The sequence below is a fragment of the Carassius carassius genome, chromosome 5 (genome assembly GCF_963082965.1).
Source record: "Carassius carassius chromosome 5, fCarCar2.1, whole genome shotgun sequence".
NCBI classification, from domain to species: domain Eukaryota; kingdom Metazoa; phylum Chordata; class Actinopteri; order Cypriniformes; family Cyprinidae; genus Carassius; species Carassius carassius.
In genome coordinates, this window is record NC_081759.1 from 26743572 (window position 1) to 26815660 (window position 72089).

Consider the following 72089-nt stretch of genomic DNA (forward strand, 5'->3'; position numbering starts at 1 on the left):
CTAGAGCAATGATGGAGTCTGCCTCCTTCAAATCCCCCTCCGGCCTTGCTGCAGCCATACAGCAGAGTGCTAGCATAAAAGGTGCCTTGGTATCATTTCTGTTGACCTGCAGTAAAAAAAAGTGTTGCATGCATCTTGAGCAAATGGCTTAATGACTGAATGTCTATTCCACGTGGTAGTTGCTCCATGTAAGGTACAGTGACAAAATGCCTTTTGAGAAATATCTGTAGACAGCAGAACTAAAACAATCCTATGAACTTGTGGACTTATTACACCCCTTTAAAAAAACATTTTACACTGCAAGTTTATTTAATTTATCTAATAACAATGTCCAGCGGAGGATATACAAGCATTGCAGGTGACATGGTAAGCATGTAATAATGAATACGTTTATAACAAGGGGTAAACAAGAGATCTAAAAAAGAAAATTTGATTTGTTGAAACAACATAAAGAAATAAACTGACTTTTTTTTTATCATTTTAATTTAAAAAGAGAAATGATAAAACCACACAAAAATGACCCAAACTTAAAAAAACGAATTCAAAATAATACTAGTAGTATACTATCTCAATTATACTATAATAACACCAAAACATCATACATCCCATATATATGAAGTATATTTTAACTATTGTAATAATAATAATAATAATAATAATAATAATAAACCCTGGGACATAAGTCAAAAACTGTGATCTACTTATGGTACTTCTTCTGGCTTGTTTACTGTTATGTAAAAAGGTAACACTTTATTTTAAAGTATCCTTTTTACACGTTACATACTCACTATTAAAATAAGGTGTAACTTGTAAAAAGTGTTAGTATAAAAATCTGTAGTTGCAATATTTGATGAATTAAACCACATGCTAGGCTACTGCAAACAAAATTACTCGGGAACAGATGTGAAATTGTATCCGTTAGCAACATGACTATCCTGCGTGAGTGAATGTAATGCAGAACAAGGCCTTCAAATCATACCTTTGTAACAGCCCTCTCTCTATGAATAATGTTAAAGACAGCAGTCTGCTGAAGAGAGGCACTGGAGTTTTATGTGAGCCTGTGGCAGGGGTCAAGCGTCTATTGTTTACAGAAAGAGGAGCAGCATTCACTTGCGACCAGCAGGCTGAATAGCATTTGCTGTTAGAGGAGGGACCGTGCATAAAATATACTCCAGCACACACGGCTGCACACAAAAGCAGAGCAGCCAATTTAGAGTCATTGAGAGATCCGATAATAAAGTAGGTCAGATTATTTTAATAAAGTCTGCAGATGCAGAATCATGATGATTTTACAGGCTCGTTATGTCTATTGAGAGACGGTGATGTTAAACACAGTAAGCGTGAACTGCACTAATTACTCCCACTGTTAATGGGAATATAAATAGGAGGAATATTACATTGTGAAATAACCTTGGATCCTGGATACTGTATCCCAAGCAAAATAACAAAAAAATGCCACTATATCACACTTTTAATCTTTGATGCTGGTTCAGCGTTTATATTAGTAGGTTTGCCTGCAGAAACTATTGTGGTTTTTGCATTGTTGGAACATTCTCTACAGGTAGGTCTTTAACAACAGTGCAGTTTTGTCATTCGTAGGGTGTTTACTGCGAGAAAGTGATTACAGACTTAGATTTCTTCTGAAGGTTCAATGTTGACAAGAAAGGAGGAAAATCATTTCGCTATGGATAGATGACTAAATTGGCTTAAAGGTCAATGTAATGGCAAAAAAAGACTAAATCAATTCTACTCAGAGCCACTATTACTCTCATCTGAACACAAGTGAGCCTCTGATTCTGACTCGAGAGCTCTGATCGGATGAGCTGCATTTCAAGTTTTTGATTATAAACACATACCTGTGATGGCACATTCCATACTAATGCACCAAGTTACTTTGTTGCCTGGCAACTGTAAAAAAAATCCTGTGTTAGTATAAAGAACTATTACTACATGGAAATTGTTTATGCTGATAAACATTATTAATAAATGGCTTAAATAATAAAATTAATAATATTTATTAGATTAATATAATATGTATGATATATTGTTACAACAGATTTTATATAATTCTTTATTAAATCCTTTTGGTTCTTGTATTATCATGGTGTCTTTATTTTATAAATAAAACAATACACAACCTGAGTCCATAAGAGTGATTTTAAAGGTTTAATGCAAAGCGAAGCCTAATAGCACTAATTATTTATGGGAAAATCTTTATATCACAAGGCATCTTGAGACCTATTGCTTTACCAAGTGTAAAAATAATAAAATATGTGAAGCTCTTGTTTCAGCAGAGGCATTATAGATGCTTACTTGTACGTTGTAATTTTTTTGTTGTGTTATGGTGACTTGAGACCATCCAAACAGACTTGTTACCAAACACAGATGCCTTCAGGTAAATTATTGAGGCCTGAGAGAAAATAGCAGTGTGATCAATATGGGTTTCAGTTTGCTTGCCTCTCTTTATCTTAGTTTTTGGTCAGTCAAAACAGATCAATGCAATATGGCTGCTTTTCAGTATTAAAACCCACTTTGCTTTACAAATTACAGTAATCTGCAGTGAAAACGCATGTAGATGAGAACTGATAAAATTCATACACTTCTGATGGTCAGAGAAAAAAAAAACACTGTGTAGCCTTTTGCTCTTTTGACATAAGAAACATTACATTTACATTAGATTTATTCATTTAGCAGACGCTTTTATCCAAAGCGACTTACAGATGAGGACAGTGGAAACAATCAAAAACAACAAAAAGAGCAATGATATATAAGTGCTATAACAAGTCTCAGTTAGGTTAACACAGTGCACCTAGCATGGGATTTTAAATAATATAATATAAAGAAAACAGATAGAATAAAAAAAGAATAGAGCAAGCTAGTGTTAGAGGTCTTTACACACACACACACACACACACATACAATTGCATAATTAATGAAAAGAAAACAGACTATAAAAAGATTAGAAAGGTAGTTAGATTTTTTTAAAGAATAGAATTAGAATAGTGAGTGTTAAAGTTAGAGGGTCAAATAAAAATGGAAGAGATGTGTTTTAAGCCGATTCTTGAAGATGGCTAAGGACTCAGCTGCTCGGATTGAGTTGAGGAGGTCATTCCACCAGGAGGGAACATTTAAAATAACATCATAGTCCAGTCTACCAACTTTCTCTTCCCTCTCTGATGTCCCATCGTATCCAATTTTATTTTTGGCTTCTATTTGCTTAAACTACTGTTAAAATAAATTAATAAAAAAAAAAATTTAAAAAAAGAAACTGTGAGTTGTGGTCCACTTTGTGGTGCTCGGGGCTGGCAGCGAATACAGTGACCCAGCAGGACTTGCTGGCACCTGGTCGGGCGGCCTGTGCAAAGCCCCTAAGCCATCTGGGGGTAATTACTGCTAGGTATTCTTTAAAGGACCAGATGGGACCACGACACTGAGGAGGGGAGCAAGGGGGCCAGGGGGGTTCTTACCCCTCCCTGTCATTTACAACATAATTCCATTCAGTGATACACTTAATCCTCCCACCAGTTAGAGGCTCTTTCAGACCGCTGTGGTCGCTGCTCCTTTTATGTAAATCCACCCTCTCCTTAAAAGAAAAAAAGAGAAAGAAATACAGCGACGTCTCTCCAGAGACAGGGAGAAATTATTCATCCTCAAATGCTTCCCAACAACCGCAAGTACTGTAACATATTTCCCCTTTAGTGTCTTTCTATCTTCTCCCCCTTGAAAGCAGAAGTGTTATTTGTTTAGAGAGAGCCGAGTGGAGTGAGAGAAAGACAGGGAAGGAAAGGAGGAGGAAAGATAGAGAGGGACTAAGCTAAGCTTGTTCTGAGCAAGGTCAGTGTCAGAGGCCGAGGTGGCACCAGCTGAGGTCGATTCAGCCACCTGTTAGATGGATACACACTTCTCTTTCTTTCTTTCCCCTCTGAATGCCAGCCCCTCAAATTAAATTAAGCAGTAAAATGTTAATCTCACGGGAATACACAATCAGATTCCCTCAATTCTAATGAGGTTATTCCTGAGGAAGGGAGGGTGGGATGGACAGAAATTAAAATATGTTCTTTGAAAAAGTACAAAGTGGTGCCATCTTGTTTCGTCTGCCTCTGTTTACAAAGCCTGAAAATTTTATTGGAAAATGTAATATTCTAAATAACCGATTCCCAATCTGGGGAACATGGACCCCGGGGGGCCCTAAGCAGGTAATTTGTACTGATAAATCTATAAATGGAAATTTGTTGATGCATTAAAATGAGTAATTATGAATAATGTCACTAGTTTTTCTAGTTTTATTTAAATTCCATGTGATCTGCGACATTTATAAATCGTATGAACTATACATCTATTGCTCAAAGCCTTATTTTCATTACTATCTCTCACAGCGTTGTTTGTACAGTTTAATATGGCACCTACCTGTTCTTTTAAAAAGTACAAGGTCTAAACTTGCTTCTTTTTTATTTTTAAAGTATATTTAATAGATTTTAATAGAGACAACTTGCAACAGATTTTATTTCTATTAGTTTTTCTCTCTCCCTTTATTCTGCATCATTCATACACTTCCTATGACAATTAAACAAAACTATAGCTATGTTTTTACTTAACCCTCATGTTGTATCAGTCATTTCGATCCAGAGAGGTTTTTTTTTTTACCTGAAAATGCTCAAATGTTATTGCATTTGATTAAATTGTACTGACTTGAGCTCACATCAGGTATACCAAATTCCCAAGAATATGGTGATAATTTTTGTACTTTGTAGGATTTTTTTATGTTAACTATTAAGATGTTTTAATCTCTCTCTCTATACAGATATAACTATATATACATAATCATATAACATAAAATTGTTTTTATTTTGTATTTTATTGCAGCACCTTTTAAATTAATGTAAGCTGTACAAATGATTCCTGCTAAAAATCTTTCCATTTGTAACAAATGAATGTTTAATAATTTGTAATGTGATTTATTACTATGCATTAACCCTTATTAGAGAAAAGAGTCAGTGAGGCAGATGAGTGAAACCAAGAGTGATGGGAAGACTTGTGGCAGCCACTGTGAACCCCAGCAGTTGGCTGGCTCGTGCTCTCCACACATCCTAATTCAATTAGATCCTAACCTTTCCTTTATAATTTAGTGCCCTCTCCCTGTCTGTGCCATTCATCTTTCCATGATAAATATTTCATTGTTTTCAAAGCTCCCCCTAAAATGCAAGCCATAAATGAATATCCTCTAAAGCTCTTCTCTCTCTCTCTCTCTCTCTCTCTCTCTGCTAACATAATGCTCGGCACAAACCTGAGTGCCTTAGAAAAGACATTTATATGAAAATCAGCAGAGCATGATGAAAGCTAGAAACACAACAATATGACTTCTAAATTATCTTTTGTTAACGGAAAATTGTTGCATTACGCAAATTTATGGAAATACGTAGATGCAATGGTTTGAACTGAACTTGCATATGTTGCAAATATTAGCCGCAAAATTACGACCAAAGAAGGATGCCCATGTGGCATCAATGTGCTAAACCACAGAAAAAAAATGGTTTTGTAAAGCAACGGTAACAGGTAAAATTGCTTGCACAATGCTTAATGCATATTTAAAAACCGCAAAAACACAATGTTGTCATTCACTGAGTATTCAGAACACTGTGTTAAAAGGTTTTATGGAAATAAAAATAGTATCAAAAAGTTTTGAGAGTCCCACCAAACCAAATCCATTCCAAGCATCACTCTGTGTGAGCTCCACCCGCAGTCTTTTGAAAAATCTGAACATCCAGCAGAGACTAACACAAGATAAAGCACTCAGGGTAAGAGCCAGTAGGCCAGATGGCAACAGTTTGAACTCATGGGTCGCTAACAATCTAGACAGCATGTCACTGCATACCCGCCTGACATGGAGGAGGACAATGAGAAAGAGCAAAGGCCAGCAAGGGGCCTGAGGTGGTCTGGGACAAGGCACAAGCCATCGCTCCGACTCCGGTGGTATATAGACCAGATTGGGAGGTGGAGACTGACATTAACATTCTGGGAGGGAACGATGGGGTGGTCGTGACGGGGAGACGTACGTCTTTGATTACAGCCCCCTGCAACTGTTTCTTAGTCCCATGCTTTCAAGTGCTGCAGAACTACGAGGTTCTTGCAAACAGACTGTGAGGTAAATAAATGATGAACTGTAGCAGGGGATGCACAGAACAGTAGTCTAGTTCAGGCAACACAGTGATTACACACTCTTCCAGGTGAAATATTTATGGTCTTGATCATATCCCATTGACATGACACTAAAAATTCACAATAGTCTCAGGGCCAACTTAGTAATAAGATATAAAACACGAAATTTGGCCAGTGAGAAACAGTTCTCTGGAAATAGCCAGAGTTTTTATGTTTCATAACAAATGATTTGACTCAAGACGTAAATGTGAACCATGTTTTATTTTTTGCTGCTGTTCGCCGAGAGATGTATGTCTGATTATACTTAATTCAATTCCTCTATATTTTTTGCATCAAATTCAGTCAGGTTAGCAAGGATAGAAAGTAAGCACCTGAAAGGCTTAAAGGGATAATTCACTCAAAAATGAAAATTCATGCTTCATATGCTGTCCCAGATGTTTATTACTTTCTTTCATTGGATGAACACAAACAAAGATTTTCAGAAATCCATATAATGCAAGTGTACTAGACCACCAAACTTGATGCTTTAAAAAACACTCAAGTGAATGACTGGAATCCTCACTGATTTTTTTTTATTTTTTAAATGCTAATATTTAAAAACAAATGTTATCTATAAACCATCACTTTGGGCCAGTGGTCATAAGTGGGTTCATGAGTTCACGCCTGATGTAAAAATTAGAACATTGTGAAGCTTGATGTAAATACATTATGAAGCTTGTGCGATAAGAAGTTTCAAGCGTCGAGTTTCAAGATGATTTATAGTTTAAAAAAAGTTTAAAATATTAGTATTTTTGTTACACAAACAACAAAACCCTTCTAAAATGCTTTAGAAGACAATGATTCATCAGCTGGGGTCGTATGGATTCCCGTCATGTTCGTTTTTCATGGTTTTTGAAGCTGCAACGATGGGGGTCCCATCGACTTTTAAAAATTGTTTTCCATCATTTACCATACCAAGTCATATATACATTTAGAATGGAATGAGAAAGAGTAATTAATGAGAAAAATTTCATTTTTGGGTGAAGTATCTCAAACACCAAACAAAACTTTTTTTTAATCATTGACCTTACATTATATATGTTTATTTTGATCTGTACAATTAACACACTATTAAAAAATGAAAATAGGTTTAATGACACAAAACAAAAAAGAAAAAGTCTAAAATGTCTGAAAGCAGAATCGAATAAACACTGTAAACTATTAACTACAAAAGGAAGTGTCTGTATTATTAATCTTCTGTTTATTGCCGCAGGTCTGTAATCCTGATTCACTGAACAACGTCAAGATGAGTTCCTCTTTTCCCCAGAGTTTAAATGCTGGTTTTGTTGCCATCTCTCTCTCCTCCCAGGGCATGCAGATGCCAGATGCAATGAATAGAAGCTCACAATGACAAACAAGCAAACAGACAGAAGAGGCAGTGAATTATCGCAGTGTGCCGCCCCACTAATTAAAATTTTCGCTTGTAACTTATGTCAGCATTGTGGTAGGGGGGCTGATGATCTTCCCTTTTCTTTTCATCAAAGTTGTGCGTGCACAGTGGGTAAATTACGGGGACAGACCGAACGGGCAGCTCTTACGAGCCCAAATTAAATACACCCGCTTGCCCCGCAGCTCCGTGTGCGAGCACACTAGGGAATTAAATATTGGGAGCGTTCCACTCCCAATTGAGAAGCCCTGATTGATCAGCACCAAAGGAGGATTTGTCAAAACAACAAGGGCTGAGCCCAGCGGGAAGTCAATATGTTTCATTTAGTCACCCGCTAAGACGCAGGGCTTAGCTAGCAGGGACTGTCACAGGAAATCAGGGGACACTGCTAAGTGGGTGCTAAGCTAGGGAGTGTGCATTAGCAAACAGAGCAGCACTTTGAATGTAGATACAGACTAGCAGTGGGTTAGGGTGTGGAAGTAGGTGGGAGATAAAACGAGAGAGAGAAAGTAGGTGGAGAGGAGTAATGGAGGGGCGTTGACCTCTGCTCCAGCGGCTAAATCAGCAGGCTCAGCTGGGGAGGCTTTTAGCTACTTGCAGGACAGATGCACTGCCCTAAGCCATAATCTGTGTCCCGCTTCAAATGACAAATGGCACACTGCAGCGCAGGAATATTGCATTATATTGTAAGTACCTCCCAGTCAGTAAGTTATAGGGCTGCACCTCGGCTACATACACTGCTGCAAATGTCCGCCTGCGGCCTACAGCACTCTACTACTCTGCAAGCCTGGACTTTGTTTTACAACACTCGATTAGATATGGGGCATAACCCCTGACTTAATTTAAGGTACTTAGTGGCTTGTTGTCTGTTTTATCCTCATACATCCTGTCTTTGTACACATATCGGAATGAATGAGGTGTTTAGTGGCATAATTAGCATTTTTGTCAACTACAACTACATTTAAAGCTACTGTTAAAAACTACACGTCAAGTTGCTAACATCACGTTATTTCTTTTTTAAATGCTGTTCTTTTATTCGTCAAATAATCATGAAAACGTGTTACCACAAGATTATTAAGCAGCAAAACTGTTTTTAACATTGTGAAATATATGAACTATTTCTTAAGCACAAAATGATTTCATGATTTCATATTAGAATGATTTCTAAAAGATAATGTAACACTGAACACTTATACTTAACACAAAAAAAAAAAAAAATATATATATTATTAATAAAGCCTTGCCTTCATAAATTTGTCACTCTCTAATCATCTGTGTTATAAGAAATGTGTCTACACTATATCCAAATACATTGTATAGACAACTGTATGTTATTATTATCATTATTAGTATACATCTGTTTGTTAATATTATTAAAACTTTTTTCTCTCCCTATCATGTAAGCTATTGAAACAGTTGCACATACAGTTACAGTTCACATGTAAATAAATGCATACTTGGTAAGCACAAGAGACATTTTTTTTAAACACACACACACACACACACACACACAAAATGTCCTGACCCCAAATTTAAATGCTGTTATATGTATTTATGTAAATGAAGATGTTGTCATTCAAAGAAATTTGTGCAAGGGCAAGAACCCACAAGCATGTTGACTTTTGCCTGCTGTATCAGAGTTTGAATATAAACAAATGCAGCAGTGAGGGGAAATGAGAAACAGACAAAAAATAATACACAACTATAGACAAGTTTATGATACCTGTATGTACATAACGAGAGAAGAGATGGCCGGACTACGCGTTGAAGGTAGATATTCATTAAGGAATGATTTCATTGTTATTTTTAATACCAATTTTTCATTTTTAATGATGTAAGCTGACATCTGCTGACTCATATTCACAAATTTATATCAAAACCCACCTGAAAACTGAATTCCAGGCCAAACAATTTACCCTCATTCACAGACATTTATATTCATATGCAAAGATACATTTTGGGAATTTAAACAATTTAATCATAAAATAAAAATGTCTAAATCAGTTGACATAACTTACTTCTGTAATGGGTTAATGAGTTCAAAATTGAGAAATATCATTGAGAAATAGATCATATGATACATGAAAATAATAATAATAATAATAATAATAATAATAATAATAATAATAATAATACATAATAAAGGAAATTAAATAAACATAATATATGAATAATATAATTTTTGGGAATAGAAATAAAGACTTTTAAGTCTAACCATGTAGTAGGCTTAGAGGAACAGTACAGTATGCAGCAACACAAGTAGATCTCTGTGGTGTTGTCTCAAAACCTCTTCATCAGACAAATAATTCTCATCACTGCAACAAGCTAAGGTGTCAGCAGAGGAAAAAAAAATCCTTCTTGGCCATTTGGCCAGGTTACTACAAGACATTAGTGCAAGGCCAAGGGAAAAGTAAAGGGCAGAATGTGTGTTAAGACCTTTACAACCTCCTGTAGTGAATCTCCCCGAAGGGCCTTGAGTGGCTTTTACACAACAACTGCTGTACCTTCACCTAGAGCAGGAACATTGTCCCAGGACACATATGATGTTTGTCTTTCACATCAATTGCGTTTGACTGAATGGATGAATGAGTAAATGAATGAATGAATACTATTATAAATTAAGTGCTGTATTCTTAAATCTTTGAAAAACAAACAAGCAATAATGTCATCAGTGACAAGGTGACATCATAGTATTTGTGGTGTAGGTTTGGCATTCTGTTAGTAATACTACTACTATTTAGCTTTGTTCACAGCAGCACTGACAGACAGATATCTTACACAATTTGTCCGCTCGCCTTAAGTGTGATATCTGAACTAAAATTGAAAAGCTGTAGCTACATTTATTTTCTTAGACAGGCTGTTAGCTCAACATACATACTGCTAACATTTGTTTAGCTTAAAAGCAAAATCCCTTTGACTGAACACACAGGGCCTCACAGCTTGACAGGCAAGTCTAATGACTGTGATGATTAATTGAAGCCCTAAGGACAGTTTTTTCAAGAAGGGGCCCATAAATGTAACCTGCAGATTCTCACCCGTCATACAACCAGAAGCAAGACATTGAGCTATAATTATTTTTCATCTAGAATTGAAAAATACAACAGAAAAATGTCAATACATGTTATACGTGGTGTGATATATATACATATATTTTTTTTATTAATAACATTCAAAATAAAAGTTGTTGTTTACATAATTTATGTATGTGTACATTTATTATGTATAAATACACACACATACAGTATATATTTTGGAAAATTTACATGCATTTATATTCTATATAAACATTATCTATTTTTCTTAAATATATACACATATGCATGCGTTTGTATATACGTAACACAGCACACACATATGTATTATGTAAACAAAAACTTTTATTTTGGATGCGATTAATCGTTTGACAGCACTAATATTAATTATTATTTTAAAATGTTTTAATTTAAATGAATGAACACTAATTCAGCAAGGAAGGTTTAAATCAATCAAAAGTGACAGAGATCGTGATAGGGTTACAAATAGTGATACCGAGTCTCAAACCGATACTTGTACATTCCTATGTATGTTTGGTGCACACTACAAGCACATTTTTAAAATCAATCCAATGTACCCAGAGATGTGCAGGTTTATGTATGTATATTGTGGGCTCCTAGGGTGAAATTAGGTTTTAGCTGCCACTAAACAAAACCACAAGAGAGGCAGGTGGAGAGTTAACCAAACAGAGGCTTTTATTCAGCCAAGAAATATTGAGGGTCCAAAAAGAAATCTAAATGGAAACTTAAGTTCTTCCCAGTCTGGGGTATCTTCGTTGTTGGTGTTCACTATGTTCGTTCCACACAGGGCCACCTTAAAATGGGAGACAGAGCATAGAAAAGGCAGGTCAGTAAGCAACATGTGACAAAATTCACCCGCTTTGCTCTTCAGCCAGTTGTCTTCGGTTACTCTTTCGCTTGTCTAGACCATCCAGAGGCTTTAGCACCTTCTCCTCGGTCCGCTCTCCCCAACTGAAGCAGAGATCCTACCTTTATGATGACCTCCATTAGGTCATCATTGACTGCAGCTGTGGGTGGTTCCATGTCTGGAGGGTGAGCAGGTGGAAGTACTCATGATTGATGACTTTTCCTAGCCGGGGCCTGCTCCTCTGGTTTGGGGTTCCTCCTTCCCACATTGGCTTGCCACACATTCCCCCCCTCAGCTCCAGGCTATTACCAGGAGCGACCAACCAAAGGCACTCCTCACTCCGTGACAGGGCATCCACATTTCCTTGCAACTTTCCACCTCGATGCTCTACTCTGAACCAGAAGTCCTGTAGATCCAGGTACCAACATGTGACACGAGCATTAGAGTCCTTTGCAGTAGACATCCATTTCAGAGGAGCATGGTCCGTAATAAGGGTGAATTCTCTACCCAGCAGGTATATCTCAGCTTTTTGAGAGCCCACCTGATGGCCAAACATTCCTTCTCAACTGTGGAATACTTGCGTTTATGTTTGAGTAACTCACGGCTGATGAACGTAATGGGATGTTCCTCTCCATTTCTTTGCTGTGAAAGGACTGCTCCCAAGCCCATCTCTGAGGCATCAGTTTGGACAATGAAAGGTTGTTGGAAGTCTGGAGTTATCAACACTGGGTTCTCACCTGGGGCCTGCTTAATAGAGGAAAAGGCCTGTTCTACTTCAGTAGACCAGACGACATGGTGAGGTAGGTGGTTTTTGGTCAAGTCATGTAATGGAGCTGCCAGTGTTGCAAAGTTTGGGATAAACTGACAGTAATATCCAACCAGACCAAGGAATGTTTTTACCTGTTTCTTTGTTACCGGTTATGGCTACTTGGAGATGGTGTCTGTCTTTCTTTTTTGCGGTCGAACATTACCACGTCCAATGGTGAACCCAAGATATTCTGCCTCTTCCAATCCTAATTTGCATTTGGTTGGGTTGGCCGTAAGGCCTGCCTCCCGGAGGGGGGTCAATACAGCCCGCAATCTGCTCAGGTGGGAAGACCAGTCAGCACTGTGAACCACAATGTCATCCAGGTAGGCGGCAGCATACTCCTGATGGGGTCGAAGGATCTTATCCATCATTCTTTGGAAGGTTGGCGGTGCCTCGTGGACCCCAAACGGTAGAACCCGGTATTGAAATAACTCATCAGGAGTGGAAAATGCTGTTTTTTCCTTGGCCTGGTCAGTTAAGGGGACCTGCCAGTACCCCTTAGTCAGGTCCCGGGTGGATACAAAGCGGGCTGGCCCCAGGCGCTCAATGAGTTCATCCATTCTGGCCATTGGATAAGAATCAAATTGTGAGATTTCATTCAATTTTCTAAAATCATTACAAAATCTTACACTGCCGTCAGGCTTGGGGACTAAAACAATTGGGCTCGACCACTCACTGCTGGATTCTTCAATGATGTTCAGGGCCAGCATCTTCCTTACTTCCTCACGAATAGCTTCCCTCTGAGCTTCTGGGATGCGATAGGGCTTCAGTCTCACTTTCCTCCCAGGTTCTGTGACTATGTCATGGTAGACCACTGTGGTCCATCTTGGTAGTAGGGAGAATACATCTGAATATTGGCTTACCATCTCCCGAAGGTCTTGTTTCTGGGTTGGGCTCAGGTGTGCTCCCATTTCCACTTCCACAGACTCTTGGGAACAACCTTGGGACGACAGTGTGGACAGCAAACATTGCTCTGGCTCATAGCATTTCTTGAGTAAATTTATGTGATAAATCTGGTGGACCCGGCGCAGACCGAGCTGCCTAATCTTATAGTTCACCGGGCCCACCCGTTCAACAACTTCATACGGCCCATGCCACTTGGCGAGAAACTTGCATTCCTGTGTAGGGACCAACACCATTACCTTTTCTCCTGGTTGAAACTCTCTCAGCTGAGCCCCTCTGTTGTAGACTCGTGCCTGGGCCTCTTGTGCCCGTTTCATGTGCTCTCGAACAATTGGCCATACCCGAGTCATCCGTTGGTGCATCTGTTCCACATGTTCCACTACAGAGCGATGTGGCGACGGTTGATTCTCCCAGACCTCTTTGGCAATATCCATCATCCCTCTTGACCTTCGCCCATAGAGGAGTTCAAATGAGGAAAATCCAGTGGAGCTCTGGGGCACTTCCCTTATGGAGAACAGCACATAAGGCAATAACTGATCCCAGTTTTTCCCATCCACCTCAATCACTTTTCTCAACATTTGCTTTAAGGTCTGATTAAACCTCTCTACCAACCCGTCTGTCTGAGGATGATACACAGAGGTACGAATCTGGCTCACCTTCAGGAGTTTACACATCTCTTTCATGACTTTGGACATGAAGCAGGTACCCTGGTCTGTTAGAATCTCTTCCACAATGCCCACTCGGCTGAAAAGCATGAATGTCTCTCTGGCCACTGCTTTAGCAGTTGCTGCTCGTAGGGGTATGGCCTCTCGATATCGAGTAGCATAATCCAGGATTACCAAAATGTATCGATGGCCCCGGCTGGATTTGGCCAGTGGCCCCATGATGTCCATTGCTATTCTGTGGAAAGGAGTCTCAATAATGGGTAAAGGAACCAATGGGTTGCGATAGTTTACCTTGGGGCTGGTTTTCTGGCACGTTGCACACGGTCTGCAGTACTCTTCAACTGCTCTCTTCATCCCTGGTCAGTAAAACCTCCTCAGGATGCGTTTGTATGTCTTCTCTGTTCCCAGGTGGGCTCCCAAGATATGGGAGTGAGCTAAATACAACACTCTAGAGACATATGGTTTAGGTACAAAGAGCTGCTCAACAACCTCCCCATCAATCTTAATGACTCTGTACAGTAAGTTATTTTTAACAGCAAAATGTGGATAAGTTAGTTCACTCACCCCCTTTAGTAACTGGTCATCCACAGCCTTGATGCTTTTCCAAGCATGTTCCAGGTTAGGGTCTTGCAGCTGAGTGGTGCCAAACTGCCCAGGCCTATCCCTTTCAAATGCCTCCACTTGGGGGAACTCAGAGAAGTCTTCACCATTTGAGGGAGTTTCTGCTTCATCTTCCAGAGGGATATTTACTACACCACTTTCTGGGGTCACTGACTCCCTCCCTGACTGCTGATCTGAAGGTGCTGCAAATACCCGGAAGGACTGAGGTTTTTCAGTACTTCGCTTAACACGGCTTTTAGGCCTTGGTCGGGTTTTTCTGGGTTCTAGAGGCCAATAACACTCATACACTGGGCAGTCCCTACCTAACAGAACTGGTACTGGCAGGCCGTCAACCACCCCAGCTTTGAGAGTACATGCTCCTCTGGGTGTTATCATCTCAACCTGTACAGTTGGGTAGCTCTTCCGATCTCCATGTATGCAGGACACCACTATGGAGGGGCCTTTTGGCCCCAGTGCATATTCAGGCCGAACTAGGGTAACCACACTTCCTGAGTCCAGAAGGGCTTCTGTGTCTTGGTTGGCCACCCTTACAGGAATACCGGGGGCTGTTGTCCCTTGGCTTGCCCAACAGGTCATCCCATAGTGACATGCTTTATTACCCGAGTATGCAGAGGGCATGGATTCTTCCCTTCCTAGACAACCCCAGGATAGGTGACCTTCCTGTCCACAGGAGTAGCATCTTTGTGGGGTTTTGCTGCTGGTTGGTGGCCAGAGAGGTGGGTTTGGGTTCTGGGCTGGTGTTACTGACCTTGCCAACTGAGAGTCCCCCTGGTTTTTTGGTGGCCCTCCTCTGGTACTTGAACGGCCCATTCTCAATGGATCCTGACGATTCACTTTCATTACCTCGATTGTCACTTGATGGTTTTCTAATAAGGTTGTCAGAGTCTCTACATCAGCAGGACTGGTTTGTGCAGCATAGCGTTTGGCCTCAGCTGGCAGGGAGCGAATGCAACGGTCCAGCACAATCCTTTCCACCACTGAGTGGCCTTCCCCTGTAGTGAGCCAGGCTTTTGTCAGTCGGATCAGTGTGGCGATTTGAGGTCTAACTGGCTGGGTTGGATCAAAAGTCCATGCATGAAAACGTTGGGCACGAGCGGGAAGGCTATGCCCATAGTGGGACAAGATGGACCGCTTTAACTTCACATAATCAGCTGCATCTTTAACAGGTAGATCCTGACAGGCTCTTTGGGCTTCCCCTGTCAAAAAAGGTGCCAATAAGGTGCCCCAGTCTTCTTCAGGCCATTTCTCTCTGACGACAGTTCTCTTGAACACCTCCAAATAAGCTTCAACATCATCATCTGGAGTCTGCTTGGTAAGGACCCTCCCTGGGTCTATGGTGGCCCTGGTTTTGGATAGGACTTGACACATTGTGGTAACTGCCTCCCGGAGGGCACCTATCTCCTCCCTCTGTTTGGCATGGCTAATCATCAAGGCATTAATGGCAGCTTCCATTCTGTCCTTATCTGGGTATCCTTTTGTGGCCACTTAAGCGCTGACCTCTATGCCCGCATTCTCCACCATATGTGGGCTCCTAGGGTGAAATTAGGTTTTAGTTGCCACTAAACAAAACCACAAGAGAGGCAGATGGAGAGTTAACCAAACAGAGGCTTTTATTCAGCCAAGAAATATTGAGGGTCCAAAAAGAAATCTAAATGGAAACTTAAGTTCTTCCCAGTCTGGGGTATCTTCGTTGTTGGTGATCAACGTCTATGGCCTATGTCCGTTCCACACAGGGCCACCTTAATGGGAGACAGAGCATAGAAAAGGCAGGTCAGTAAGCAACATGTGACAAAATTCACCCGCTTTGCTCTTCAGCCAGTTGTCTTTGGTCACTCTTTCGCTTGTCTAGACCATCCAGAGCCTTTAGCACCTTCTCCTCTGGCCGCTCTCCCAAACTGAAGCAGAGATCCTACCTTTATGATGACCTCCATTAGATCATCATTGACTGCAGCTGTGGGTGGTTCCATGTCTGGAGGGTGAGCAGGTGGAAGTACTCATGATCAGTGTTGGGAAGGTTACTTTGGAAATGTAATAGGTTACAGATTACAAGTTACCCTGTTTAAAATGTAATAGTAGTGTAACTTTTTCAATTACTTTATTAAAGTAATGTAACTAATTACTTTTGAGTACTTTTTGATTACTTTTCTAAATTTGTGAAAATTAAAGAATAATAAATGAAAGCATATACATCAACTTAAATACAGTTATCTAATAAGCATGTGACGTATTCTGTGTAATAAACTCTTGAAATATTGGTGGTTTTTTTTAAACTGCTGTCTCTTTGTATATGATGATAGTTTTCTCAAAATAAGTAAAATGCACATTAAGTGACACAGAGCAGTTCTAGAAATTATGTTTATGTGCTCGTGTACTCCTATATTGAGGCGGCAGGGGTTGAAAACACTGCGAGCTTCAGTAGGCCTATGTGTAGTAAATGAAACCATGTCTTTGACATTAATTTACAGGAGGGGCGGACTGGGAAAAAAATTCAGACTGGAAAATTCAAACTCATACAAACAAATTCATGGACAAAACTATTTTTTGTTTGGACCTGACATAAAAAAAAAAGGTTTAAATCTTTAATTTGGGGACATGCAAAATAATTAAAAGTTCTCTCCTGAACTGCACCTTCACTTCCATTTTTCTCTTCAGTCTCTTTATTTTGCCCTGTTATCCATCTCTCTCATGACTTTAATACTCAAGATTGAACAAAACTATACTTAACAATACAATACTCTACAATACTACAATATCTTTATAGAAAAATCCTAATACTGTACACGAGTCATGTTTTTCCCTTACAAAAATTAAACATGTTTTTATTAGCCTATATAAAAGTAAAATAACCTTGTTTTTTTTTTTTTGCAAATGGATTTGTATTTATTTTTAAATAAATACATTTGTAAAATAATTTTACATTTTTGGTTATCACAGTTAAACAATAGTAACCATTTTCTCTGGATTTATAGTTAAATATTAAAATGTTAATTTTCGTAAGGGTTGTGTTGTTGTCTGTCGTAGCTCCCCCTAAACCTATTAAAAAAAATCTGATTTTTTTTTCAGCTAAATTACTACTGTAACATTACAACAGATAATAATGATGTCCTTTATATAGTATTTTGAGTAATGACTGATGAGCAACGTGCTGCTGCTTGATTAAATAAATAAAAAAACAAAAAAGCATCTTTACAGATGAAACTGACCTGAAACCCTGAACAGGAGTTCTGCTTCTCTGCTCCAGCAGTCCACTGTATTCTCTCTCTCTCTCGCATTGATTTCTCTGAGTCTGATCCAAACCGTTTGGCGGAGGTGCGGAGAGCGCGCGAGTCACGACTAACAATTCATGACTTATTAGAGATTTTATTTTCAAATCGCGGATTCACAAATGATCGCTTTAGTACATTCGGCAGGCAATTATACAATAATGATATTAAATAGTGGGGCAAATCATCTGCCAGGCCACCGGGAATTGTCCCGGTTCTCCCGGTGTCCAGTCCGCGCCTGATTTCCACAGACACGCAGAATGTGCAAGTCATATATTGCATTTGTGGGGCTTAATATTCAAAGACACTAGTCCATGTCATGTTTTGATTCAAGTGTACTGACCTACTTTTGATTTAGTCATCCGAAATGTGGCATATTCCGACTTTATGAATGGATTCTACGAACCAGACTGTGTTTCCGCATCCTGGAAATAATTAGGGCGGTATGTCTCAGAATAGTCAGTGCAATTTGGGAAAGAAATCAGTTAAATCTGTATGTGGATGTGTGTAAATATTCAAATGTAATCCCCTTTGTAATCGTTAAAAATTTCATAAGTAACTGTAATTTAATTACTAATTTTTTCTTAGTAACTGTAACTAACTACAGTTACAATAATTTTGTAATTAAATTACGTAACGCCGTTACATGTAACTAGTTACTCCCCAACACTGCTCATGATTGATGACTTTTCCTAGCCGGGGCCTGCTCCTCTGGTTTGGGTTTTCTCCTTCCCACATTGGCTTGCCACAATATATATTACAATATACACTTTCTTGCTATGTATATACAGTATATGCACATACTGTAAACAGAAACTGTAGACTTTGTGGTCACAATTATGAATATAGGACTACTGATATAAACTTGTATTTGTATGTAAAATAAGCAAAATAATTGCAACATAGAGTGGAGATATGGTTAGAGATCAGGTTATGCTGTTCTCTTGAAGGATCATGAAAAATATCATGGTTTCCATAACAATATTGAATAGCACAATTGTTTTCATCATTGATAATGATAAGAAATGCTTCTTGAGCAACAGATCAGCATATTAACAATGATTTATGCAGGATCATAAGACAACTGAACACTGGAGTAATGGCTTCTTTATTTTTGGTCATTCTAATATAGGAAGACTATTAATAAAGAATTAATATGGGTTAGGGTGTGAAAGTAATTACACACACACACACACACACACACACACACACGTGTATATATATATATATATATATATATATATATATATATATATATAAAGAAAGAAAGCAGTGCTTTGCTTTTATCTTGACTAATTGATATGGAAAGCTGTTGTTTATGTAGTTGCATCAACGTGAAATCCTTTAATTTAACAGGAAAAAAAGTTTGGAATTTGTCTGGAAGACAAATTATATTTACTTCCCAAAAATGTCTCTTTAGAAGATTAGCTACATCTATCAAACAAAAGAAAATGCATTGCATGCTCAGAAGTGTTTCCACACTTTAACACTTTAAGCTGTAAGTAAGTCAAATTGTCTTAACTCAGCTGGGTTTCATACTCCTTTCGGAGATGTTATCAGAAAGTGGGGCTCTAAAAGGCTGTTTGCAAGGTGTACATTTATCCAGCCTATCACCTCAGTCCAAAGATTACTAAAATGTTTACATGTTCATTAATCCTGAATTTCCGCTAATGGATCACTGACAATAACATTACACCCCCACCAGCAAAGCCCTTCAGCTTAGTGCCAAACAGCTACAAATGGCCACACAATAACATCCTTCCCTGTTAGCTTGCCATGCTAGCAGAAATTCAGTGTTCATTCAAATATCCTTTTTTTATTACAAGGCTGGAACAGTCTTTATATTTACATTGGCAAAGACATCTATGAACTCACAATTCCGTGACACCAGCATTTTGTGTAGACAAAGGATATACACAAGGAGGAAACAAGAGAGAAAGAAATCTCCGGCTGGTTGGCTACTGATAAATGGAGGCCATCTGATGCTTGAGAGGTATAAAAGAGCCTGGTGAAGTACCCGCACCTGTCAAACCTTATTGAGTGAGCGTAATTTAGTGCAAAGGTACATTGTAGAATGACTTTATATATTACTCAGAGCCAGCGATCAGAATCATTCATCAGTCCGTGTTACCGAAGGTATAGACAAAGGGTTCTGTAGACCTTCCATAAGACATATGATGCTCTCTTCTGCCCTTGCGGGTTGGCAGAGATGGCCATATTCAAGACAGATGCCTGTTTCTTAGACGCCTAAGTGCTCCTAAGGATGAAAAAAAATAAAATACACAATCCAACTGGTGGGAGAGTAAGTGGGAGGGGGTGATGGGGAACAGAATTGTGAACTTATCTTTAAAATTAAATCAAATCGCAGTCCCAAGGACAAATGAAGACACAGTAATGAGTGAAAGATTTCATGTACTCAAAGGAAGAGGGACAACTGTGAAGGGTTTACATACACACCTTAAGCTAGTCAGGCGAAATAAGAGAAAATGCTTCCTATATTCTCTGCACACATATATAATATTATTTGCAATAAAGATCAATAAATATGCAGCTAACCTGTATTTAACAATCTTCAGCATCCATACTTCAACGTTTTATGAAAGACATTAATAAAATGCTGTTCGCTTGTTATTATTATAGTCTGCCGCTCTGCAGATGCACTAAACCATTAATACTGTCAGGTTCTAAAAAAAATAAAAAAAATAAAAAATGAAAATAAAGGGTTCTAAAAGTAAAGGTCAATTAGAATAGTTTTTTTTTTTTGTCTAGAATGCTGTTGTCTTTCTGAGCTGGAAAGCTCTATAAAAAGCCTATCTCTCCAATTTGAATCTGCTTGAGAAATGTGAGTCATTTTTTCTCCTCTGTGTCTAGCTAATAGCAGTATTACATCCTTTCAGAGACAGGGAGAAGTGATACAGTGAAAACTGTAATTAAAATGTCTAATTGGCATATTTCATAGAATGAAGTAAATTACCAGAGCCTCAGCAAATAATTGAAAAACAAAGCAATTACCTTCCGTAGGCCCCATTCACTAAGATAATTGCAGGGAAATGACTCCTGCATATGAAAACAGGATCATTCTGCCTGCCTCCCTATGGAGTACTGCAGTGCTCACATCTACTTTTCCACTCATAAGAGTAATTTCCACTGCTTGATTCTTCATAATTGTCACGAACACTTTATTTAAAGGGCAATTTGCAGTGGCTTTACAACTATATGTCTGATACGTATATGGCACACTTATGACACAACATGGCATGGCGAGAATTTTATGCAATTTATGTGCTATGGCATGGAAAAAATTTAAAAACAAACTGTTTTCACAAATAACCAAAACCATTACATTTCATTAAAGTAAATAGTTCATCCCCAAATCTCTTACCCTTTACTCACATCAATTATCAGTGAATAATGGCACAAATGATGGTCCATTTCTCATAAAAAGCCAGCATAGACTGCTAGAAATAGACTGCATGAGTCAAATGTAGTCTATTTTTGTCAGCTAGCCCTCATTCACTTGCCATAATATTCTTTGAAAAAGAATTTTTGGTGTTCCATGGAAGAAAATGTTTGAATTTAGAAAGAACAAAAAGGCAAATAAATGATGACAGAATATTTATTTTTGAGTGAGGTTTTCCTTTATCTTCTACAGTTCTAGAGTAAAAGTTGTGGGTCACTAAAATGTTTCAAGGTTGTTTTTTTTTTTTTAAATAATAAATGAATACTTTTGTTCAGCAAGGGTGAAGAAAAAACTATCAAATGTGACAGTATATATACATACATACGTGTATATATATATATATATATATATATATATATATATATATATATATATATATATATAAATGCTGTTTTTTTAATAAAAAAGAATCCTGAAATATTTTACATGTAAAAAACATTTAGCAACACAACTGTTTTCAACATTGATAATAAGAAATGATTCTTGAGCACCAAATCAGTATATTAGAATGATTTCTGAAGGATCATGTGACACTGACAACTGAAAATTCAGCTTTGCCATCACATGAATGAATTACATGCAAAATGTATTTAAGGAGAAAACATTTATTTTATATTGCACTAATATTTCACAATGCTACTCTTTTTACCATATTTTTGATCAAACAAATGCAGCCTTGGTGAGCATAAGAGACTTCAAATCATTAATAAATTGTACCGAACCCGATCTTTTGAACGGTAGTTGTACTAGTACAGAGCATGCTTTCAAGGTTCACTGCTTTTCTAAGCGGTTATGGATGTTTTGCATCACTTTGTGCTTTTCAATACCTTTGCTTGATCTTTGGCCTCTTGTGTTTTTCAAATAAGGGTATGTAACCACACCTGAGGAGGTGGTGGAAGAGTTCTCATAGAGCTCATCTCTCATTCTGCTGACATCTCCAGCATGGTCAGATCCTTCTTTAAGATTTCCTTTGCACCAGCACTGTACCATGACGAAGGTTATGGCAAAACTTCATGGAGGACTCACATGGATGTAATTGGGCATTGCAGTTCCAACTTCACACTTGGATTGCTAGTCGATGAGGTTTGCCTCACTGGTTACAATGGCAGAATGTTGGGAGAGGATATACTCCAATCCACTTAGGAAGAGTGGAGACAAGGCTGGAATGCCAGGTATGTCTTTTTTGTTGTTTGCTATGGGCCTGCTGTCGCCAAGGAGAAAGCCCAAATCTAACTATTGGGTTACAGTTTTGTCTGATGTGTATTAGCACGAAACATGACACTCATTACAGAATTGTTCTCTGTGTGGGTTATGAAAACCAGTCATTGAGGTCTTATTCACACTGTGAAATTGAACTTGTTTAGCTGTATGGATTTTAAGGGATAGTTCAACCAAAACTGAAAATTCTGTCATCATTTATTCTCCCTCTTGTTTTTCCGTGAGATTCTTACTTCTGCTGAATACAAAAGAAGATATTTTGTTGGCAACCAAACAGTTGCTGGGAACCACTGACTTCTATAGAATGCAACAGTTTGGCTATCAACATTCTTTAGAATATCTTCTTTTGTGTTTATCAGAAAAAGTAAGTCCTACGGGTGTTGAATGACATGAGGGTAGCAAATCATGAGAAGATTTACATTTTTGGTTGAACTATCGCTCTAGCACAAACCCTCTGCCAGTATCTTTTGCTTCGGCTACATAAAAGAAGAGAAGACAAGATAGCCACTGCCTGGGGCAGGCAGGGCGAAAAGAGGTGTCAGTTTCACCAAGGTTACATGGAGCATGAAAGAGGCTTGTTGTTGACTGGGAGAAATGCTGGGAGGGATTAGCTTTTTCTAATTCTTCTCCAGCTCCCTCATACACTCACCTCCATAGAAGACCGGGATGCCAGCCTGATTTTTCCTGACACGTGACAAGAGAAAGTCTGTCATGTTAATGTACTGCTCTGGGCTGTCACATAGCTAACATTTCCATTTCTCAGCTCGTAGTTCCTCCTCGATGCCCCGCCACTCCACAGGCCTTCAGATCACCTGCAGGTATGCACTCTGTGGTAGGCAAGGATATTAGAGAGGGGGCGGGGTGGGGGGTATTTTTTCACTGTTGTCACTTGTCACTTTAAGGGCCTTAAAAATGGCATTTTTGCAAAAAAAAAAAAAAAAAAAACTTTTTTTTGCACAGCAGGCACTGCAGTAAGCCACATGGAAGTTGAACAAAAAATAAACTATGGAGCCAACTATGGAGCTTCAGCAAGGGGGTGTCAATATTACATAAAATTATTAAAATAAAAGACAAAAACAGCACTAATATAAGCTAAAACAACAACTAAGTCAAGATATTTATTTTAATAATAGTGATTTCTAGACATGGACAAGTCATAATTTGCTATCAATCCAGGGGCATTTTTCATACATTTTTTGGTATACATTTTTCTACATTTGCCAAGCTCTAAAATATATTAAGTATTGTGTCAGGTAGAATTGGATTTTATACAGTTTTATATTATACCGTAAATCACATACAGCTGTAAAAGCCTTTGAATATTTTTGTGGACAACGGTGGACACAGGTTGACAAGAGGGATACACTGAATGCCAATATTCTCCAATATATATCCATTATTGGCAGATACCATTACACTTTATAACATCAGAACATCCCAAAGTAAAACTAACTAAATAAATAACTTTTACATTTCAATTTTATATGTCCAGCACACACTGGACAATGAGGGGTGGTCTCCTTAGCATTTTAGAGGAGAATGATCATGATGCTGGAGGGATCATCCTGTAATTCCTAGACAGCCACTCAAACTGAGAGAGCTTTTGAGAAGCTCTCGGCGCCAGTAGACAAACAAACCACTCCCTCAGCCTGATGCATCAGCCGACTGCACTCTTACTGCTCCTCCTTGTCTGTCAGAGGACAGCAAATCCCCCATTTACTACACCCACAAATCCCCGCTAATATGATGAAGAAAGCAGATTTGCTTTCCATTTGATGTAACATATCAGCTTGATTCAACATTCGGTACACAATTAGAGATGGCCCTGAGATAGTGGGATGAATGTGTCATGTTTATGTCAATGGAAAAAAAGCAAAGTGACAGACAAACCAGTGGTCTGGATGATGACTGAATATTCAGAAATCATTAAATGGATATTTGAATATGTATTAAGAACATAATTTCATATGGTTTTATTAATAAAGATGAAATTTGCATTGATAATATTTTGCGAATATTCACTAATGCACCCATGCAAGTCATTTTTCATTTTTCTGCATGCATGATGTGACAACATCAATGCTGTAAGATTTAAGGGCTAAATGAATAAATTCTTTACATCCGAATTGATTGTACAAGTGTATATATAGGACAAATGCGCCTTGAAGCAGGTATTCCTTCTGGTATTCCTTGAGCCCATTATCTTTTTTCTTTTAATGAATCATGTTATTGGTTTACCTAGTAATTTTATCTAAAATCATCAGCCTAGAAAAAGCTGTTTTATTTTATGTTATTATTCTATATAATTATCAGTGGGCAATGATTAATCATGGTTATTTGCATAATATATGTGTGTGTATACGTATATTTATATGTATATTTATTTATATGTATATACTGTATATGTATATATAAATACACACATGCATGTTTATATTTAAGAATAATATATTATGTTTGTATATTAAATATATTTTTTATTGAATATAAATATATATACATGTAAATATTTATTGTATATGTGTGTCTTTATATATACATAATAAATATACACAGTACGCACACATAAATTATATAAACAAAAATTTGGTTTAATTTGGATGTGATTAATCGTGATTACTCGTTGCCCAGCACTACTACAGTAATTATAAAATATTTTATTTTATATCCCTCATGGTAGCTGCCATGATCTAGATCACATGACGGGACTTGTCTTGTAACTCCACAGTGTTACTAACAATACTAATACTGATACTAATACTAATATAATTACTCATGCTCAATACTACTCAACTACTCATTATAAGCTTTACTTTATATAGTGTTTCTGCAATGCTAATGGAGACAAAAAAAAAAGAAAGAAAAAGAAACAATACGATAAACAGCTTCAGTATAAATACACTTTATGCATCTACACCCATAGGTGTTAGTACAAAATCCAAAACCACGTGATCAAAACAAAAACAAGACAAAACAACAACAAAAAAAGAAAAAAGAAAAAAAGCTTTGGCATATTAGTGACTTAAATCTGATTATATTTATTAGATGTATGAATCACTATCTACATTGTTCAAACAATGCACTTATTACAGCCATTCAAACATCCTATCTGTCGTTGGTGCATCTTGCTCTTCCATGCTGTTGTGTATGAAATTAGCCGTCAGCCATAGCCGTGGGCAAGGATCCACCCAAGGGACAAAACAAGAGGAGGTGGGAAGCATCTCATATAATGGTCCCTGACACATCATCACCTTCATTGTGCCTCTCAGTCCGACCGAAGCCTGGGCGAAAAGGTTTGCAGTGCTGGTGCCGAGTTTAGGCAGTAGTCCTGTACACAGACCCAGGAACACCATCTGTCACTCTGGTGTCAAGTGGCACTTGTCTTCAGTGATTAGCATTGCTGCTTCAGGTAGGCCATGACTAAGGCAACCATATGGTCTGTGGCTCTGTGTGACCACAGTGACCCAGATGAAATCTTCACCCCTCTGGCGTCTCAGTGATGACACGGAGTGGACAGAGTCGTGTGTGTGGCATTAATTCTGACGGCTAACGAAAATTCAGGCAAGATTAAATGGAAACAAAAGACCTTCTGGATACGTCTTTAGCAAAAGAGGAGTAGATTGAGTCCTTGACTTCAAGAAAAGTATCACTGACACTGTATTCAAAGCTGAGAGGTTTTTAGTGGTACAAAAAGTGCATCAATAGCACTTCTGTTAATGATACTAATTAGTTATTTGCAGTCAAATGGCCAAATCGCAGGACACAGACACATTTCTTAATTACATTCATGAAAACATTATTGCCTTGAGTTACAAATAAAAATGACCTAAAGCCAAGGTCTTCATGGTGGGCAGTGAGTGATACAGCTTTCGTTTCATTCTGGCTCAGACATAAATATGGCTGTCAGCCAGTACATTTCAGCTGAAAGCAACAATTTAAGCTACTCTGAGATTGTGTGATTATAAGTGCTATGCACAAAGAGCAGAGGCTTGTGATGCATATGTAAAATAAAAACTGCTGCTTTAACAGGGACAGACGAAAAAAAAAAAAAAATATATATATATATTTTTTTTTTTTTGTTTTTTTTTTTTTTTGCAGTGATGGCATAGAAGAACCATTTTGGGGTTTCTAAAGAACCTTTATTTTCACTATAAAGCACCATGGAAATTATATTAAATGTTCTTCATGCCATACAAGGCAAAAAAGAAACTTTAATTTTTAAGTGGAAGAAAAAATACTGTCTCATGCATTTGATTGAATATTATTAACGAGGTCACACTTTATACTAGGTGACCTTAACTACTATGTTCTTACATTTAAATTAATAATTTGGTACAACGCACTTATTGTATACAATTTTGTGTTTTACAATGTACTTATATTTTTACAAATACCTATATGTAAATACATCTTTAATTAATTTCTTTAATTACATTTATAATTACACTGTTGACCCCCTACACCTTAACCCACCCTTAAACCTACCCATACCACCAAACCTGTCACTAACCTTACCCATGTACAACCTCAATTGCAGCAAAAGTGTTGTGCAACACAATATGAACACAATAATTACATTGTACTTATTATTGATGTAAGGCCAACTTATATAAAGTGTGACCATAAACAAACCAGTAACAGACTCCAGCCTGTAGCTGTTTGAGTAAATGAAAGCAAAATGATTAGTATCAGCCAAAGATCCTGAACAATCTGATACCCGTATGCCTCATCTGGCTGAGGACGTTAGAGAACAAAAGTCTATAATTTTTTCTGTAGTGATGCAAAATCGACAAATAAACAAACACAGAAGCCTAAAAATGACAAAAAATAAAATACAATTTGATATTTATTGGCTAGGTAGGTCTGAAAAGGATGTAAATCTTATTAGATCCTTTGATTTTTCCTTGTTAAATCTTATTGTATCCACATGTAGTAGTATAAATTATTCTAATAATCAAAATACAAAACACAATGGTCCACTGCAAGCCAATTCAACATGCTTTTGAGAGGATGTACAATCCAGCAGCTGTCTTCACAGTGGTCCTCTGAAAAATTACATAAATGGAAAGAAAATGTGATCCAAAGACACTGGATATGGCACCTAACAATGAAAATAAAATCACTGATGTATCTGTTTTTATCACTGTTACTCAGAACATGCTAAACTGTAATCATAACGAGTCATTTTTAAAGGCAGAAAAAATCTAACGTGGACACATGCACATGCCGAAACACAAACACAGTTGCTTAGTGTGAAGAGATCTTAGCTAGAAAAGACAGCATTAGGTCTAAAGAAATGATGACACATACACGCTTGCACATACACAAGCAAAGCAGCTGAAACGCTGCTCTTGCCATTCATCTCGAAGGACTCCTGCTGAGCTGTATGAACCGGCTACTCTGGCTGAGGGAGACTTTTGCATCGAATCGAACAACCTAAATTTACAAGCCCATTGAGATTTCTGCTCCTGAAAATGGCTAAGAGCACACGCTGCTGTGGTCTTTGAGAACAACATGCTGCAACCATGTAAACAATTCATTAAAGAAATCAATGAATAACCGGTGTCCTATAGTCATGCCACATGTATAGACATATACAGACACAAGTGTAAACATGCATCCAAGGTCTTCAGTCTGAGAGGTTGAGAGGTTGCTCAAAGCAACACATCACAAAATAGATAAGCTCCTTCTCTCTTTCTTTCTTTCTCTCTCCTTACCGGCGCAACTAATGCATGCTATTGAACTGAATGACATTACGTAAACCGTACTTTGTCAATAGCATACATCTTTCAGGTTGTGCTTTATCCTCCATTACCTCTCAGAGGCATTTCCAAATTCAGTCAGGCTGGTGAAGGTGATCAATGAAACCAGAGGTTAATGAGAGGTCAGGATGAGGGTCGTACTTTTATTCAGACAGCAAACAGCATGATACTAAGATCCTGAATTATTATATTTAAGTGAGCTTTAACATTATCAGAATTTAGCTCATTTTTATATTATTAGCATACTTATAAACTTAAAGAGAAATTATATAAAAGGATTAAGGCTGTACTGTTGATGTTTGTGTCTTGTTTTCTTGTTTGGCTCATTTCTGAGTTGTTATCCAGTGACTATCATACAGTATTCTTGTTAAGAGCATAACACAGAGTAAGATGACTTCTTTAAGCCTAAAAGCAAACAATGATTGTTCTGAGATGAGAGGTGGATCTTCGTAGGATTTACATGCGCGAGTAAAGTTGTCATATTATTATCTGAGACATTACATTGTTGGATTTTAAGCCTAAGCACTTAATCTGAGCTTTAAGTTTAGGTTGGGATGAGACTATTTTTGTATTTATGCATTTGAAATACTGTATGATGATTTAGGTGGAGCACTGCCTACAGGAAAACAGCACATCAAAAAAAAGGTTTCAATGATAATATAATTACACAAATGTCAGCAAATCAAGAATCATGCTTTCAGAGAAGCAGCATTGTAAAAATTGAATGAATTGAATGAATAAAGTGAAACATTAAATCTCTCTTATGAGGATATATTATCATGTTTTTACTAACATAATGAATCCATTGTACCTCTCTTATAATAACTGATAATAAAGGTGGAACAAAAATCCATTGCTTATATTCACAGATAGGCCTACTGTACATACAAGGATTTGTAAAATGTCCAGCATTTTGGAAATCTTACTTATGAATAAACTTGAACATGAACAATGAATACATTTTACTGCCAAACAATCAAAGAGTAAAAGGCATTATAAAATGTGGTCAATTATTGTTGATGAAGCATATACCTTTAAAAAAAATCTGTACACCACAGTTTGTAGCAAAATACTAAAATTCTTGCTTTTTGTGTTCAAAAATGTTTGCTTATCAACATCAAGAAAGAATGTTGTTGAAGTATACCTCCACAATATATTTTTATTCTCTTGTTATGTTATCCCTTTTGATGAACGTGTGGCACTGAATACACAATGCATATCAGGCATCATTCTCTTCAAATATCTCTTTAGTTTTCTGCTGGATTTCAAAACTTATGAAATATGGTCACATTGTATTGTGTGCCAATACAAATGCAATCTCACACACACACACACACACACACACACACACACACACACACACACACACACACACACTTTAGTATCACCATGTTTCATATAACATATTCATGATGTATTCTTGGGTTCTTGGACATAGTTTAGCTACAAATGCTAATTCAGTATTGCATGAAATTTACCTCAAAAAGTGGAGTATAAAGTGTTTTGGGTTTTAAAAATAGGTCAACGTTGTCATTACCAACGACCATAACAAATGGAGTTCCCCAAATAACTGCAATTCATCGATAAGCTGCGTGATCTGAACTGTGATCTTGGCTATCTGAGAAACACCAGACAGAAGCATGATGGACCAGTTGTTGCAGAAACAATGCCTTATTTGACATGTTTATTATTTATGAAATGGCTTTTAAATTCTCAAATACTTAATAGTTACCGGTCAACAGCGTGTAATTGAAAATTTGAGCAGAATGTCGAGTTAACAATGCCAGCTCTCGCCCATGTTTCCATGTCTTTGTTTGGTGGTTGTGCTGCTAACACAAGAGGGCGTGTTTGTGTCTGTTATAGCGATGCTCTGCTGCCTGCAAACCTGCTGTCATACCCCGGCCACTTGTTTTGTCTTGTCCATTACTGTCAATTGGAGACTTACAAATTCGTTAAAATGTATTTTGCATTTATTTCTTCGCCAATTAAAATGCATCAATTTAGAATCAGTTTGTAATTTATTTATTTATTTTTATAAATCACCAGAGTGTGTTGGAATACAGTGCTAATCTCAATTATTTGGGCTGAAGTGACAGCGCAGTTCAATTTTGTTTTTCCTCGTTATCAGTAAAATTTGTAAAAGGGTCAGCGAATTAAGCAACTCTGTGCTATGTTCTGTCTGTTTGTTCAACCAATCCATCCCTTACATTGAGATTATATTACCACGTGCCTTACGCAGTTTAAAATGGTCATTATCTGCAATTATGTGCTGTAATTGCGTTTTAGTTTGAATAGCGACAACCCTGAAATGTGCCATCGATTTCAATCGTGTTATGTACCCCTGTGTGCAACTGCCTAAATAGGGATTTGCGCCTTTCGCTGTAAAAATCTGTACACTGGCCGAGGGGGATTCACTTCACATGCCCATCGGTCCAAACAGAGATTATTTGACCACTTTTACTTCACATAGCATTAAACAAGATTTATCGTAACGACTTATAAAATATCCTACAACAATTTTCAGTTTGTTCGATCGTTTATAGCTAATATTTCATTTGCGTAAACTATTATTGAAATATGTAACCTCTTTTAATTGTGTTATTTTAAAATAGGTCTTAAAATTCAAACATGCTAGAATATCCTGAGTAAAAAGGACATCAAAATTGAGACCGATTCCTTTTAAATAAACATTAAATCGTAAATATTAAATAAGCAATAATTTTTCCCTGTTTTTTTTCATCATCATAATTACTTTAAATTTTAACATATTTCGGATCAAGTCTATTCAATTCGAAGCTGCAGAAATTAGAGGGGGGAAAATAATGAATGAAATAAAAAAAGTAAATGCAACAACTCGTTGTCCTGGGCTCCGAACAGCTGGTCTTCTTTCCATAACCAATCAGCTTCTCATAAAGGTGACGTAAGAGTGTCCTACGTCAGACCAAAAGAGAGAGAGAAGAGCTGAAGCCGACGGAGTTTGAGAGGAGAGAGAGATAGGGACAAGAGTGGCCCATCAATACTGTGACCAAGCACAGGAGCTCAACACACACCCCTAACTCTAATCGCAAGCATCTCGATTCCGGGAAGTCCTGCAACACCTCGAACCATCGGCCACTTTCCCACCTTCTCAGATCAAAACAAGGGCACTAAGGGCCTTCTGTCCGGTTTTAAAGTGGACCTAACACCGCCTTACTTTATTGACATGGGAGACATGGGGGATCCGCCAAAAAGTAAGTTATGCTTTAATGTCTATGTGTGTCTAATGAAACTTACTGCTAATATTGACGATTTGTTTTCAACCATGTGCCTGTGTGCCGATCATTTCATATGACTTTACTAGTTTGTTTCGCGTTCTGCAAAAGTTCAAAAGTTCTGAAGAGACCGGAGAGATCGTGACAAGCCGGTGTTATAGGGGCTGACACCGCTCTTCCTCACTTTAAATCTCTACAAATAGGGCCCAGTCCTGACCATTTAATTTTTGTTGGTTTATTATTATTATTATTATTAATTATTATTATTATTATTATTATTATGCTATTGTTATTATTGTAGGCTAATAATAATAATAGCCTAATAATAATTAGGCTATGTCGATTCTAATTCTATTCCATTTTGTAGGCTAGTTATACACCGTTATTATCAGCATCCAGAATTGCTTGTCAAACGTGTTTAATCCTACACACGAGTTAAAGTATAAAATTGGGAAATTAGGGCATTGCAAGACGTTTAGTTTGTATAGTGCTATAGTAAAAAAAAAAATATATATATATATATAATTTGAAACATCCTATGTTTTCTTTTCAATCAGAAAAGCGTCTAATCTCGTTGTGTGTCGGCTGTGGGAATCAAATCCATGACCAGTATATTCTGCGCGTGTCCCCGGACCTGGAGTGGCACGCGGCGTGTTTGAAATGTGCAGAATGTAACCAGTATCTGGACGAGTCCTGTACGTGTTTTGTGCGAGACGGAAAAACTTACTGTAAACGGGACTACATCAGGTAACGCAGATCAGTTAGGTCATGTTTTAGTTTTCGAGTGTGGATGACTGAATGACAGTAACCTCTCATTATTCACTGGTGCATTATGGCAGCATGCTGTCATTCATTTAAGGGTTTTTTTTTTTTTTTTTTTTTTGGACAGCACCTATATGCTAATCTCCTGTCTTAAATGAGTCTGCAACGCAATTACTCGACAATTATTGTGGAGCTTTGTTCATATGTAGCTGTACGAAATTGAATCGCAATATTTATTTATTGACAGTCATGTAGCATTATTTTAATAGGACACGTTTTTGTGAAAGACAAACACCACTGTGGTAGAATAATATCCGTAATACGTTAAAATTTTGTTGTTATTATTATTATTATTATTACATTTGTTAGATAATAATAGCCTAATAATAATAATAAAGCTAACGAATTTTGATAATTATAAAGTCGGTTAATTAATTAGTAAATAAATCAGGCTATATTATGATTGTATTTAAATATATTTTATTTTAACATGGCATTTGTTTTTATTTAATTATGTGCATTTAATTTCGCCATATATATATATATATATATATATATATATATATATATATATATATATATATATATATATATATATATATATTTATATATATTATATTGCTGTCAAATCGATATCTATTAAAATTTATTAGCTACGCATTTATTTTTTTTATTTTTTTACTCAAACATTACACATTATAATGTAGGCTACTATTGGTTTTTCAGGTTGTACGGGATCAAATGTGCTAAATGCAACATCGGTTTCAGCAAGAATGACTTCGTGATGAGAGCACGCTCGAAGGTTTATCATATTGAGTGCTTCAGATGTGTGGCGTGTAGTCGGCAGCTTATCCCAGGAGATGAGTTCGCTCTGCGGGAAGACGGGCTCTTCTGCAGGGCCGACCATGACGTGGTGGAGCGGGCAACAATGGGTGCTGGTGACCCATTAAGCCCATTACATCCGGCAAGACCTTTACAAATGGCAGGTAGGCATAGCATTCTACTTACAAAGCGCTGTTTGCTCAAGGACTCGAGGCTTATTTGTCTTGGGGGATTTCAAAAGACACAAAGCTCCTCTAAATATTTATTTTACCCCCCAATATAAAAAAAGAGCTTTATGATTACGAGATTGAGACTTATGATGAATAAATATGGCGTGATAAGGCGTGAATGATGTTATTAACAAGCTAACCAGTTTGTGGGTCTTTGACAGCGTAACTCGTTTTCCCCCTATTTGTCTGTTATTGAATTCAAGCCATTCATGCATGAAATAGATATTCTCTGCTGATTAGCTAGAGGCCAACCACGCGACAATGTCAGCTTGTAAATGTACTTAAGACAGAAATGAGATCCTTCCACAAACAAATAGCTACAAAGAAAATGCCATTTTGAATGTGTATATATTATAGAATTCGAAATACGCGATAATGTATTAACTGTGTGTGTGCGATCACGGTACAATCATTTTACAGATTTATTTTTTAAATGTATTTTCATTAAATTAAAATATCATATTGAATCACGTGTTGATAGGCTACTGCTAATTTAAAAGGCCCTTAAAGTAAAATAAGCTTCGAGTGTTTAACTTAGATATCACCCAAAATGCTATTCTGCAATTACATTAAGGCGTCTTATTTTCACATAAAATAATAAATGCAATAATACAAACCATTAAAAAATCAGTTGTTAATGCAGGCTTATTAATAACCAGCTGCTTTTAAGTAATGTCATGGGCAGCACACCGCGCGTACCTTATTATTTAAAATTTAGAGGTATGCACAGATTTAATTAAGTGTCGTAAACCTATCTACTCGCCCTCCAAATTTACTGCATCCAGCAGGAACATATAATTGCCAGAAAAGTGATTGCAACAATGGCTGTATTTCAAGTTTGTTAAAAGGATAGGCTAGCTACTCTCTTCGCCATAATACAGAATTAAGAATTTCATATATGTGAAGCAGCAGATTTCCATGGAAAGAAATATCTAAAGATAATATTTTGACGCATATCGAAAGATTTCCTCTTGTCTCGACCCCGGTTTCGTAAGCAGACCATCAAATATATTGGGAAAAACTAACACTCCGTTCTCATAAATTATATATATATATATATATATATATATATATATATATATATATATATAAAATTATAATATTATTATTTCCCATAAGTAGCCTATAGGTTACCTCCACCTTAGACGGCTTCACCTCGGGTACCTTAGACTTATCCAATTAAATTAGGTGACAGGATAATATTTGTAGTCTTCACGCATCTCGAGCATTATATTAGATTTTTTTTTTTTTTGCATTTAATTTTTTATAATAATTTTTTTCTGTTTCGTTTTTTTTGCAGCAGAGCCCATTTCGGCACGTCAGCCTGCGCTTCGACCTCATGTGCACAAGCAACCTGAGAAAACAACCCGCGTCCGGACAGTCCTCAACGAAAAACAGCTCCATACCTTGAGGACTTGTTACAATGCCAACCCTCGACCCGACGCCCTCATGAAAGAGCAGCTCGTTGAGATGACGGGTCTCAGCCCGAGAGTCATCAGGGTTTGGTTTCAAAACAAGCGCTGCAAGGACAAAAAGAGGAGCATACTGATGAAACAACTCCAGCAGCAGCAACCCCACGACAAAACGGTAAGACTAGTGACGCTTCAGTCATAAACCAAAAAAACATTCAACTCCGTAGTTCTTTTATTTATAAAGAAGTGCAAGTCGAACGTTTTAGGCGTTTGCAGTTTGATGGGCTGCTGTAAATATCTTAAAGCATGTAGACTACCAGTAGGCCTATCTCAAATCATATTGGCTTTCTAAAATGAAAGTTTGCATGTATATTCAGAACTTAAAAATATTAGGCTATCTGATCTTAAAATAACCATGGCTATTTAAGTTATGGTCTCATTTAGAACATCCAACTTTTTGGATCGTAAGACTTGGAACGTTTCTGTAATGCGGCCTCTAAACTCTATTTTTGACTGGAAATAAATGATTGCTGTGGTCATCTGCAGAACATCCAGGGGATGACAGGGACTCCAATGGTGGCGACCAGTCCAGAGAGACACGACGGTGGTTTGCAGGCAAACCAAGTGGAGGTGCAGAGTTACCAACCGCCTTGGAAAGTCCTGAGTGACTTCGCACTGCAGAGTGACATCGACCAGCCTGCTTTCCAGCAACTGGTGAGTGCGCACAACCGTCCGTAAATGACATGATAGAAGCAACCGCCGCATTGAAACCACCGCTCATTCTATTATTAATAATCATATAATTAATAATAACAATTAATAGCATACATTTTGCATGTTTTAGGTGAATTTTTCTGAAGGAGGGCCAGGCTCGAACTCCACGGGGAGCGAGGTCGCCTCAATGTCCTCGCAACTGCCTGATACACCAAACAGCATGGTAGCGAGTCCTATAGAGGCCTAGGCGAGTGGATTATCTTCTGCACCTGAAGTTTGGCAAAGGACGTGTCCGGGAACCAATCTCAGAGAGAGGCTCGTGAAGTTTCTTCCATCCCTATTTCATTTAGGGCCGCTCTTGAGTAAAAACCCATCCTCCAACTGCACGAGGCCTCTATACCGAAAAAAACCCTTCTCATATTTATACACTGTGATGACAATCATGGGATTTAAACACACTCCAACCAAGCAAGTACAACGAGTGTTGCGAAAAGACCATTTAAAGTTGCAACTCCTGCGAAAGTGGACCCAGCCGGCGCACATCTTCACGCACCGAACCTGACATGATGACTGCAGTGGACCTGGTCGGCGACACTTTTGCCAAATACCCCTCCACATTTTTTTTTCAACTTTTATGACAAATCATTGGACCTCCACGGATATAAGTCGCAAGAGAACTGAATCTAATATACATTCATATAGCCTACTTTTGTGCGCAACGTGAGTAGCCTATAATGAAACCATGACTGTTTATTCTGTTTCTATAAAAGATCGAAATGGACCAGTTAACTGAAAGAGAGTATGGCAGCCGAGGTCTGCTGCGATTACAGTTTTGTTATATCATATGGCCTCTTTTCAAACATCAAGCCCAAGTACTAAAGCATTGCAACAAGGTATAGGCTACCTCTATTTTGCCACAAGCTGTGTGGGAATTTCGTGTGTTCGTGTCCGTCCAAGAACTTTTTTCTTTCCCAAAGATGTGTATAGTTTTAAGTTAAGGTAATATGACTGATTAGCTATGGAGGTTTCGTTTTGTTCATGTATTACAAAATATTTTATTATTTATTGTCGTAAGACATGCCACTTTTGTGTACTTTTAGGCTACGTGCTGAAGAAGTAAAAAGGAGGAAAAGAATATTGTCGACTCCGAATGATCTATCATAATTGACGTGTCCTGTCGTTTGATCAAAGACTGATGTAAGAACAACGCCATATGTAGACTTATCTTCAGAAATATTTGATCAATAAAAATTTGACGTGTACTGTAAAGTAAACGGTCGGACACGCGGAGATTTCTTAAATGTTACCATTTTTGTACCTTTTATGTTTCTCACATGACAATTTGAAGCATGGCTATGGTAATATATCAGCGCAAATAAGGAGATTAGGCAAGAGACAACAAAGTTTTGTTTGATCAGAAAAATGTGGTTAACGTCACTGGAGGCCAAAGCACTCTTAAAGGGACAGTTCACCCCCCAAAAATGACAACATTAACATATTTACCTTTTATATATTAAGAAAGTATTTATACTATGTAGGCCTATTGAAGCACTTTGTGATTGAGAAAGTTGAGAAAACCAAGAAATTAAAAAATTAACCTCAGCTGACATCACAGACTCATTTGCACACTGACCTGCAGTGAGCTTGCTAAAGTACAAACAGTTAAACAGAATTAAAACTCAATCTCAAACACTCCAGAATTTCAGGAAATCATGTCATGTGCTGGTACAATCACTTTGGCTATTCCTGTTTACATGACCGATCACTGTGGGCATTATTCTTCTCAGCTTTCACGCTTCCTTTGTGCAAATTGAGATAATTTAGATACTCATCGTGAATATGTTAGACCTATTCAATATTATAAATTACCTTATTTAGAATTAGAAATCTTTGATTATTTTATATACCTACCACAGGGAAAAAATAGTTTAAAGATAAAAACAGCAAAGAGGGGCAGGTAAAGTATAGCAAAACTATTTTTTCTATTTGCATTACAATTAAAAGTATATTAAGGCAAACTGAATTAAGAACAAAACATACATGACTAAGACAACATGTCAACATCACATTAGGAATTACTGAAGACATAGCAATATACCAGCCATGAGATGGTAGTACATATAAGACACAATTTGCAAAGATTTACTCTTTTGTTAATGTCGAAAGTTCTTAATATTACATCACTTTACAAAAGATGTTTGTCATGTCAAGCAAGTAAACTGTTTTTATAATACTAGTGGTATCACTCACTAGAAATTATGTATAGATTTAATTCAGGCTTCAAACATATCAACAAATAATTTTGTCTGCTTCTCAAATTAAAACATGAATGGTTACCATTTGTACATTATGCAAGTAGCCTTTTAATTTACTTTTAATTTTCTTATTAAACTGGTTTTCAAAAAAGTACAAATATATATATTAAATTATAATCATGCATTTAGCACTTTTATTCAAAGCGACTTACAGTGCACACACACACGTTTGTTTTTGTGAAAAGTGGGTTCATCCCATAGGCGTAATGGTTTTTATACTGTACAAACTGTATATTCTAACTGTATATTTCTAAAAAAAAAACTAATTCTGTATGATTTATAAGCGTTTTGAAAAATGGGGACAAGGGTTATGTCCTCATAAGTCACCCTCTCCATGTAATACCTGTGTCATACCCAAGTCATTATACAGAATTGTGTCCTGATATGTCACAAAAACATGCACACACACACACACACACACACACACACACACACACACACACACACACACACACACACACACACACACACACACACACACACACACACACACACACATCAGTGGTGTGCGGTGGTCTTCTAAAATGAAGTCAAATTTTTTTTCAAAATCAAATGTAAATTCTTGTCCCAGTCACATTTACTTAGTTAAATAAACATTACTTACATTATCAGAAAAAAATAAAATTATATATATATATAATTTTATTTTTTTCTGAAACAACAACATAAATATTTACATTAATGTAATGAATATTCTATTTATTAAAGCCATGTATGAATATCGTCAATTTAGTGTTTTTAGGCATTTTACATTCATTCCAAAATAATAACTCTAGGCAGTAATGATTTAAAAAATACATTTTATTGTATCAGCTATTCTTTTTAATAATTAACTGTTAACTGTGTTGCCATTTTTTGGATCATCAGTCATCAAAGCTCGGCAAACATTGGTCAGAGACATGGAGATTTACTTCAAATTTAACCAAGCTGATTACCCACTAAAAACTCCCACAGATCAAGTTTTCAGCCCATTTAAGTCTTATTTTCACGTAACAACATGGGTATTTTCGTGTGAATTGTACTTACTTTTTAAATTAGTCTTCCCATTAACACCATTATATTGTTAATTTGGACTGAATCGAAAATGCTGAACGCGCATGAACACAAGAGGCGGGATTTATCGCATGAACCAACCACAGCTGAGTACAACTAGTCATATTCAATTATATCACAACGTAGGCATTGCCTCCTCTCACGTGACTCTCCCCTCTTAATTCTCAGTTACCCACCGCCAAACACATGGCACGCTAAGAGGTCTCTGTTTTAAGTCTATGGGCCGAAGGGAGGCAAGCCTCCGCTGTAACTTAACCTGAGTGTGTCGCTGTTGGGGACTGTTACTTCATAAATACGATTGACGTTTATACTTATAATGTCATTTTTAGTAATATTTGCGTTGTTTTCTTTAAGTAGTATCGACTATTTTCGAATTTATTTATTTTTTTAGGAGGAACTGCCTCCCTTGCATCTTCATAGGAAACACCCCTTATATATATATATATATATATATATATATATATATATATATATATATATATATATATATATATATATATATATATATGCAAATTTCTAATGTATTATTTTGATAATGTGCTCAAAATTATTTTATGTTAATGTTAGTTGTTGGCAATGAATGTAGTCTTTCTTTTACAGCATAACACACATAGTTTGACAGTCAGGTCTATTCAGCTGGAACTATGGCTCACTTCACATTTGGATTCATTGAGTCACATGTTGGTGAGTCAGAGGTGCTATGAATTTTACCATGATTGAAGAAAAACACTTGCAAGCAAATATGAAATAGTAATATTTAGCAAAAAAAAAAAAAAAAAAATTGTAAAGTGTCACTGTTAGGTCATTTGTTGAGCAATGCATTTAGTTGCATTGAACTTCTAAATTTTAGATCCTTTCTCTAGTCTTCTAGAGGCCGTTGGGTAGCACAAAGCCTCCTGATATAGTTCCCAAAGCTGGTCGAGCCTCCTGGACTGCATTCAGCTTTGCTGACTTACTGGAACAAAAGCAGCACTGTACCTGGAGGAGGCTCCATGGAACAATCACAGGCTCCTGGATGAGACCCGATTGCATTGTGAATGGGCAAGCAATCCCTCCCCAAGGTCCAAAGCCTGACCACAGAGTCACAACACCAGGGAGGCTGGTGAGCTCAACCCACAATTGTTCAGCGGTGGCAAGCAATGGCAGATGGTTGACGGAACTTTACTGTGTATCTATATTTTTGTGAAAATAATATTGTATATTTAGAAGAATGATACATTTAACATTAAAGAGAACCAAAAATTTTAATTCATTCACTCACCCTTATGTTCTGCCCAACCTGTATGACAATCAACCTGTTTTCTGATACACAAAGGAAGATATTTTGAAGAACACTGAGGTACAAACAACACTTGACCTTAAAAAAAATATATATATATATTTTGTGCTTTACAGAGTCATGTAAATTATAACAGAATTCAGAATTTTCATTTTTGAGTAAACTATCCTTTTAACTGCTTAAATAATTCCATTTGTCAAATCCTGCATTAGGTCAAACTTTTTTTTACCTCTTGCTCAGAATTCTGAATGAATAATGAAAGAGTTTCCATTTTGGGGTGAATTAATCCTTTAAGAGTTTGGATGGACTGTCTGATGAAAGCTGGCAATTTCAACATCGGCTCTTCTGTCAGCAGATCTATAGAGAGGGTGCTGGTCAAGCCTGATCCTCTTTGGAACGTGTAGATGAAGAGGACACTCCAAGTGTTAGTTGTCAGCACAACACGTGTGAAAAAGAATGCTAAGAGCAACTGCATCCTGTGAGTCGAGCCTTACGGATCCACGGGGGAATCACGCTCGGGACTGGAAAGAGCACACTCCAACTTCTCAGCCCCAGAAAAGCCTGTCTCTTCACAACAGCCCCCTGGGCCGACTCTTCATTCTTTTCCAGGGGCCAATGCCGTCAAAACAGTCTCATTGGGAGTATGATGGTAAAAACTGACACACATATACAGAGAGAGGGTTTTCGTTTTGTGAGAACAACAAAAGCTTTCAGGCCAAGTTTGGTGCAGTGTTCATGCAGGGTATTTGGTAACCAAAACAAAATTCTCCTGATTAACAGAGTTCACATTTTAGAGCATTCTATACAGCAAGTCAGCTGTCAATATGAATTAAACTAAACCTCGCATTAATAATTTAGGAAAACCTTAACCCTACTGACCCTTAAAGTCTACCGTATCATATATGATAAGTGAAATTTCAAGGCATCTAAATTGTATATGTGTCAATATGGTTTTTCACTTCTCCATATTCTCCAGTAACATAATATATGGGCCACAAAACCTGATGCATCATACGATACTCACATAAACAACTTCAAATCACTAATCAATTGACTAAACTGAATTTTTGACTATTAGGCTTTACTGGGTGTACATGGTTAAACGACTTCTGAGCAAAGACACGTCATTATAGTACTTTCATAATTAATCTGCTCAAATTTGATCTCAAATATAAATTACAATTACCCCACTTCCATTTTCAGCTCTACATCTGCTAATGGTAAATCAAACTTTATATAGGGATATGACACACTAGGAAGTAGGCTTTTTACAGTGGTACTGAAGGCAGAGGCAAGAGTGATGACAGGAAAATAATGTAGCAAATGAATCAGTGATGTAGGTTCCATGATTTTACTAAGAATTAGAGGAAGTAGAATTGTCTATCATAGGTCAGGGAGCACATGATTAATATACAAAGACAAAGAACTTCAAGCCCCACAGCTACAGTTTATAAGGACACCTTGAGCTTTTTATATGTTCCTGCTTAAACTTTAAAGGACCATTGTAATTGTCTTGCCTGGATGGGAACTCACCGATGCTCAGTTTACAGTGTGACTCATGAAAAAAAAAAAAAAATTATTATCACATAATAATAAAAATGAAATAATATTTTATTAAAAAAAATCTACTGTTGTAAATTTACAAAGCATGGCAATATATATATATAATTTTTATTTCTTTTTGCATGTACTGTATGCATTTATATCAGTGATTGATAGGTATCTTTTATGCATATCAAAAACTTAAAATGTCAAGTGGTAAAGAGACAAAACAATATATCATTGCTTTTCTGATGTTACCTATATTTTAATCACTAATTATATAATTTATAGTCAAAGAATGAATAAATATTTAAAAAGCAATGCACTTCTGTCTATATATTACATTAATATATTAATGTTAGATACATTAGTATGTGATGACCTAGCAAGTGTCAAATACTAAAATGAAAAATCATTCATATAAAAAAATCTATTTCATATGAAACTTTATGTATAGCAATCATTTTACACTTTATTCGTGGTTTTACTTTATTCAAACCACATATTAGTTTCTGCTGTGCAGAGTAACCATTATACACTTCTTATCAGAAAGGAGATTACACAGACTTATACATTAACGCACATGTAACTCTTGTCATGGCAACTCATATGCTGATTGAGGAGGGTGACTGGTTAGCTTACGACATGTATTAAACAGCCCACAAGCCACCCTATGATACCATCTTGGAAACCAAGGCAACGTAAATCCTCTCTAGGCATCAACTAAATCATCAAATAGCTTTAAAAAAACACCTGACTCTCATTTAGATCAGTTATCAGACTAAATAACCTGTGTAAGTTTTGTGTGCTACCAATGAATAGCACAGATTTGCAAAATCGTGACAATGAAAACTACCCTGATTATTGATTCTATGTTTACATTTGGAATGTAATTAATTATTTTTCATTTAACATGCTGGAATATTAAAGAAAATTCTGTCATCATTTACTTATCCTCATGTCATTCCAAAACTGTATGACTTTTATCTACAGAACAGAATATATATATATATTTTATTGTGCAGTATAGACATCAATGGTCTGCAATGTTGTGTGGTTACAAACAATATTCAAAATATCTTATTTTGTGTTACTCAGAAGAAAAAATGTCACATGGTTTTGGAACAACATGTTGTGAGTGAAACCATTTGTTTAAATCAATCCTGGCGCTACTCTTGAATGACAGCAACACAGGTTTCTATGTAGTTTTCAGAATTAACAGACAATATTTATACTTTATCTGAAGCTAAGGAAATGAAGAGGAGTTATTTGAAGAACTTTCAATAAAATCCCAAAACAATAAAAAATAAATAAAAAAAATCAACAGAAACTTACAGGAAGAACAACAGGAACAGGAACTTAATATTTTACTTGAATTCTACATGCAAGGCATATTTATCATTAGGTAGAATTATTCCACGTCATTATAAATCTCAAGTTTGGAAGCAGTTTTGATGAGGAATTATGATATGCATCTCGCTAGAAGTCGAAGGCCTGAACAGGTGGCAGGGCAAAGTCAGAAAGATCACTGATAAAGCCCACAATGACAAGAGTCACGTTGCTCCAGTGTCAGTCTCTTTAACAGGGGACAAAACACTATGTTTCCTTAGAAATCGCATCCCAAAGCCATGGGATGGCTTAAAAAAAAAAAATTAAAAAAATGAGTAATTTGAGGCCTATAAGTCGACTATATAACGTCTGTTTTAAAAGCAGTGGAAAGACCCAATTCTACTTGGACCTGCTTGGCTGATATCCAACAGAGATAGCACTTATAAAAAATGTATAAAGAGTACACCTTAATCATTTGTTCATGGAAGCAGTCGACTGGGACAGCCATGCACTGATGCTTTGTGACTCAATAGTCTAGCTCTTTTCCCCTCACAGCCAATTTGAGTCCGATTATTATGCTTATACAGATCAGGAGGCCCCAAGAGAAGATAGAGGTCTATGAGTGACTCTCAGTAGAAAAGAGGGGCCCCTGGGCCTCACAGGTGAGAATGTCTGAACACACAATCAGTCTTATCTCTTCACATGCTGTCTGATGCCTTCTTTTACCATCAGTTCCGTCAATTGCTATCCTGTATCACCTGCTTGAGAGTAATCAGAATATGATTCAGGATGACAGTGTCTCGTGGAGGAGCAGTCCATGCGGCCACCTGAAGGGTGCCGTTTTAAAACTGAAATAACCGTGTCTTCTAACCTTACAGTCTTTCCAGCGAGAGCATAATTTATATACAGACGCAATGTATATTTAATGACTCACTTCCTTACAAAAGCAGCACTGTTGTGTTTCTTTTTAGACAACTAATTAAAATACTGCATATATAATTTGCTGCATTTTGCTTTCATAAGCACTGATGCATCATTTCTCATTTGGGAGAAAATCCATCAATCCATCAATCATCCCATCTGTCTATATCTATCAACATTTTAAGCATCGTTTAAGAGATGCGTGGGTTGAATTTCTGTCTCATCTCATAGAACTTGATATAACACTCATTCCAAGGATTCCAAAACTTTTTTTTTGTCAGCCAAAAATGTACTTTTTACAATATTTTGTACATTTACATTTTGATCATTTAATTGTTTGTGTTTATCAACTCACAAACCCGCAGGTATGAATAATTGGTTCATGCTGTCTCTGTGTTAAATATGGAATGTTTCTTCTAATCTGATTCCCATAAGCTTTACATCTATACTCTATAAAGACAATAGTGCAACATTTTATAAATCAATTTTTGTGTGCAAACTGACCTGATATACCATATTTTCCAATATATTTAAGAGAAGTATGAGGTTGTGAAGAGCTTGTGGTTCAGATGCATAATATTCTGGAGGCGTTTGACCTATGCTGTAATTTATAAAAAGAAATATTTCCATGAGGCTGCTCAGGCTGTCAGATTGTGAGGGGTCTCGCACACCAGCATTATGTTGGAGATTGCAGGCAGAACAATCACACCTAGCATGGCTGTCTCTATCCTCTACTACCCCCATTATGAGTGTTTATATTGAATCTAATACTGATTCTCCCAGGAGGAAAAGGACCAAAAATATTAGGCTACAAGGCAAAAGTGTAGAGACAGATTTTTCAATGAAGGATAATTGTCCAATGATACAGAAAATGTGACTCGATAACAGAATACAACCCCTCATCTTCCTGGAGGATCCATATAAATTATCTCAAATAATCATCCCATCAATATTTCTGTTAGACAACCAGGACAATGTCACAAGAGAAGCATTTAGAGCTAAACAATGCCAGAGGGTATGTCAAAAAAGTGTTACTGTGTCAAGACACAAAAGAGGAATTATTTGAATAAATAGCAGTCCTGCTTGTTTAACACAGCGGGGTTAATTCAATAAGTAAACTCAAACCATCGCGGGTGAAACTAACTAATTTAGAGCTACTCATTTCAGACAGCTAAACAGAGATGCCACAACTAATTAAGGCACTAATGGGACGAACTGCTTTCCCTGTGACATGATTATGTGCTAACTAATAATGATGTTGGGAATCTGCAAGACGGCCTGGTTCAAGGTCCCGTGTGGGAAAGCAGGCATGTCATGGGTGTCCTAGTATTTAACCTGTCCACCAATAAGCCGCTTTGCCTTGACTCCATCACACTGGCACTTTTACGAGTGCACATGAAAGAGATTAATAACTACGTCGGACGGGCATCTAGAATGCAAATTATTCACCTGCGCATTCTTAGCACGACGTGTTGCCATGCTGCAAATTATGGGACGTTATTTACTTGCTTTGCAGACGCCCACACAAAGGGCAACTTAACATTGCAAACAGCTTTACATATGGACCATTTAGACCAAACTGTAAGGCACCTCCTTTTAACCTACACCCCTTCAGCTGCACACTGCCTCTGAATCATTGCACTGTTGCACTCCAGAAGCCCTGCTTGGGGAATTGAGCAATTCAGTTCCTTGATAGTGCACTAAAAAAGATTAAGCCCACATTTTATAAGGCTACGTCCTGGTGAGTAGTATATTTCCATGATCCGACTAAGAAAGTGTTGTGAAAGGTTTGGGAAATGCTCTTGATATGAAGGGCTGAAGGGTCTCTATAGCAGTACATAGTCTAACAATTCTAAAGGCTGCAATACACTACTATTTGTTCAGATTTTTGCCCCGATTTGCAATCTGGATGAGTCAGTGCTAGTTTTTTAGCTTCAGAATTTGGGTAGGTGTAGTTGGCCAATGACTTTGATATTTTAGCTTCAGACCATGAATCCATCAAGATGGAGGATATGAAATAAGCTTGATATTTTAGAACAAATATTGTCTGTCATGTGTCTCCAAACAATAAGACATATATTTCTGTGTGAGTTTGTTGTGTTCGGAATAACTTTTGGGAATTGTATGACTTTTTTAAAAGTCATTTAGTGTATTCTAGCCTTTTTTAAAAATTAAGCTATTAGGGATAATGTTTCTGTTTAGAGTGCAATATCTACTTCCGAATAATCCAACTTCATATAAACACACGCACACACAAAACACTGCGCCACCTCATCCAAACATTTGTTTTTGATTTGTTTATGACTATCATGGTTGCTCTCATACAACAATAGAAAAACACACTTGGCCTCGATGCTCTCCTGCTTGTAGAAATCTAGAGAGCATTGATCTTTGTCATGTGCGATCAGTGAGTTTTCGGTCAGAGTTGCTGTCAAAACACTCTGCAAACATGCAAAAAACAAAAACAAGGTTGACTGAAAACCACTGAACAGGCACCTGAGCGATTATGCATATTACCCAGAGACACTGATTCCGGTCCTCTTCAGTTTGTGTGATGGGTAGAGGGCAGTGGGTTCTCTTATAAGCATGGGCTAAACACAGAATCTCTCACTCATATTTGTTCAGAGGTATTTGTTTGCATCATCTGAATTTAAACAGAAAAAAAATTATATATATATATATATATATATTACACACACATACACACTGTGACCTATATGTTGCGCATACATGGGCTATAAATGATTTCAGAGGCTTTAGTTAGACAGGACTACCTTTGTGATTCTTCTAAAGCAATAATAATCAGAGCAAATGATTCCTCTATTATTGAAATAGTATACTGGCAATAAAAAATTAATAAATCTCAATAAATATTAAAAAAAATAAAATTAAAGAGCGATTCAAGATGATTTTGGTAGACAACCACATATGGGTAAAATATTCCTTTTTGACCCATATGAAGAAAATCTTAAAATTCTCTAAAGTCAGTAATATCAGAAATCTCACGCATCAACAAAATAAAACAAACATGTACCAACAAAAGGCTTGTGGATGAGCCTAAACATCCAGTCCATATTTTGTCTTCATCTATCCAATGAAAATTATTACTTCCATTAGTCTGGTCAATGTGTTTTTGAACAAAATATTCATTTTTAGCTTGCTCAGGCTAGAAATATTATTGAATTCTGATTTTTTTTTTCTTATTCCATATCTTTGGTTGCTCATGCTGCAAAATGGAAGGCACTTGTTTGTCAAAGGGGCCGAGAGCCTTGTCCATTTTGACATTCACATTCTAGCAGTAATGATCCTAAAAGCTGCAATTAAGCTGACTGTCACATCCTGGGGAGCATGCGGGCAGCAGCACAAGGCCTTGTCCTCGAAAGCTGCATCCATTGCGCCTGCCCAGGATTATTCCCTCAACACATCATTTTTCCAACCCCCCTCTCCTTTTCTCCTCGCTTTCCTTGTTCTTTTATTACAGCCTTCATCTAGATTTTTGTAGTGGCCATGCACATATACATGGTGTTTTTTTACTTAATGTTATATTTTTAAAGAAACAATATGTTTTTTTAAATGTGTAAAAAAGCTTTACATTCAATTCAATTTAGTTTAATGTAAAATGGACTACATTTTCATCTGTTTTGTGCCTCTGAATAGACTGATGTTCTAAAGCAACATCATGTTCTGTCTGAATAAAACTGGTGATCAGATCTTTCCCTGTTGATTCCTAAAAAACAAATAAAACAGAAATGCAGTCAAAGCAAGCAGCTGGAGTGCCATGACTTATTATTTCTCTTTTTGAGTTTGATGCCTGGGCACACTCCTCTAGGAGATGAAACGAAAACTCTCTGTTATAAAATCATGAAAAGGATATGGACAACACCAGGTGGGCAAATCTATCAAAACCCCCGGCAAACACACATGCGAGGGTACGCACATAAAGGGGGCAAAATCATTTTAATTAGCTGAGTGAATGTGATTTGCTGAATGCGGGGAACTAGGCTCTGCACACATTAAAATTGGTCTAATTTTCAGCAAAAAGTCCCATCTGAGTGGACCTGGCCACAGTCAATCAAGTTAAAAGCTACGGGTGCTTAATTTGATTTACCAATATAAAATGCAAATGAGGTGATTAAGTGGAGAGGGGAGGCAGAGTAGGAGCCTCTTTTAAACCATCAAGTTAAATGTGAACAGACATCGGACTGGCAGCAGCAAGAATGTTTTAGCATATTCGTTTGATTAGAGGTACAGAAATTTAATTAGTGTGGCTAATTGCTTGACAAATTGTAGCACACTCCTGAAAAGGCAGATTTTTTTTAAACTGTGTAAAACCCCCTCTGCGTGGATATTTTGTCCAAATGGCCCCTATGCCAATATGTGAAAAGCATAATTAAATAAATGGAAGATGGCACAACAGTACCTTACAATAGCAAATGAGATAATGCCTGTAATTAGGCGGGACACAAGTCTATGTCCATATGCCGTGTTTCTCTTCAGCTACTCTCCGTTCCTCTCATAGGACAAATCTAATAAGCCTCCTTAACTAGGCGAGGCTCTCCTGGGATACTGAAGAGCTGTCGGTCCGAGCCGTAGTACTGGAGCACTAATCAGAGTATGACGCATATAATCAAGCCAAGCTCCTGTGCTACAGAAAAAAACATGTTTTGTGTTGTTTTGCACAAAGAGCTATATGTTTATGAGGTATATTACTTATTTTATATTATCCACATAAATGCAAATAGTCTCTCTTACATATAAATATTTACTTACAAAAACATACAGTAGTAAAACATTTGCTAATTTTCCTTAAGAAAATAACAGAATGACGGTGGATATTCTTCATACCTTTTAGTTCTTTAGTATGTTGTAACTAGTCTCAGCTTCCAAAAATTGGAAATGCCATTATGATTGGCTGGCTATAAAGCAATTTCTGGCAGCCAGGGTTCTCCAGTCCAGTGCACCTGTAAACAAAGATGTGTTTACAAGAAACTGTGCTCATAAAGCAAGTGCTTTAGAGGAAAAATTTAAGACCGTAGAGTAGTGGTCAAATGCTTGAGGCATTAAGTTATCCACAAGTATAGAACTCTAGTGGATCTTGATCAGAACAAGCTGCAAGTCATGATACAATTTTTTTTTTAAGTCATGTTATCCAGTATAGAACAATTGTTGTTTTTAACAGTAAATGAGTAAATTCCAGCCAATATTAATATTCTTTACATTGTTTTATTACTTTTTTTAAACTATCCACGCAGTACATATTCATAATCATGCACAAGCATGAAAAAATAAACATAGGCCTATAATTGTGCGATCAATGCCTTGTTTCTTAATGGAAGAAACTTATAATTACAATAACCCACCATCATCACTATTGTAGCAACTAAGTATTTTGTTTATGATAAAACACTATTATAAGATGTTTTTTTTTTTTTTTTTTTTAATCGATCACAGTTATCATAAATATCTAATAGCCTACTTTGTATTCCTGGAACAGATGCCTTTGCATTATGACGCATGTTCACCTGGAAAAGAGCCTGCAAATTAAGGATTACCGGTAATCATTTTAATAAACTTGTATATAAAACAGCATAACGATTTTGCACTACGAGGAGCATAACAGTAACGAACATTTTCAGAATACAGAGATTAAAAAAAAAATCGCACCAAACCACGCTTGGTCGAATGAAAAGCTTCAAGATGACATCTGTTGATAAAAATGTAAGAGTACGAAAAAGTGAAATGCAGTGGTGTTTAAAGTACCTGAAAGCCATATTTAAGTAAAAGTACAAATAGCTTACCAGAAAATTACTTTGGTAGAAGTTGAAGTAACCATTTGGAATATTACTTGAGTAAAATTCTTAAAGTAGGCCTATGTGATATTTATTGTGGGCTATTTAAGTACAATTATTATAATTTCTTTTTATCTTAAACGTAGGCTACTTAAGTATTGAAAATATATGTATAAAAATATTCATACACAGCTTGAGTAGCACAATTTTGTTCAGTTTTAACACTTTTTACCATTTTGTATTTTTGGATAAGAATAAGAACCACTTCATCTGTACTAAGCATCTTTCATTCCAACATAAGCAAACATTTCTGTAATCTGCATCTGAAAAAGCTTTTAGGTGTATTTACAGTTTATGTATGTAAGATGGGGCATGGACGCATCTAACCTGCAGTTACAGATGGATCAATAATGTTTTGTTTTTAACATGAAAAGTTGAATATTGATATTTGAAATAATTTAAAAAATGAAAATAGTAGAAATTTGAAATTAAAACCGCGAGTAGGTGGCAACAAGTCACTGTTAATAAGTGAGTTATTGAGATTCAACTGATTCATTCAAAGGGCTGATTCATTCAGAAACAAAGAATTTAAAGGTACAGGTTGTAGGACCTGAGAGGGCGCACTATCAAAACAATAACAATCATGTGGTTTGATGACGCTAAGAAGGAGCGTGGAATGATGGGATGTGTTGTCTTCTATCCAACCGCTGACGGCCATCAATCAGACGGAAAGATAAATCATGGATTTAACGTGAGTTCAACAATTTGTGCCAGTAGATTACATACAGTCAATGCTAAGATGCGATCAGACGATGGATCAGACGCGTCCTTGCTCGGGTCTAGAGATGCGATGCCCTGCGTTTGGCGTATATGCCCCATAATACTAATCTTGTTGATCGTTATAATAGCATACATTTTCTGTAAAGATACGAATCAAAACAACTCACCTGTCGAGTAAAACACAAGCGAGATCAGCATCTCTTTCTAGTTGAAGTTTGTCGCAAAGCTACTTCCGCATTTGCCCACGAAACTGTTGTCATGAGGTTTCTACGTCAGTAAAGGCGGTAACAAAGGGTAACTAACGTCAGTGACAGGCGACTGCACTGCCCCGTGTCACTGTTTAAAATGGGATTTTTTTCATGATTTACAAGTAGTTGAAAACATTAGAGATATTGTTAGTAATCAGCTGGACAAAATATATAACACCAGCCTAGTGGTTTTTGATATTTTATTGCAAACATCTTACAAATTGTTCCTTTAACTGTGTTAATGAGTGAATCACTGAATCATTTATTCAACCGATTTGTTCAAAAAGCTGATTCATTTAATAGTAAACACCGTCCATTGCTTAGAGACGCAAAGCAGTGCTGTGATCTTTGTTTGGAACTATTTTCGTTGGCTAAATTTAGCAAAAACATGCGATATTATGTCTAAAACTTAAGTCACTTATTGCTTTACTGAACTTGTATAAAATTATTATTAAATATGTTCATGCTGATTTTGCAGAAAAACGGTGCTCTTTGTGAAGTAGATTAAGATAATATTAAATTATAAACATAAAAAGCATACAGAAGCATTTTTGCTGTCTACAATTTGAATGCCTGGAATTTTGAGTTTTAAATCACTGATCTATATATGATCAGAATAGACTAATAAATCACGTGCGTGCACTCTGTGTGATTTGGTATACTTTGGTATATTTGATATACTTGATAATGTCAGAACGCACATCATTACAACAACACTTACAATATTATTGCAGACAATGCTGTATTACACACTCCAGCCTCGACATGAGAGGAAAATGAACCATCCGCGGTTGTGTTCGCACGTGGTCAAAGGAGTTTTAGGAGTCTAACGTTAGCTTGCAGATGCCAGACCACTGATTCGTCAAACCTGCTTTCCTATATGTCCATGTTCTTCTGATTTCTGACTATTTTTTAGTCAGTAACGAATATGCTTCGGGGAAATGTCAAACCTATGTAATGTAATGAGGAGAGTTTTACCATCATTCAGAAGGATGTCCAGAGGATCTTGTCCAGGACGAAGGTTAGGAAAGCACCTGGTCCAGATTGTATTCCTCCTCGTGTCCTTAAACTGTGCTCCGAGCAACTTGCTCCTGTTCTGACTGATCTCTTTAACATGTCACTTGGGAAGTGCACTGTTCCAGTTAGCTTTAAAAGATCGATTATAATTCCAGTGCCCAAGAAGACACCTGTGACGTGTTTGAATGACTATCGGCCAGTGGCCCTCACATCTGTCTTGATGAAAACCTTTGAGCGGTTGGTGTTGGACTTTGTTAGAGATCAAATCCCTTTGTCTGTGGACCCACTACAATTTGCATATAGGAAAAACAGAAGTGTTGAGGATGCTATTTCCTTTGCTTTGAACTCTGTCTACAAGCATCTTGATACACATAAATCATATGCTAGAATGCTATTTATAGACTATAGTTCAGCTTTTAATTCAATGGTCCCAACAAAGCTCTTTCACAAATTGAAATTTCTTGGACTCGATGATGCCATTTGTAAATGGATTTTAAATTTTCTCACTTGTCGACCACAAAGGGTCAAAATTAATGGCTGTATTTCAGATGAGCTGTACGTTAGCACCGGTTCACCACAGGGGTGTATCTTGAGCCCCCTACTGTTCACATTGTATACTCATGACCTTGTAGCATCCAATGGTAATAATGTGATAATAAAATATGCCGATGATACAACTATCATTGGGCTGATTAGTTCAAACGATGAATCTCATTATCGTGAGGAGTTGGAGAATGTTGTTCAATGGAGTAAAAAAAAACAACTTGCTTTTGAACACTTCTAAAACGTGTGAACTTGTTATTGATTTTTGTCGCAATAGGAATCAGTTGCCTATTACTATCTATGATTCTGATGTGCAGATTATTGAGAAATGTAAATTCTTGGGTGTGACTCTTTCTCATGACTTGAACTGGAGCTCTAATACGAATAGCATTGCTAAGAAAGCGAGACAGCGGCTCTTCTTTTTACGTAGGCTTCGAGAGTTTACTCGTTTACTTTGTGGTTTGGCAATCTCACCCTGAAAGAGAAGAAGGCTTTGAATAAAGTGGTCCGCTCAGCCAGCAGGATCATTGGTTGCACTTTGCCGTTCCTGGAGGTTACATATAAAGCTAGACTTTTGAATCGAGCTTTAAAACTTGTTAATGACGCCTGCCATCCTGCAGGGGCCTTCTTTGAGATGCTTCCCTCAGGGAGAAGGTATCGCTCTGTCAAGTGTTCTACTGATCGCCATTTAAACAGTTTCTTTCCCCAAGCTGTAACCATTTTAAACAAAGCGCTTTAAATTAGGCACTTTAAATTTATGAGTGGATTTTATTGTACAGCATTTTACTTTTGAGTTTTTATGCGGCACTTGCTTGTTTGTCTGTTTTATGTTATGTCCTTTTATGTGTTGACATTGTACCTTGAGCTTCTTGCACATCTTTTCCAATGTGGATTTACACTGCAAATGGCTAATAAAGTGAACTGAACTGAACTGAACTGATGTATAGGAGTAAAAGTATAAATTTTAATTAGGAAATGTAGTGGAGTAAAAGGAAGTTAGCTGAATACTTAAAAAATACTTAAGTACTGTAACGAAGTAGGTCTATTATTATTTCGTTACAATACACCCCTGGTGAAATGTTATAATTATTTTTGGTTTCTATTAGTGGAGTTGTTACAAAAAACAGCTTTACTGTATATATTAGATAATAACATTTACATATAGAACCTTTTGTGTTTTGTAAGCCTACCTTTCTGAACTGGATTCTTCAATAGTGTTAGCTATTATGAATGTATTTAACAATGCGTTTATAACTTAATGCATTACTCAAAATAGAAACTTTGCTAGGATATGTTTTGTTTTGGTAATTGTGATGCAATTTATAGTGTTTTGTTTCCATTAGAATTAATTATTCATGAGATATTTTATTAAGATATTAAATATATAAATAATTAGCCTACATATAATATAAAATTTTTGCTTGATCATCCATGACTTGCTATAGTAAGCAAAGTCATAACTTATTTTTAGTCAGTTGCATTAGAGGCGGGACATTCTCACTCTGGGGAGCATTTGATTGGACATAAATCTGTGTGGTGCAGGATGAGTCAATATTATATTATATTATATTATATTATATTATATTATATTATATTATATTATATTATATTATATTATATTATATTATATTATATTATATTATATTATATTATATTATATTATATTATATTAATTATATTTATTGAATTCAAATCACAATTAATCGCATCCAAATTAAAAAGATTTTGTTTACATAATATATGTATGTGTACTGTGTATTATGTATATATAAATACACGAACATGCTGTATATACTTTTGAAATTATTTACATGTATATACATTTATATATTTATATTCTTATATATTATATAAATATTTGAATATATAAACATAGCATTATTCTTACATGCATGTTTGTATTTATATATACATAATAAATATACACATTATACAAACATATATTATGTAAACAAAAACTTTCAATTGACAGCACTAATTATATTATATTTACATTATATTATATATTATATTATATTACCGGTATATATCATATCATATCATATCATATCATATCATATCATATCATATCATATCATATCATATCATATCATATCATAGGTTGTGAGATTCTGATAGTGTAATACTGTTGCTGTATAATTACATTTTCAAACTGGTTAAACTAATTTTGGTGAAGCAAATACTGCTGTGTTTGGGCAAGTTAGGATGCCTAAACAAACAGACTAATGTTTCGTTGTTGTTGTATTTAATAGTGTTATATTATAGCCCACTAATGTTTTTATAAAGTACAAGTGTGAGGATGCACTTATCATTTACAGTAATTCACAGCCATAATCTAAGATGGCATATGGTTACTGTATATACGTTTTGAATATAAATTATACAAACTCACTGTTTTACTTAAACATTTGCACTTGACTCACATTCTATAAAAAGACACAGTATGGTCAACAGTTATCTTACTGGCTTAAATAATGGTCTACATGTAACATTTATAACATTAGCAATTATATTTTAGATGAAATATGACATGGCAGTACTACATTTGATGGTGTCCCACTTTTTGCACTAGGCTCAGTGTCACGCAGTGTTACTTAATTGTTATTCAGTCACTCACCCAGTAACCTTTTCTCATTATTGTTTGTGAATAGCTTAAAATATTATGTGACCTATTCATTTGCATTTTCAAGTAGTTTACTTAAACTATATAAACTGTACTCAGCAGATAAGAGTTAAAGTTTTTTCCAGGGTATCGCATCCATTGTCAGATCAATTTAGATGAGCTTGTTCCTGAACTTTGTTTGCGATTAATATGAAGTGATGGCAATAAAATGGTGTGCCTCTTGTCGTTGTTAATAGAAATGATTTGAGATGGAACTTTACAAGCGAAGGTTTTTTACATGAAAGTACATGTGCCTTTACAGTTAGACTCAGTTTTTATTGAAGACAGCCCTCTATCTTCTTTGAGATAATTATGGTGTTCAGAAGACAGTAGTAGAGATGATATCACCTAAATAGGTAGATATTGGATATACCCTGTCATAGATAATGAAATGTTGAAGAGTTTCTCATCACTCAAAGATAAAAAGACAGAGAACCAGCACTAAATAACAAGTTCATAATAGAAAACCCAACAACTTGGCTTTGTTTGAACAAGGTAATGAGCACTGTCATTTTAAAGACACATACTCCATTCTGATTGATGACAACTGGTAAAATCCTGATCAGACTCCTCATTTACATATGTTATATGTCATAAATGTCAACATCTAAATTACACCTTGTGCTTACATCAGAGACTGTCAACATGACATTCAACAAATCTTATTTTGGCATGATTATTTGGCATGAGGCAAAAACATCTCAATGCCTCATGTGTAACCAGGGAAACGGCTGTAACATTTGAGGCACATTTTCATTTAGGCTAAATGTCAAAAAGTAAACTGGCTACCAAGACACAGGGCTACAACAGACATTCTCAGCCCTCCGTCAAAATGGACAAAAATTGCAGCTGTGTTAATAGAGATAAAGACTGGCCTGCTGAGACATAAATGCCGTCCTTCATTGGTCTGACATTAAGGAGCACAGTGACTCAAATTGAGGTAAAATTGGATACCATGGCTCTCTCTTTCTCTGGTCATAAAATGTGTAGACTGTATTTAAAGATGCAATCAGTAACTTCCAATACACAACAATCATTTTCATTAAAAATGTCTACAGCTAGAAGCAAAGCAATGGATTGGACAGGATACTTATGGATGAGAAGATTTAGAGTCTGTATGATTACTATGATTGCAAAAAAAAAAAAAAAAAAAAAATCTTTATTTGGTTTGGTTTTGCAAATAGGTTTCATTATTTTGTTGTTTTGTCAGAGCATTGACTTTTTGCATCTCAAACTAGTAGACCGAAGTCCCTTAAAGGGAAAGTTCCATAGTACTCCACACGGCTCCAGGGGGTTAATAAAAGCCTCCTGAAGAGGCCTTCTCACTTCTCTGATGAGATGGACAAACGCAGAGGCACAGAAGAGAGAGCAAAACAATACTCCGGTCATGAATTTGAATGAAGTCCATAATGAGGATTTGTAAAAAAAAATAATTTTGATATAAGACAAGAGGAGATTTGTATTACTTTGCTGTAATCAAAACTTGGTTCTCACGAGACTAGCATTTTCTCACCAGAGTTTATGCTATGCCTCCGTCCTACGTCATCCACACAGTTAGTGGAAGCTATAGATTATAGTTTGTGACATTTTAAATATGGATGTTTTTCTTACATAAAGACATTGCTGTGCTTCAGCGGAGCTTTACTAAACCCCCGGGAGCTGTGAAGAGTGCTTTTATGATGGCTTGTGGGCGAGTAAATCATGGGGTTATTTTCATTTTTGGGTGAACTATCCCTTTAACTTTGTCAAAGTTTTAAAGGTCATGCACTCAGAAGTAGACAGCCGGTGGTCTACTTACTGTGGAGAGGGGACTCTTGTACATATGTTAGGGTTTTGTCTTGAGCTGCTCTACTGAAGGAGCTGTGTTTAGAATATTGATAGGCACTACACTGAGAGATTGCAGGCCTCTTGTCAACAACTGACTGACATGAACTGTTAACATGCTATTTTCAGCCTCTGCCTTTTCACTGTTGCATTCTTGTTAGAAGACCACAGAAAATCCTGTGTTTGTTCTCTTCTTGAGGTAATCCTTTCTTTCTCTTTCCTTCCCTTTCTTTCTGTATTCCTGTATTGATGCAGCAAGCTCAACTTTCAGGAAAACCATACAGGCCCTTTCTATTGAATCCAGAGCATCTTGACTGTCTACAACCGGATGAGGACTTTATCAGTTTAACACTAATAAATACTCTGCATCATAAATAGTTAAAACGTTACCGTAAACAAAATTTTTACCATTCAAAAAGTCCACAGAGACCTTTATTCACATAATATTCTCATTAACCTTATGGCAGATTTTAGTACAAGTGGCATTTTCTTTCTTTCTTTCTTTGCTTTCATGAAACTCTCAACAGTTTTATGCAGGAAGGGAGGGACACATTTGAATAGACGACAGAGCACAAAAGCCATGTCTTTCAGCGCTGTCAGGGGTTTTGATAAAAATCAGAAGAAAAGAGTCTTTAGGTTTGATGCCTAAGTGTGGACCCAAGGGTGCACATGACCTGTAAGTATAAGAAAGGATGATACTTTCCCATTCTCAATGTCCCTGGTCATATAAAATGAAACCCCTCTTTTGAATGTGAATGACATTACCATTGAATCAGATGAGTAGCATTAATATGTGTATAAAACATCAGTTATGTACAGTATGTATAGTGTGAATGTGATTATATATTTATTTGTATAAATAAAGCACGCACTGTACTTAATTAATGTAACAAGTGGAAAAAAATGAAAAATAGCTCCATACTATTTGAGGGTGAAGCACTGCACTAAATGACTTGCGTAAAAACTCGACATAGGGTTTAGAAGGCAAATTTAAAACATCCTGTAGGTGTACCAACTGTTTTCCAGAGAAAATTGTTATGACATCGTTTTTATAAAGTGCACCTGCAGTGATAAAAATCATGCACATACTCAATGTGTTCCCCATGTTTATTGCATCTCTCCTTGAACAAAATGCTTTGTTCCAGGCACATTTACAGGTGGCCACTCCGCTTACCTCTGCTCGCCACAAAATTAAGCTACTTGTATTTTTAACATATACTGTAGGCATTCACTTAGGCAGCCTCAACACCGTGCCCTTGGGTCTGAAATAATTCTTCTTATTATAGCTGTCAATTACACTGTGTATTGCCTGAAATTTGACTGCCTACTTTTTAATGGAAAAAGATAGGAGTTTTTATTGAAGCAACAATTTATTGTATGAATAGAGAGTGAGTTCAGCTAAGCACAAAACGTTAATCTAATATATTCTGACGATACTTGAAACATGTCTGTTGAAAATGGTATATGAAATATTACCAGACTCAAGCACTGGTTTACAAATAGTTTGCTGGGCAACTTGTAGATTGGTAGAGAAATATTAGGAACTTTTAGTTGTAGTAATGGTTTGATATGCTGGATTTTTTATTGAGGGGGATCACAAGAAATTTGTTTGTTTATTAATTTGTTTGTTTGCAATTTATAGGATGACATTTTTTTTTGTACTTTGAAAACTGCATTATTACAGATTAATGTCCATATTTCATTGCCCATATGTGACCCTGTCTGTAAAATCCAGGCTAAAGTTTTAAAATCTAATTATGATATAACAAGCATCAAAGTTTAATTTCAACCATTAATTTCAATATGATTTGAATCTTTGACATGGCCTTACTCAGTCAGTATTAAAGATATAAAGGTTATATTTTCACAGAAAGGATGATTTTTATGTAGAAAACAGTAAATCACACAAAAAAATGACTTTAGCTGGGTTTTCGCAGGCAGGGTCACATATATGAGTACATATAGAATACGTTTTAATCAGATTCAAACAGAAATTGCAATATGCCCTTGAGCTATTTTGATAAACTTTTCCACGCACACTGCACTTGAATTAGACTGCATTTATGTACACACAAGCCACACATTTCTTTTCAAACTTCATCCTCCTAAGACATGTCAGCAAACTTGATCTCAGCAATGCTGAACATACAAAAAAATAAATAAAAATAACATTACCGACCACTCCCTGACTTTTATTTTTTATTTTTTAAATTTACAGAGCATAGTGCTAAAAGCAAATACACTGTCTTGTTGACTTTTTGACTAAATTTATTGATAGTCTATTTATATCAATAAAACGTACAATAAAAATGTAATGAGAACTGGGATCTCCAGCAAACTTCACTAATTTGGGGTAAACTGAAATAATTCTGTGTTTAGTTCTTTTATTTAAGTTTTGTATAATTTTCTAAATGTGTTTTATGCAGTATATCTCCAGAAGATGCCACACACGGATTTCACTGATGCTGTAAAGCCAGAGAAAGTGTGTAAAGACCACAAGGAAGCAAGTATAGCCACAGTGCTCACTGATATCCAGTCGTTCTTCAACTCAAAGTGACAGATAAAAGAAAGAGATACCCGCGGCCGTGATGAGACACATAAGCCGGGGGCATGGGATCGACTTCTAGGCAGATGAAACCCTGTCACACATCTGCATACAATGGCAGGGGAGAGAATGCTATCTCATCTCATCGACTCATCGTGTTTAATCAACAAACAATTAAAATTGAATGGGATTTATACCCCTCAGACACCAAGCGTAGCCGCTACCGTAAAGCACATGTACTGCACTTTGCAGAAGTTGCAGGTCAATTACTTTATGACAGGGTTAGGTGTACTGTATATTTTATTAGGAAAGTTTTCTTGCAATATTCTTGATGTGCATAGGGAATCAGTCTATATGAAGAAAGGTGATCTTTCCAAGGTTAATCCTACAGTAGGTTAATAGTGACCCAGCATGACAAGCAGTTATTCGCCCCTTCGATTAGATGGGGTCTGGGAATCACTGAGGCCGGAGAGAGACTGAGTGCTTTAAACCAGATCCAGTGTGATGTGATCTGCCTTATGGAAACGCACAGCATTGGCATACAGCTTCTTTAATTTGAGTGATGTAACATGATACAGAAGTAATATATATAATAGTCTAATAGTCTATAAAAGTGATGATTTTCTCCTGCAAGCATTTTCTTAGAGTTCTGTTTTCTGATCTGTTATTGCCTGATTATAGTGAAAAGTATATACTTTAAAGCACTATAACTTTTTAGTTGTATATTTTGTGCAGTGTTTGTAAAGGTAAGCTCATGTTGCTTCATACACATGAAGATAGTAAAGGATAGTAGCATGTGTAAAACGTCATCAGTTGTGACATTGACATTTTGCATTAATTTACAGTTGTTGGTGTTGATTAAAATGTATTGAGATTAGATTATTTTATTCCACCATTTTAAATGATAAAGTCAATAAAAATGGAAAGAAATATGGGGGGAAAGTATCTTGAAATCTTTCAATTCACTACATTTACATTGATCTTTTATATTCTCTATACATTTGATAACAGTTATAAATTTGGGGAGGCTATGCTAACTTTGTGAATTTGCCTTTTCTTGTAAAAGAAAACCTTTTTTTAAAAAAAATAAAATTAACATTGTTTTTTTTTTCTTTTGTTTTTTTCTGCATAACACAAAATAAGATATTTTGAAGAATAATGAGTACTCAGCTTTATGTAATGTAGACTGACCTTATCAGTAACAGAAATATATATCTTAATTTATGAGTCAACTAGTAGTAGATTTCAGGTCATAATGGAATCTAGGCCAGTGTTTTTTTTTTTGTTTTTTTTTACTCCAGTTAATCACAGTGAGGAACAGTACCCGCAGCCAACAGATCAAGCAGATGAATGTGTGAAACATGATTAATGTTCAAGTAAACCGCTTACAGAAATTAAAAAAGGGCGAAATCTAGATTAATCACTAGCTTGCGCCTCAGTTTGAGTTTCTGATGGTTTATTGTAATTTCTCTAATCTCTTTCACAAACATCAAAAGAACAAAATAGTATTATTTGTGTATAAAAATGTGTAATTTGAAATACAGGTAATGTTACATAATGATGACCTTAACCACAATAAATATAATTATTAAGTATAACTAATTATTTCAACACTCTGTATATTCTGTGGTTTATTCTGTTTAGGAAATACAGACTATCTAAATACTGATATCTAAATGCAACTGTACAAGAGAGGTGCGTAAGTGCCTTAGACAAAATAAACGTAATGAAGTACACAGAATGGGGCAAATAATTCAAAAGAAAAAAGAGAAGTGTCCAGCAGTTTACCCCGTTTAAACTTCATCATAAAAAATGGAGAGGATAGAGGTATGAGGTATAAGATCTGAAACCAATTTGTAAGGCAAACCTCTGTGTGTCTCCTCACGCAATAAATGGCAGCACGGAGAGGTAAAATGGAATTTCAATACCAGTCTCCTCTGCAACCCAAAACCTATACTGATGTGCTTCAGAAGCCGACTTTACTGTATACTGTATATGGGCCAAGCTGTACAAATTTTTTTAGATGCTCTATTTTCAAAAAAGTATTCAATGCAGGACTCTTTGTCTTGCATTGGAGTATCAGCCTCAGAGGAGCTGGCCTTTTGTTAGATATCTGTTCTTATGGGGACATTTCTCTCTGTTCACCTCCAACATATCAAGTTTAAAGCAATGTACAGTATAGGGTTGGGTGGAGCACAAAGATTTTTTTTATTCTGTGGGAAAGAAGAGCTTGAGTGATGAATGCATAGTGTAATGATCATCATAGCGCCTTAATACTACAAGCATATTAGCTTACAAGGCTTAGACTTGTAGTGGATTAAAACATTTCCATTTATCTCATGATTCAGGCAGATGCGCATCTTTAGATACCCCTCAAATTACACAGGAAGGCCTTGATGTGGGAAAAAAGAACAGATTGATTTCTGTTGACTTTAATACGCTTTGATCATTTAAAATATATATAAATATATGTTTAGTGCTGTCAAAAGATTAATCGCATCCAAAATAAAAGTTTTGGTTTACATAATATAAGGGTGTGCACTGTGTAGATGTCCTTTATATATAAATAGACACACATGCATGTATATATTTTAGAAAGATATGTTCTGTTTAAATATTAAATATATTTATTTTTAATATGAATTATATGAATGTAAATATATACATGTATATGCGTGTGTGTGTGTGTGTGTGTGTGTGTGTCTATATATATATATATATATATATATAAATAAATATCGATAAAATAGATTTTATTTTATAATATTTTATAGTTATTTTAGACTTGTGGTAATATGTATAAAATATAATGTGAATATGAATTTATATTATATTAATTTTCAAGAAATATACTTCAGAATGGCTAAAATTAAGTCCCTCCAAAGACATATTTAAATAAATACATTTTAATAAAATTATTTGAGTGCACATTAATTCAAGGTAGGTAATGTTGGAATTGTGGTAATATGTATAAAATATAATGTGAATATATAATGTTTATGTTAATTTTCAAGAAATATTCTTCAGAATGGCCAAAATTAAGTTCATTCAAAGACAATTTTAAAATCAAAAAAATTATTATTATTTGGAAGACATTTGGTAGTTTAATGAAATTAATTTAGCAATATTTAAATATCAAGGTATAGAATTTATCGAGGCATAGAATTACTAAAAACTGCACAAAAGGTTCCAACTACTACAATTTGACAATCGTAGTGCTAATTATGAGCATGAATACACAATACTGGGCTAGTCATAGAATGAATGGCATTACATTGTTGCGCAAATTACTGTTTGTTGTAAATAGCCAATAATTTCCAGTGAGCTCCCCTTTGTGGCCATCTGTAAAACCTGGCTCATGAATTCATAACAATGGTGAATGAAACTGGATACAGAGAATTCCTCTGTACCAATAATACAGCCTTGACATGGACTACTGTATGTTTGATAAATGCGAAATACACTACAGTTACCATTCATCATTCCATTGTCCTGTACACCAATTCAAGTACTTTGGCACAGAGAGACCGCACAAAAAGCTATTGCAAGAAATGATATGTTCTGTTCTGTGGTCTGGTGTGATCTATTAACCTCAACAGGGGAAGATTTTATGAGGAAGAGCAGCTTAAAGTCTATCACCTGCTGTCATTTTTCTTGTCTTCCACTGTTTCCTGACCCCCCCCCCCCCCCCCCCCCTCTGGTTCATTGGTAACAGCTAGTGCCCCTGGCTGGTGTCAGTGACCCCCCCCCCCCCCCTCCTCTCCATAGTCAGACACTCTTTTTATGGTCAGGTGGCATGAAGGAGAAACCGTATATTGGCCTTATAACCCACAGGAGGTTTGAATCGGGGACGAGACAGTTGTGGGAGAACGCAATATGGAACATCCTGTATTTTGATACACTGCGGAAAGAAGGAGAATAGCCCCGATGTGAGAATGAAAAATGTTTCGCCTCCAGCGACCTTCACCTTTCTTAATCAGGGACCCACATGTATTGTCTGAGTGGTATCACCTTTGCTGTTTTCCCATAGTGGCCAGTTGACCTATGGCCATCTGGTTAATGTCTGCTTCTGCTGATCATCTGCCACTCACTGGTTATCACTCCACCTCTATCTCCAAACAGGTGATAAAACTGACTACTGTCCAGTCTGGGAATGAAGGACAGTAGTAGAAAATAGAGCATCATGTAGATGCTGGATACTGTAGACAGTAGAATCAAGAGAAAATATTCCAGGACAGTGATATAGAGAGGTCTTAAATAAATATAACAGTTGAAGGAGGTTTGAAACTGTTTATGTACAGTATATTACAGAATATTGAATATGTACAGTATATTACAGCATCTAGCAGCCGAGCAATTTATATGTCTGTGTATTTCTCATTAGGATTGTAATAGATAATTTACTCATGAATAACAAACAAGGACTCTGTCTTTACTAAGCTGGGATATGTTAAAAGGAATACACATATTATGTAAATACAAATTCATTCAGTGTTGTTTGCATCTAAATAATTTAAGGTTTTTTATTTAAATCTGAATCATTTTTATGGTCTTGATTTTGTCATTCTTGTTATGCATTTTTATTATATCTTTTATTAATATTTTACTGAATACAATATTTGCTTTTATCACAATCCCAATTATCCCTATCCCTAACCAGATATTGCCAAAATGCACAATAGCAGCATATTTATTTGTTAAACGTTCCATAACAGAACTGGCTTGCAAGTCCTATTCAGTCAGGTCAACCCTTACTCCAGAATCAGTTTCTTGCCACCTATTTGCTGTATCAAATTAATTAATGCTAATGTAAACATTAGCTGGAAAAAGAAAGTTTTGAAAGTGGGAAGAAGACAGATGTCATTCCCCCATGTATATTGGCATACAAGTATGATAGCACTTAATAAGGTTTTTCTGTAAGGGTGATCAGCTGATGATCAATATTTCTGTCTGCTATTTGTGTATTAGAATCATTCATTAGGCCTGTTTCAACATGAATCTATAAAAAAATACAGAAGATTTACTTAGCAAATGTACATATCCTGTACTTAAATTTCCCTTACATACCTAACCCTAACCCTAACCCTAACCCTAGGGTTACATTACCCTAACCCTAACCCTTAAAACAGAAAATTGCTTTGATTTGGTGTTATAAAACCAGTCCCTCTTCCGCCAAAACCAGTAACTTCGGAGGGCATACAGTACATTCATAGGTGACCTGTTTTTTTTTTTTAAATTTTAGATTTCAGAGACAGAATTTTAGATTGCCTGACAGAATCACCATCTTACCTCAAAGCTTTGCGCACATAGTTCCTTAATAACCATGCACAATTCACATTTACTTTTCAATTAGTTATATATATATATATATATATATATATATATATATATATATATATATATATATATATATATATATATATATATATATATATATATATATATATATATATATAATATTAAATGCTGCATCATTAAAACTGCATGTGAAGCAAGATTATGGAAGAAGCATGCAATGATTCCCTGAGACACTGGTAAGTGACTTTTAGCCCAACTTGATATAACCCTATTTTAGATTTAGACACAATCTAGAACATAACACTTTCTAGTGGAGAAATTAGCTTATGTTTGATCTTTCTCTCAAGTTTCCAAGATGTCATAATCAAGCTGGCATTCTCTACTGTAGAAATCATGTCAAGAAATCCGCCTAATGCAATATCGTCTGCGACTAGCCTGTCACATCATCCTACGGCAAAGTCAAGCGCACCGCTCGAGCCAGAGAAGTAAATCAGCTTGGCTTACCTTTAACAACAAACACATGTACAGTTTTGTCAATGGAGCAGCTCAAGAAACACAAGTCTTTGCCCGCGAGGTGCTAAAAGTGAACCTTAGAAGAGCTGTAACAATGAGCTCATCTGAAATCACTTTAGTTCAAGCGGCACCTTTATCCTTATCAAAGAATCTTTCATAAACACAACAATGCCCATTCCGCACCTGTTTGATGTTTCTCCTCCTCTGCCTGACTATTTTTCCACCCAGCCCACCATAGACAATACGAAAGGTGCACCCCTCAGGTGTGCTGGGCTCAATGATTGCTTCTTCCTTTTTTTTACTGGAAGAGAGGCCACCCCATTCACTCCCTCACACGAACTGCTCAACTTTGTGTGGACTCGGTTTCTGTCCACTGAGGGGGTAACTGAGATGGGGGCAACAGAAAGTGGCTTTAGAATACACGCTTGAAAGAGGACAGCTTTAGTCTGAATGAAAGTCTATGTGCTTTGTTGTTTAAATGAGCGCTGTCTGTTGCCGTTGCCACACTGTTCGGCTGGGAGAGGAGAGAATTAAGTAGGTTGGCTATTTAGCGTCAATGGACAGTCCTCATGAGGAGATTGGCTTTTGTTGCACAGGACAAATGCAGAGTCATGCCTTGCATTGAGCGATGATTACTGTTTGTTCTGTCTTTAAGCACGCTGATATAAAAGCTCATCTTTTCACTGGAGTTTTTATTTTTGACAAAGTATAACGTGTCATAGCCTCTAAATGCATCAATGCAACACTATTTCATTGATGTTTGTTGTTAAGACACTTTTACCAATATCGACTTACATTGTATTCAAAGTATACCAGTGTATTATCAGTTTTTTCAAAAATTGTATCTCTAACTTGTCACTGAGGGGTGCAACTTTGGGCGTAATACACCCATAATGCTGTGGTTCACAACCTTTTTGACTCCAAGGTTCCAATATTGTCCAAAACAATAGTTGAAAGCTCCTTGATTTTTCCAGTCATTCATTAATTAATGAAAAAGAATTAAAGATAAGTATTTTTTTAATATTTGTCACTCACAATTACCTTGGCATAACTAGACAAATATATATGTATATTTTTCCTCATATATCCAGGTTTTCCGAGACTTGTGGAATTATGGTTCTTCTTCTTCTTCTTCTTCTTCTTCAAAAAAAAAACACCTGTTAAGGGGATGGTTAAAATAAGTAATATTTGGATTTTTGTTGTTTTAATGCTTTTCTCATACTTTAAATCATTTGAATTATTCTTGATGCCCTAGAAGTTGGCTGAGACCCCCGGCCCCCAATTAAGACATACTGCCCTAAAGAACATGGGGTGGGGGGGGGGGGGGTAGTCATTTGCATATTTTCTGACCATCTCCACCCTCATTGTCAATAAACAAGAAACCGTCTTGTTTTGGGGTCTTTCAAGCTTCATCCCAAGGAATGGAGAACAAAGTTTTAAAAAGTATGTGCCATGTGATTATAAGTTGTTATGCAGGGGACATCAGCTGCACTATTTTTAGAGGGGAGATAAAAAGCAGATTTTAGAAATACACAAAATATATATAAAAAATCAATATATACAACCCTGAGTAACAAGCATTCAGTCAGCAAATCAAACCTGTGGTGTTACCAGTTTAAAATACAGTAGCATAATACTTATTATTAAAATCTTAACAGCACACATAGTCAAAGGACCCCATAAAGAGTGGACTATAAGCACAGGTCAGCAATAGCTCTTTGTTTCTGCTTCTGTTTAGAGCCTTTTTCAAAAGTGCAGATGTATTCGGTCAAAGGGTGCCACATTGTGCTTACTGATTAGGACTTTTCATCAGTCCTAGGTGGAATTAGGTCAGGATGGCACATTACAATTATGTGTTTGCAAATGTACCCTTTCTTTTCCATTGCTTTTATACACTGGGCTCCATAGACGTTTTATTTAACCCCCAAGTATATTTCCACCTGTTCATCAGCACTTTGTAGATTGTTTTAGCTTTGCAACAGCTTTCGTGGGTTTATTCGTGAAGTGCTGGTCCTTTGTGTCAGAAGACTATTTAGTGGTGCCTCCTGTGAGGACTCTGGAGCTCATTGTGTCTTTTTAGCCACCTGGAATCACACTGAAAATGAGATGAATTTATGCTTTCATTTCTTCATCTATTTGTTTCAGTCGGAGCAGCTGAACAGGACCACTTACCCCATTCATCTCAGATATGAAAAAGACGGCTAGTGTCCTGCATTGGAGAATGTCACAAAAACATGTCTTGCAGTGATCTGTGTGCTGTCATTGTTGTCTTCACTGTCAGAGGAGATTTTTTTGAAGTTAAGCAGTCTCTCATTGCCGCTTCCCAACCATGAAAGACATCCCGGCTTGGATTTGTCATGCCGTTTGGATAAAATAACCCAGACGCCTGAGGTTCATAAACAAACACTGAGAGGGAATCCCTGGGGCTTGGTTGAAAAGAGCTGCATTGTGTCTGTCACTTGACAAGTCTTTGGCAATACATGACGCAATATGGGGGCAGGAGGTTAATTAAGAAACAAGTAACACGCTCTCAAGCTCACTGAACAGTTGGCTTCCTTTAAATACTGGCATTACCCATGAGATTGCCTTGGCCTCATGGTCATCGCTACTAGCGTCTCCAACCAATGCGGATCAACTCTTTCCCCATCATCACCTGCTCTAAACCCCCTTGGCAGGAGACCTTGGACTTTTGTCACCATCGGGTTATTGTATTTCTAATGAAGTGGACCTCATTTTCTTTGCTTAGGTTAGCAATGTAGCCATGCGGCTCTGGTGTAACTGACATTTATTAGGTGTCACATATTACCTGGAACAAAAGCAATCGATTATTTTAATTTCAAGGGATTTTCTTAGCCTTTCATTTTCACTCAACTCTTTCACATTTGATCTATTAATTTATTTATTTATTCATTACCTTTGGAGTCTATAACAAAGCTGTCACAGCTTAATTAAAATGATTGAGGATACATGCAACAAATAATGAAAATTAGGCTTTTGTTCCACAGACAGAATAATCTTTCTACTCAAATTTTGTTATTTATTTTGAGGGATGAATATAAAATTTTTAAGTATTAGATATTGTATTATATACTTTAAGGGATTCTGAAATAAAATCTCGAAATATCAGTAGATTTATACTATTATTGGTGTGAATATAGTGCCTTTTACTTGTTAACACATGCTGTTTTTGCCTTTATTAATTGTGAGTTGCTGTCTGTCTTCAGAGGTGCAGTTCCTTCAGTACCATCCTTGATTGTACGAGTCTTCTGTCCTCTGTCCGATCGGGTTTCAGGGCAGAATAAAGAGCCAGAACACTTTTGTGGAGGGACTGAAAGAACCACATCTCTCTTCGGCTTATTATGTGGCAGAGGCCGATGCAACTTCTGACCTATTTAAATGATGTAACAATTGATGTCTAAATGTTTGGCCAGCAAAGAGCGTCAGGGCCCTCGGTTGGGATACAGGCTTTTGAAATTATCACAGTGATACGAATTATGTTAAAAGTTCAAGTGCACTTTACATTTAGAGCATATGTTTTCGGACTTATATTTTTTAATATTTTTTGCTTGCCCTTATTATGTAGAGTAGCACTCTATTTCTTAAACTGTAAATCTGCAAACTCAACTCTGGATGATTCTTAATATTGCAACAATTGCTGAGTGATAGCGCACACCAGTTCTTATCCTCCTGCTATGTCAGAAAAGTGATCCGATGCAGTGTTTTGGCAGAGGGCCAGTGTAAAACATTGAAGGTTCCCCTTACCACCTTCCCCCAGGAAGAAAAGCTATGATTTCATAGCCTCAGATTACTCACTTAGGCTGGTAATTTTTTGTCTGAGGTAAAACCGTAATGTCATCATGTAACTCTGACACATAAAATACAATGCCACTTTGGGAAACATTAATTTTGTTAAACTGACATGCGTTCTTTGGGAGCATTATATTAAAAATAAAGTAAATTACTATATAAAAATAGTACTGATAAACTAAATTAATGGTTTGCCTGCTTAATCAGCTATGCTGGTACAGGTTGCTAAATAAGGCTACTTGAAAACCAGCTCAGTTATGGCTTGTTATATTCATTACAATTTCAAAAATCCATTTTTCAATACAAGGTAAGTATACTGATGACATCTTTCAACAGCTCCAATGACACATTATTATTCTCGGTGCAGTAGAAAGAAGAGTAATAGTATTAAACAATAAAATAAGACTGTATTTTTATTTTACTTTGAAAATGCTTACAATTGGGATAGTAAAAAAAAAAAAAAAAAAGAAAAGCATTGGTTGTTCCAAACCTGTATGAAGAATGTTGGTAACCAAACTGACATTCATTGTATGAGCAAAAAACTCTGACACACTTCTCAAAATATCTTTTTACGTTTCACAAAAGAAAGTCATACAGGTCAGGAATGAGAGTGAGTAAATGACAGAATTTACATGTTGAGGTGAACTGTCTCTTTATGAGAGACTTAAGTTAGGTACAGTATACGTGATTAAACTGGATGAACGGGGGAAAAATGTGTTTTCTGATCATTTCTTCAAAGATAAATGTAGAAATTCTGAGACCCATTCAAAATCAGAACCACTGTGGTGATAAATCCATAATAAGTTAGGTACAGTAACATCTTTTATGCTTCTGTTTGGACAGAGATGTAGTGTAGTGGTTTGATTGATGATTTACTTCGGTAATGGTTTAATGTCCTTCACCCTTCTACGAAAAATATGTAATTTGACTTGAATGTCTTGAGTTTCTGCCTGATGTAAGCTCTAACAGTGTGCAGGCAATTCTCAATCTCAAGGTTTTTGAAGGATGGTTATCATAACCTAAACAATAATCTTTTATATTTGAAATCAATCCATGAATTAGGTTTATTTGCTCTTACATTAAAAGCCTTTGTGAATCATTAACCAAAGTAAGTATTTTTTTCATTTCTTTTTTCACTATTTTTAAATAAACACCTGCAGGGTTACAAACCTGTGAATTCATTGATTGTCTCATACTCAGATACAATCAATGAAGCAGCCTTGAACATATTTTTGTTTCCCAATAGACCAACTCTTGCCAGCATGGCCACATTAGATCCTGCTGATAGATGCCATAACTACACAAGAATCATTCTCCATTAACAGCCAGTTAAAAGTAGCCAAGTATTCCGACTAAATCTCTTGCAAGCATATAATTGAAGAAATGTAATTTTATGTTGAAGACAAGTGTATGTTTTTACAGTGCCAATGAATGAAATCTTTAGCATCTTTGATTCCTTGATTTCACAGCTCTGATTCAGGATTGGGGTCTGCATGTGTTCTAATGACAAGTCACATAGCATTTACAGCTCAGTAGTCTTCTAGCTAAGCATTAAAATAAAATGAAAATGATTCTTGTCTGTTTTATAAATGTATATTATATGACTTATTGTGAACCATTTATCCATGCATTTGTTTCTTTTTTGCATTTTCTTTCCATCTCATAATTTTTAATCAGCAACCTTGTGGTGAAACTCTCAGCGACTCAGTAACAGTATTGCGAACCTTTTTATCATAGGGAGATTAACTATTAAAGCCTTTACAGAAAATTTGAGCTTTAATTTCTCTTTCTGCATCTTTCATTTGTCAAATTGTCTCTCCTATCCTCTGTAGTTGCCAGCAATTGCTTCAATCTGTGGTCTTTGATTAGTGGTCTCTGCCAAGACCCGTGTTGCTGATACCTCAATTAGAGACACCTTGCTGAAAGAGCTGCTGGCCAAGAGTCCGCCGGATTACCTGTCTCCACTGTAGCAGTGGCCCAAGTCTTTCTTTGCTGCCACCTGCTCCTTTTCTCTCCTCCGTCTAGAAAGCCAAGCAGCTTTTATCCCCTATAATCCAGAGAATGAAGTTGTCTGTATTCAGAGGAGCCTGCTGCTGGAGCTCAGCCCTCTCTCTAATCAAGCTAATGGAGCCTGCAGGTATTCTATTGATCTTCCTCGACGTGTGGCTTCCGCAATGATGGCCACATTTCGAACGGGTCAGGCATCAGGGTTTAGGGTCGCCCCCCCACCACTGCGATCACTGAGATTTGTCTTTTCGGTGTGTTTGTTTCTTTCCTCAACTTCTTCTGTTTTTTCCTTTGTGGTCTACTTTACAAATCTGTTAACCCTCTCTTCTGATCTGCTACCTTTCAAAGGCTTTAGCTCTTGACCTGTGAAGTGGATGCCTTTATCTCTCCCTTTGCTAATGCCGGCGCTAGCGTAAGTTTTCATTCGCACAGTTCAGTGATTCAAATCTACTGGTACGAATCAGAGGACATCCAGCTAGATGTCATAAGAAACAGACACGTAATGACAATTCACTTATCCCTCGGTGAGAATCAATTCTTCCACAATGCACCTGTCACAGAGCCTTCACTGAGGGCAATTTGTCCAACAGACTGACACTGTAATTGGGCTTGAAAATTTCAGTGACCATTTTACAAGCACTTCTTTGAACCGTAATGAAAATCTCAAACTCACAATGAGCAGCAGACAGGCTAAAATGAGCTATTTTGTCTTAATTAAAACTTCACTGCTTGTAAAACTGAGAATATTTTAGAGCTGTACTGGTACATAGAGACATAGTCAGTAGAAGTTTTGATAAACTAATAATTTATTTTGGGAATGTAGCAGTTTTTGTGACACAAAATGGCCCAAAACCATTTGGGGTGGTGTTGGCGCAGTGGATAAGACACACATCTTTGGTGTGAGAGACCCGGGTTCGAAACCAATGTGTCCCTGAGCAAGACACTTAACCCCTAGTTGCTCCAGAGGCGTGTGACCTCTGACATATATAGCAATTGTAAGTCGCTTTGGATAAAAGCGCCAGCTAAATGTAAAACTTATTTGTTAGACTTTTCAAATAGCTTTTCTAAAACACAATTTGAAATTGTTCTGTGATATCGTAACATTGGCTTGTTCTTACCTCAAAATGTTGATAGATACCACAGTGATAGTTTGTAGTTTACAGTAACATGTATGTATAAAAGTGTTTTATAATTACTATTACCCGTCTCCAGTTTACTCACACGTTTAAAGATGAAATGTAACA

The 72089-nt window shown here is 36.5% G+C and overlaps 1 protein-coding gene across 2 annotated transcripts; it reads left to right on the forward strand.

Annotated features, from left to right (window-relative positions):
• The first annotated feature begins 31017 nt into the window (after positions 1-31017).
• LOC132141106 (insulin gene enhancer protein isl-1-like) lies at positions 31018-36647 on the forward strand. 2 transcript variants are annotated; one of them, XM_059550341.1, is made up of 6 exons: positions 31018-31412; positions 31991-32180; positions 32922-33181; positions 34551-34834; positions 35206-35373; positions 35504-36647. In XM_059550341.1, the coding sequence occupies exons 1-6, from the start codon at positions 31385-31387 to the stop codon at positions 35618-35620; spliced, it is 1047 nt and encodes a 348-aa protein (XP_059406324.1). In that variant the 5' UTR covers positions 31018-31384; the 3' UTR covers positions 35621-36647. The 2 variants fall into 2 exon arrangements, with proteins under 2 accessions (XP_059406324.1, XP_059406323.1); XM_059550340.1 differs by having other exon boundaries at positions 31028-31412; positions 34548-34834.
• Positions 36648-72089: the final 35442 nt, after the last annotated feature.

Bases quoted from the DNA above. Each gene is read 5' to 3' on its own strand.
- LOC132141106 (XM_059550340.1), top strand. From the start codon at position 31,385: ATGGGAGACATGGGGGATCCGCCAAAAA. The intron at 31,413-31,990 runs GTAAGTTATGCT...CTTTTCAATCAG, and splicing joins CATGGGGGATCCGCCAAAAA to AAAAGCGTCTAATCTCGTTG. The intron at 34,835-35,205 runs GTAAGACTAGTG...GGTCATCTGCAG, and splicing joins AGCAACCCCACGACAAAACG to AACATCCAGGGGATGACAGG.